This window comes from Coenobita brevimanus, chromosome 106 (assembly GCF_032717465.1).
Source record: "Coenobita brevimanus isolate Jiangsu-jjx chromosome 106, ASM3271746v2, whole genome shotgun sequence".
Taxonomy (NCBI): domain Eukaryota; kingdom Metazoa; phylum Arthropoda; class Malacostraca; order Decapoda; family Coenobitidae; genus Coenobita; species Coenobita brevimanus.
Window position 1 is genome coordinate 9,487,669 of NC_137059.1, and position 72,089 is coordinate 9,559,757.

The following is a 72,089-nucleotide window of genomic DNA, read 5'->3' on the forward strand; positions in this document are numbered from 1 at the left end:
TATTGGAAGCAGTGTTTAACCTTTTTGCAATGATATGTCAGAATTGAATAAAGTAGACACGTTAGCTGGTACAAAATACAAACCTGACGTGTGCAACCAAAAGGTTAACGCGAGTATCTGATTCTGGGATAATGAGAGGGAGTGACCAACACAGACTTAACAAGCAAAAACCCTCCTTGTCATTTGTAACCATTATTGTTTAAGACTGAGAGTGAGTACGTAAAAGCTATTGTGCCTGGCATCATTCCACTGTGCCGAATTGATCACGTGGAAGAAATAAACACATTGAAACTGAGTCTGTTATAATGAAGATGCGGCAATCCCTCCTGACTTGAACACTTAAGATATAAACAAATGAGGGTCCAGGTCCGGTCGAAAATGTTGCAGCCTCACAGTATACAAAACTACACTTTGTGTAGATAAATTCTTCCCAAATTACTGTACTATTCAGTGACTATATTTTCCCCCTAAGACACAGTTAGCTGTTTTTTTTTTTTTTTTTTTTTTTTAGTGGATGTAGTGGCCATTCACCTTTACCGCTTTCGCCGCGATGCATTTAGGTATTCTGTTCTTGTTAACACCAGATGATTTTGTTCAGCTGAGCGAAATCCCAGCACTTAAAAGTTTGGCAAAAGTATCTAAAGTAACTTTTTCTGTCCTAGTCGTGGGATTATTATTATTATTATTATTATTATTATTATTAATTTTTTTTCGTTAACATTTAACAATTTCGTTCAGTCAGGGGAATTCAGCCATCACAGGATTAACTGGAGCTCATTTGGTCGAGAAGGCTAGTCAGATTTTGCTGTCCATTGTTGAGGCCGTTTATGTGAGTCTTTGCCACCTCTTACCCCTAACATTGCTACTGGGAAAGTAATCATGTATACTGTTAACCAGTATTTACGATAAACAGATATATGTAGCAGTGAATTATCATGAAAAATAGTTTTGTTTTGTCTTCTTAGAACTTTAATATTTTTATGACGCAATATTGTAACATTAACATTAAGTTTAATATTGACAAATTGTTATTTCTGCCATTCACGAACTTTCGAGACTTTGATCTAGCAGTAGCTTTGAAGCTGATGAGTTACCGTAAATATAATACTTTGAGAAAAAGTAAGACTATTGGTGTACAGTGTTTGGTTGATACAGATTAGAGCCGTAAACCCTTCACGACGAGGACTCATTTTTAATAATATTTTTTTATTGCCTTAAATCCAACTACATCATCTTGAGGTTGCCGAAGAAGTCACCATTTTGAAGGGGTTAAAATCAAAGAATGGTTGTACTGTAAAATATAGTTTTGGAAGCAAAGATCATATCCATAAATAAGTATAACAGGACAGGCAGCCGAGGACAGACACAAGATACAGAAGCCAGCACTGTGATTCATTGATGGCACGGAAATACCCTTTCTCATACACCACCAGGTTACCACTGGCCAGTTTACATCGAGGATTTACTGGCCATTCTGGCAGGTGTGTGGGAAGCCGATGGAATGTTGGGAAGTGTTTATAATTGTTCTTTAGATCAAATTGTGTTTAAGAATGATAATTAATATTTTTATTTTCACCCCTGCTGATAATAGATACCGATACTTCAGAATGAAGAGAGTGAATAAAAAAAGTTAGTTATTTACATCTGTAGTTTTATTAATCTTAAGACTAAGCTGAGACTTTATAAATACAAGTATTTTCCCCTCACCTCTCCTTTTCCCTGCCCACCCCTTGCAACCTCATATCCTAATCTTCCTCCTGTATGGCCTCCCTTCTATCCCTTCTGTACTTCGTTGATCACTTCACTACTTTTTACTTATTACCTCCGCCAAGGAGGTTATGTTTTTGCCGGCGTTGGTTTGTTTATCTGTTTGCAGGATTACTTAAAAAGTTATGAACGGATATTGCTAAAATATTCTGGAGGGGTAGGGTATGACACATGTAGGAATCAAGTAGATTGTGGTGTTGATCCGGATCATCATCTGATTCCAGCAATTTATTAAAGGATTCTCTACCATCGCGGGATATTGGAAATTTTAAAAGTTTTGCTTCTAACTCGATAAATAATGCGTACGATGCTTGCACAAAATTTACAAGATATCTCCGTAAGATCTACCACACACTCCGCCTTGGCTGAGGTTTGCGATATCGGATTGCTTCTGTTTATTTATTTAGTTGTGTACACCTTCATATCCGTCTTCTGTGTCAGCCTCTCCTCGCCCGTCTGCTTCTTTCTTTCTTTCTTTTTTTTTTTTCTTTCACCATTTTATGCCTTATTTCCAGCCTCACTTGTTCATCCTTCTGGTCTGGCCTCCCGATTTCCCAAGTACCTCTTTTCTCTTTGATACATCTCTGTTTACCTTCATGTCCTTCCTCTTTAAATCCCTCGTCGCTCCTCAATCATCTCTCTTTTTTGACATTAGGCCTCATCGTCAGTCTTATGCTGAAGTTGCAGGTAAAGTTGCGCAATTTTTTGTTCATTAATATAAACTTAACTTTTTCTTTGCAGGTGAGTTGGTGCAGCGAGGAAGGTGAACCCGAGGAAATAGTAAGTGAAATTTCTATTCCAGATACATAAAACTGCGTCCATTGAACTTATTTTAGGCCCATTCAGGCCACTTAGGTCCCGTCAGAAGATTTTAGACCTGATCAGGCCGGGCCCTTCACGTACATCATGTCCTGTTATTTTTAACGTCCATTTATGTCCAGACAAGTCAGTTTAGGTCCATTCAGTTTACTTAAGATTCCAATAAGCCAATTCAAGTCCATCAGGCGCCCAAATGAACCGGTATACTGGCACTCAAATGAACCGGTATACTGGCGGCCAAATGAACCGGTATACTGGCACCCAAATGAAACAATAACGAACTGGATTTTGCTCCCAAATGACATGCGGCCGAATAAAACAAATAATACGTCATGAAACTCAAGCGGTTTTTTTTCCCAGGGGGTTTAAGTGTATTTTTACGCATCTGCATTTATTTATTTATTTATTTAACTTTTTATTTTTGTTTTTTACGTTAAGAATCTATCAGGGTATTTGCAGATGGAGGTTTAAAGATGAAGGATTTATTCTTTTAACCTCCAGCCCCGACTCCGGTGCTTGAGGAGGGAGGCAGCCATGTTTTTGTTGGGGATTAAGTGGGATTACAGGGACTCACCTTTGTGTGTGTGTGTGTGTGTGTGTGTGTGTGTGTGTGTGTGTGTGTGTGTAGTTTTATTATCTTTGTGACTGTTGAGGGTAATATTATCATTCTTCAACACGGGTGACTCGCATTAGCAGAATAAAATCATTTGGTGTTAGGAAGAAAATTATAACCGTATTGGATGTGTTAGTGATGAATTTTCTCATATCGTCGCTACAGGGGGGTTTGCCCGTCAGCTGCATAAAATCGTCCGGCGGTGGCAAGGACAAGACTCCAAACTCATCATCGTAGTGGAAGGAATCAACCCCTTCTCTCCAATGACGTGTTAGTGGATTCTTTTCATCTCCAGTCAGCTTTATTCAGCTTGGGAGACTTTACGAATTGGAGGACTTATATACATCCTTCATTAATCTCTTCATAACCTGATGTCTGTTTCTAAGCTGAAAATTATCGCATGATGGTAGCATAATAATGTATACATCATCGGAGGGAAGAGATTTATAATAATGTATTCGTCATCGGAGTGAAGAGGTTAATTATCTTCATCATGACTGTTAATGACCCAGTTGTGATATTTTCCCAGACTTGTTTAGAAGATAATAGTGGCCTGTTGTGCGGAAGTGAGGTATGTGAAGGTTGAGAGAGAGAGAGAGAGAGAGAGAGAGAGCTGGGGGAGGAGGCTATGTTACTCATTAACCTTCCCAGGGCATGTAACATGCCATCAAGGTTGGGTTACTTCCCCGCTGATAATGTTGGCTGGGTCTTTGTGTGGCGTAATGGTTGAGTTAGTTTTAAGTTTGGTGTTTTTGTGATAATTTAGCGGTTTAACTACAGTGGCCTCGTGTTATTGTATTCTTCCCTGTGGAGAACAATTGCATTGGACTTAGTAAAGACCTCTTGTGATGGGACAGTGGCGGCTGTGGTCCAACCCAGCCTGTACCATAAGTCTACCAGGCAGACTTAAGGCCTCGCTTGGTGGCAAGAAGGAAATATAAAGGACGTAACCGTACTGAAGGTGCTAACGTTGTCTTTTATAATACTACATTACTACACCCAAGTTTAGGTTATTGTGTAAGGTTAACGTCATCGTCATCATCATCATCATCATTATCTGTGTCGTTGTTGCATTATTAACCACAAGGACATAATTATTTAGGATGAAGAGAATGGTTAATGCTGGTAGTGCACCATTAACCCTCTCACGGTTGGGACAACTCAGGAATCTTATCCCAGGTTACACCAGATGATTTTATTCAGCTGAGAGTGTTGTATAGAAGCACCGAAATGGGAGGAGGAGACTGATAACCAGGTGAAAGGATGTAGGGGAAAAAGGACATGAGGGAGGACGACTTCGAATGGCGGGGAGGAATTGTGATGAGCTGTTAGAGAGCCATGGAGGTTTGCCACGGTCACCCTGAATAAACTTAGGGATTGGCCTTCTGGCAGTAGATAGATAGGTAAGAAATGAAAGACGATAGGAGAGCAGGAGGAGGGAATTGAAGGGAAATGTGCTGCTGTTGGAATGAATAAAAAAAAGAAGGGGGGGGGGAAGAGGAAAGAGAGAAGTTCAAGGGAAGATAATAACCGTGGATAAATGAGTCATGTATATCGGCCAGCTTGCAGTCATCGTAAATTGATGGACAGTTGTGTTGTACCGCACTCGTCTAGTCAGTTTTACAAGTCCTTATTTGGACTAAGGATCACCACTTTGTGTCCAGATAAGTGACACATTTCCACCCAGTGCCACACACACGGGTATAAGTGTAAGAGGTGTTTGAAGTGCTGAGGGTAAAGTGAACGTGGGTATATAGTTGGAATGGAAGTGGTTATGCATGAGGACTATACGTCGTCGAGAGTATATCAACAAAGTAGCAACAAGTGAGAATACTTGCAAGGACAAACTACTGCACCCATTTACTTAGCCTCCACAAGTGAGACTGAGCCCAGATTTCGATGAGTAAGAAATGCGCCTCACTTAGAACTCGGAAGTTGGGATGTGAAGGAATAGGAAAGGAATGACAGTCCTGTCATCGCCGTGAAAGCCATCTGTACAATACCTTTCATTTTCAACAAGTAACTCAATACCGCATATACGCACGAATGTGAAGGAATAATATAAAATGGAAAGGGGAAGAATGACATGTGAAAGGGAATGGCATTGAAGTCTAGTTATCCCTGCAACCATCCTTTGGCCTCATCTTCAGCAGTATTCATTCTTCCAGGCATTTTACTGTTTCCTTTACCTCACCACCACCACCACTACCACCACCACCACTATGCAGTTCAGCTAATTCAATTGTCCTCTGCCTTTGCACAAAACACACTTTCTCTTTCAATTGGCCCTCTGAGCCTCTGTATCCAGGCTCCCATGGTCGCCCTTGTGCCCGTCCTCAGTTGAGCCGAAAATAGCTTACTTCCCCAACCCAGGCAGCTAGAACCACGACAATCACCCCAATGCAAAAACGTAATAGGGGTGAAAACGACAGTTGCACAAAAAACGGGGGAGGGGATAGAGGAAATTACAGTATGGCTTCCTGTGTCCCACTTCTTTGTTTTTGCTAAGTTTTGTTTTTGTTTGTGTTTGTGGCATTAGGGGTGGCCTGTGTGTGTGTGTGTGTGTGTGTGTGTGTGTGTGTGTGTGTGTGTGTGTGTGTGTGTGTGTGACATAGGAAAAGGCGGAACGGAAAACTGAAAACGATAATGGTGATATATATAAAGTACGAATATGATATAAAGGAAACAGAAACAATACTACCATAACAAAAGAAAATTTGTGATTACAGATAACTGCCATACAGAAAGAGAGGAATAAGAAACATGAAAAATACCGAATATGTTAGGGAGGAAGGCGGTGGTGAAACAGAAGACGATAATACAGGAAAAAATGCGAATATGTTACAAAGAAGGAAATGTGAAATATGATCGTGAAAAAAAAAATGTCAGTTATAATGTGGACGGAAAAAGGCGAGAGTAAAACCGAAGACGATGATAAATAAATGAAATTCGAATACGATGCAACAAATACAAAAACATGGTAGAATTAATTAAAGATGAATGTGATAAAGGGGAGCGAAAGGGATAGAGGAATGAGAATTTAAAAAAAAAGAAGATAAATGTGATAAGGAGAGAAAGGCGAGGGTGAAACAGAATACGATGGTAAAGCACAGATGAAGGGTGTAGATTCATCCTTCTCCAGTCCTTTCTTTCTTTCTTTTTTTCTTTTTTTTTTTCCCCTTATCTGACCCATACTCTCTAGTTTTTGTCCTTTCTCCTGCCCTTCCCTCCAACCTGCCCCCCTTTTTTCTGTCCTCCTTACCATCTTCCTTCCTCTTTTCTCTGTCTCTTCGTTTTTCCTCCCGCCCACCCCACTCTTTCCTCCTCTCCGTCCTGCTTTCTTCCTTCTTTTCCATCCTTTTTTATCTCTTCCCATCTACTTGCTCTTCCCTTACCGTCCTTCTTTCTTTCACCCTTGCTTATCCTGTCTAAAGTCCATCCTTGCACCTCAATTTAATCTCCCTTCTTCTGTGTTCTTCCTTTTCCCCAAATTTCCTTTTCTCTCATTTTCCCGACTTATAGTTTTGCATTCACTTACCTCCATCTTCATACTCTTGCACCATCGTTTCTTATAATTTCTCCTTTTCTGTCTACCACCACGCCGTGTTCTTATCTTCTTCAGTCTCAGGATGTCTTTGCTGTTTTATCCTCGCTACCTTTAAACTTTTATATTTAACTTTGGGGAAACCTGTCGTAATGAAGGGGTTAGAGGGAATATCTATTACACTCTGTTTTGCAAGATGTCACTAAAAAATAAGTAAAATCATCAGGTGATAGCAAGTATAAAGTGAAAAAGACTTCCTCGGCCTGAAGGGGTTAATTTTACCTTCTAACTTCGATTTTCCTTCGTTTCTGTATTGCATTCTCCTTTTGTTAATCGTATTTTTTTTTTTAACTCCTCATTCTCCCCGACCATTGATTCATTTCCTGTATCCTCACTTTCTTCTGTTTCGTACTTTCATTTCAGTATCTTTTCTTCTGTTTCATCCTCACGTCTTTAATTTATTTGGTGTCCTAATATCTGGTTGTCATCTTCTTTGTCCTCCGTCGCCTTTGTTTCATTCTTGCACCCACTCTTTCCTCTATTTCGTTTTTATTTCCAGCCTTTTCCTTCTTCCTATTCCTCTGTTTCATCTCTCCATTCCTGAATGTCTGAATTTCATGTTTTCACCTTCTTCCTACTCCCTATTCTTGTCTTATCCCTACACCCCCGTTTTTCGTTGCCGTACTTTCACGTCCTCCTCCCACACTTTATTTCATCCTTACATCTTTTCTTTCCTCTCTGTCTTAATTTCTCTTTTCCACCCGCTGCCTCCTCCGGGTCCTCCCTCTCTTCTGTTTCACCCCAGCTTTCTCCTTTTCCTCTGTTTCGTACTTTCCCTCTGGCCTCTTCTTTCTCCCTCCCTTCCATCTGCTTCTTTTAATTAACTACTGTTTCATACAGCTAGGCTTTGCTTCTATTCCAGTTCTTCCTACACCTACCCACACTCCACCCGTTCCGTGTTCTCTCCCTCCTTCATTCCTTCCCCCTTTCGGCTAACCTCTCTCTTAATACACCCGTCCTACAATTCCATCCATCCTCACCCAACTTTTCCACCCTGCTTTACCTCCTGTCCTCTGTTCTCTTAACCTGCACCCTTCTTTCCTGCCTTACCCTGCCGGCTGGAGTGAGACAAAAGCTAGCCTGTGGTGGTGAAGGGTGTGGCTGGGTGGGGCATTGTGCAGGATGGTCCCATCTAGGCCAACCCGGTCACGATCCCAGCCTCGACTTTCGTTATGCTGTGCTTGTAAATACACCCGCACCCCAGCCTCATGGAGGAGGAGCCGCGGCCTGCCTGGTGGTTAGGGTGTAAGAGTTATGACCGGCGGCAACCATCAACACACAAGGCTGGCAGTGCTGGTGTGTTCACAGGTCCGTGTCCTGTGCTGGGTGGAAAGCTGTTGCTCATGGTTGATGTCAGAGGTATCTTGTGACAGATGTATTACGTCGACCGCCTGACCTGCGTCCAGCAGTGAATATATCAATGGAGGAGATAAAGAAATGGGCGTGGTGAGCACAGGAATGGTAGGATGGGAAGGAAATTTGTTGAATGTTGGAGCAGGGGCAGGAAAGTATACCCTGTGAAAATGGGTGTTGTATGATTAACGGTGTGAGTGTAGTGAATGATTTCTTAAAATATCCTCCAAGAATGAAAGTGTCAAAAGCTGAGGGGGGGAGGGGTTGGGTTTGGAGGACAGAATGGGAGGGATGGAATGATTCTGAATTGGGGGGGGGGGAGGAACCATGAGAGTTTACCCTCTGAAGATGCGTGCTGTAGGATTAACGGTTTGAGGGCAGTGAGGGTTTATTTGAAAGTTTTCTCCAGCATCAGAGTAAGCTGCGCTCCTCACACTTACTTTACCTTGTCACGGTGGTGGGTATTACCTGTTTTTACTTCTTTATATCCGCACTTAACACAGGATCACCGTTGGTGGTTGTGCTTTTTACCACTGCTAATATAACACATTAAGTTTTAGGGCTTCACGTAATTAATACCCTAACCCATACAGTGCCTAAAATAGGTCCACCTCTTTCTGGCGGAGGACGCATCTCTCATTTTAGCCCTTTTAGCCAGATGACTGACGTCAGCCTGATGACATTGATGTTAAGACTTTGTGTGTGTGTGTGTGTGTGTGTGTGTGTGTGTGTGTGTGTGTGTGTGTGGACAGGCCTTATCGTTATTGTTACTAAATCTGCACATCAGTACTTTCTCATGGACAGAATATTATACATACAAACCTACATAGGTTGAGGCAGACAGCAGCGGGTCATAATAATAAATTTATACAGCCTGCGTCACAAGACACCGAGTATGAGTAGTGTTTGCTTTCTTGATGATGTTAAATTAGCAGTGCATTGAGAACCTATGTACATAACACGACATAAGAGATGATGTGGTAAACTCTGGGAAGTTCGTCAGTGATCACAGTTTATGTTCACTTCACCTTGACTTTATGCACGCCAGTGGCAATGAAAAAGATCACGACTGCATTGGTGTGGACTAACAGAGAATTTACATCTGTGCTTAATTCCTGATGTGTATATGTATATGCAGACTAGATACTCAGAGGAAGGAGTCATCAAGTAATCAAGTCATTATCACTACTACGTCACTGAACCACATTGCATAGTCGTTTGTATGCATTGTTGGTAATTGGAGTTTATTATACAAGTGAAGCTATAAAATTATAATGGATAATTACAGCACCAAATAAACTTTACCCAAATTTTATGAAGTGCTCTTCTTTGATGTACGACTTTCGGTAGTGCTCACACAGAATTATGAGGTTGATTCAGAATGGAATTTTGCCTTTATTTTTTCACATTCACAGTTCTCGTCTCGCTTTTCCTCACTTAACAGAGTCATATCGCTTTCAATTAACCCAGTTATTTTTATGGAGAGTCATTAACTTTAATTGTGTGAATCTGCATGCTGTATTAACTTGTTCATCCCAGTGGCGTATTATGTTTTATATTCATGCTTCTGTCACTCGATTTTATTTTACTTAGGAAGAGTCCCGAAATACAGTACGAGTTAATGGTATGAATAAGTCCATAGGTTGCAAGAATTAATACAAATTAGGTCATTGAAGTGGAAAGAATTTTTCTATGGTTTTCGAAGTGCCCCCCCCTCTCTCTCTCTCTCTTTCTCTCTCAAGTAACATTAGTAACAAAACTGGTGAACCTTTGTCCTCAGTCCGACCCAGTGACCTCAACGCAGCACCATGAACCAACCCAGATTACAATCGTGCCTATATTTTCGGTGCGGCCTGATCATTGGCTGGGAGAGGGTGGAGGTGCAAGGGAAGAGTTTGGATGATTAGAGGTGGCGATAAGAGTAACGCGGGAATGAGGGGTTCAGGGGCAGGGAGAGTTGGCAATCCTTTGAGTTAGGTGATAGGAATATAAAGTGATGATGATGATAATAGTAATAATAAGGGGAGGTGGGGTTGATAAGGCTGTGTGGACGATAAGGATAAGATGTAACGATTTGAAGATAAAGAAGGGGAAGGTGGAGATGATAAGAACAAAAGGCAGTAAGAATAAGGAGAGATCGAGATTATATTATTAAGAAGAGGGATTTGGATGAGAATAAGAAATGGCCAAAAGACGAAGAAGGGGAAAGTGTGGTTGACAAGGATGAGATGTGACAAAAAAGATTGAGGAAAGGAGGAAGTGGGGATGATAAGAAGAGGCGATAAGACGTAGATAAGATGGGGATGATAAGAATTTAAAGTTGTGATAAGTAGGTGGTGACAGGGGGAAGGAATGTGAACACTGCATTGAGCGTGAGTAATAAGAAGGTGCGATTGTATCTCGTATAAGTGATGAGGGAGAGAGAGACGGGAAGGGACATCAGACAGTAATATTAGGTAGAAGATGAAGGAAATATGTTAGGCTTTATCACACCTGAAGTAAATCGTTTGGTGCTGGTGTGAATAAAATACCGTAGGTGAGTGCACCAGTACCAACGAAAACATTAGATATTTAAGAAGCCATTGATTCGTAAGCATTCTGTCAACTAAAAAAAGAAAAATATGTGTTAGCCTCAGTATAATCCCGAATTCACCCATATCAACGAAAGGGTTAAGGTATGCATTAAAAAAAAAAAGTGACTAACAGTTGACCATCAGTTGGTTACGTACGGTACAGGTGAGCAAAGTGACCAGTAGGTGAAAACGAGGTGACTTAGGGAACACCAGGTGAACATGAGAAGGGAAAAAGTGGATACAAGATTGATGGTCACGGCTTCAAGAGAGAGCAAGAAGTAAGCAAATAGTGAGGGAAAAATATGGAGAGGTAAGCGAAGCGGGGAAAGATGTGAAAAAGTGTGTGTGTGTGTGTGTGTGTGTGTGTGTGTGTGTGTGTGTGTGAGAGAGAGAGAGAGAGAGGGGGGGGGAGAGGTAACATATGCCAGGGTAAAAGAGTCAGGGTGTGTCCATGTCTGACCAAAAGTTAGGAGAACATTACCTCAGCTTCCCCCATCTTTGGCTACTGATGGTCCTCCTCTCGCTATCTCTCCTATCAGTGCCCGGGGCTTCAAACTGATATATGTCCCCAGCTTCTTGACTGTGGCCTGCCTTCCATCTTAACCAGACCTTACGGAATCTTATCATCCACTATCACGCTTGATTTGTGCTGATCGCTGATGCTACTTTTGCTGTGACTTAGTTTTGTTGGAGTGAAGACTGTGTTGTAATAATTTTTGTTTGATATACTGAACTGCCTTTTCTCTTTCTTTGCTCTCACCCAGGGGCATAAAATGAATACATTATGAACTTAAGGAATCTTATCATCAACCCTTACGTTCACTTTTTTACTACTCGCTAAAGCTCCTCTCGCCATCTCTCGTCTCTGTTGGTAGCTGGAAGTACCTCAAGTTAGAGGCTTGGTTAGGGCGGTAAATACTCCATCTTAGAGACCTGAGGAATATTTGCCTTCTGTTGATCTGAACGTTTTTTACCGGACACTGCTTCTTTTTGTACTTTTCTCATATCTGATCTGGAGGGCTGAAACTTTTATAAATACTCTCCTTCCTTAGTGTTGCAAACTGTTTTTTCATCTTAACACCTGCAGTGCAATGATGCATTACTTAATTCATTCCTGCTACTCTCCTTCCTTAGTGTTGCAAACTGTTCGTTCTTAACACCTTCAGAGCAGTCACGCATTGTTTACTGCATTCGTGTTGCCTCCAGACCATATTATTCATTCAGCTTCAGTGAGACTTTTCGAAATGGAAGGATCAGATGTGTCGTTAGATCATCCTGTCGTTACTATATTTTAATACTTTTGAAGAAAATGGTCTGATGGTTGCTTGATTATAATAAAAACATCATAGGAAAGAAGAGATTAACTGCTTCACTACGGGACAACTGTCAGGTTTATTCTTGCAACCTTCACGAGTTTTTATTTCACGCATAAAGCTTTTCCAAAGGTAGGGTCTCAGATATAATTTTTTTTTAAAGCTCTTCACTGTTGAAGCTCACAGAGTTTATAAACCTGGCCGGGTGATAGAATGATTAGTATAAAAATCGTAGTGTTTTGATTACGGTATATAATTTCTCTATATATATTACTTGTCAAGCCCATCCTCACGTTCTCTCTTTGAATTGATTGCATATTTTGTACGATGAACTCTCAACATTAACCTCTTCAGTCCGGTAATGTCTGGTATATTTTATTCATCATACTTTCAGATGGCATTCTTCAGCTTAGGGGAAACTTTCCAAACAAGGAGAGTTAGAGACAGTTTTCTTCAACCCCTTCAGTATCACAGGCCTGTCCTAACTCCAACTGTCGGAAAAGTTTCCCCTAAGCTGAATAAAAGCCTTAGAAAGTCGCAAGAATATAATAATTACGTCATCGTTGGGAAACGCCTAACCCCTTGTATCTGGTGACTTTTTTTTATTATCTCTAGACGGTATTATTTCAACTTTGTATTGGCCTCGTATGAAAGGTGTTACTGAAAGCTGTCCCGTCCACCACCTGACGTGTCTCTTAAGCTGCATAAAGTGGTGTGCAGCAGCAGGAATATAATAACAACTACTTCAGAGTGCATTGGGTAAAATGTTGCACATCATATTTCCTTCTTACACTCATTACTCTCACAGTCTTTATTATCTATGTTCTGGGGTTCAAAGTGCGTTAATTTCGTTACCCGTTTAGTACTGGCCATATTAAGCTTATCTAGAATCTTATCAACCATTTCTACAAATATAAATATTTTTTTCTGGTCCTTGATTCTGTCAGTGCAGTCTCTCTCATCAGTGGAAGGGATGGGGGAGGAGGAGGAGGATAAACAGAGACAGGGAGAGAGGTAGGGCAAGCAGAATGGTGGGGCTGAGAGAGAGAGAGAGAGAGAGAGACGTCTCAAGTTGGGACCCAGGACTTGGTCTCTCTCCTTGGCTTGTGTGTGTGTGTGTGTGTGTGTGTGTGTGTGTGTGTGCGTGTGTGCGCGTGTGCGCGCGTGTGCGCGCGTGTGTGTGTGTGTGTGCGTGTGTGCGCGCGCGCGCTGCAGTGCTTTGCTTCTGTCTTTTCTTTTTTCTTCCATCTTTTATTCTTGCCTCCCCTTCCTTTCCTTTCTTTCCAGTCTTCACATCCTTGTTCTTCTCGCACTATTCGTTACCTTGCTTTTTCTTTCCTTATTGGCAGTGTCCTTCACTTCCTTCTTTGTTAAATGCCACTTATCTCCATTTCATTTCCATATCTTACACATGACTGTCTCTCATCTTCACTTTATTGTCATCCCGGGTTTGTTTCTTTTTGTTACTTGTACATGTTATCTTATCGCACCCTTTCTTAGTCTTTTCCTCCCACTTTATTTTTCTTTGTCCCCATCAGTTACACTCTCTCTCTCTCTCTCTCTCTCTCTCTCTCTCTCTCTCTCTCATACTTTTCTTCTCATGACTTCTTTCCCTTAGCTTCCCCCGCCCTCATTTCCTTACCTCTCCTCTCCTCTGTCACCCCTCTTTCTCTGTCACCCACTCACATTGTCCTCCCTGACCACCTCTTCCTCTCTTTTCGTTCTTCCATCTTCCCCCTACCGCTTCCTGCTGACGTGAACCTGCCTCTTTTACTGTCATTCTTCCCCTCGCCCCTTCTTGCTGTCTATTTCTCCTTCCTCACTTATTCTCTCACCTACCCTCCTCTTCTCTCTTCACCATTCCTCTCCTTTCTTCTCCACTCCTCTCCACCTCTTTCCTCTTCCCTCCTATCCACCCCCTACGCCCCCCTGCTCCATGGTTCTTATCTGAGGGCCACAAATCGGTGCCTTTTATACGTGTAGAGTGATGCGCGGGAGATGCAATCAGTATGCTAATGGCTCAGTTTATACGCCGCTTCCTTCTGCTTCCACTCACCCATCCCCAACCACCATCCCTCACTAACACTCATTCTTCTTGCTCTTGTTATTCAGCCTACTTTCACCTTCATTCTCTCATCCCCCCCCCCCCCTCGTCGCTCACTCTGACCTACTGTTCTCACTAGTTTTCATCATCCTACTTTTCACCTTCACTCTCCCATCCCATCCCCAATCCCTCACTTTTACCTACTCTTCTTACTATCATTTTTTTTCATCTTCCGGTCACTTTCCTTAGCCGTCTCTTATCCCTCACCCCACATTCTTAGGCTCCCTATTCTTGTTCTTCCTTCTTCCTTATACCCACCTTCCACCATTCCCACCTTTCCTCACCTACATCAGGTCTCTCTCTCTCTCTCTCTCTCTCTCTCTCTCTCTCTCTCTCTCTCTCTCTCTCTCTCTCTCTCTCTCACACACACACACACACACACACACACACACACACACACACACACACACACACACACACACACACACACACACACACACACACACACACACACACACACACACACACACACACACACACACACACACACACACACACACACACACACACACACACACACACACACACACACACACACACACACACACACACACACACACACACTTCTTCGCCACTATTTTATCTCCCGAGCCATCCTTCACCATAATCTCTACCCTACCGTCTTGGCTCCCTCCTACTGTTTCTGTTTGTCACTCCTCTCCCCTTTCCAACCCCTCGTCTCCTTATCTTTTATCTCTGTCTCCCATCATTTCTTCCATTATCTCTTCCATTTTTCTTTCCATGTCTCACCCCGTTCCCTTTCCGTCTCACCCATCTATCTCCCCCATTCATCTTCCTCTCACACTATCCTCCTCTCTAGTTTCATCCGTTTTGCTCCATATTTCACCTTTGTCTCTCTTCCCACCTCTATCTCTGTCATCTCCCTTCCACCCATTTCTACCTGTCTTGTGTCTTATCCTTCCCATCATGCTAATCTGTCTCTTCTTCCCATCCACACCCCCGTATACACTCGCACCGTCAACTTTTCTTTTTTGTCACGCTGCCTCTGCCTTTCCCTTATCATTTCTTATGCCCTCACTCCCCTGTCCATCTTTTCTTTTGCATTCACCCATTTTTTCCCTTCCCTTCTCTTCCCATTCTATTCCCTTCTTCCCCACCTCTCATTCCATGCCCAGCTCCCTCTATTCCCACACCTTGATTCCTATTTCAGTTTTTTCCCTTTCCCACTCCTACGCCACCTAACCCTCTTCCTCACCCCTTCTGTGCATCTTCCTCCCCTCCACACCTCCATCTAAGAGCATTAAGCCAACCCCTACCGCACCCCACCAAACCCCTGCCTCTCCCCTCCCTGCCTTACCCCTCCCTGCCTTACCCCTTCCCACCCTTTACCTTGCCGGGTACATTATTCGTGTTGTGTGTTCTCCGTCGGTGGCTGGTGGGGTTATCGGGACCGTGATCTGTGTTTACATCTTGGCCTCAGCTCCCGCCTCGCCTCATAGGTTCCTCCATATCTACCCTGGACCTGCCTCTCTATGGCTGTCTTTAAGTCTGGCCCTGTTTTACTGTTCTAGATTTTGTGACTTTTCGGTGTTACGCGGTTTATCTGCTTATCAGGGAAAATGTTTAAGGATGATGTGTTCTTGTGTCTTGTGTTTTAGTCTGTTGTGGTCCTTACTTTACTTTTTGTGGGTTTCTTTTCGTAATTATATTCTTTTTTTTTTTTTTTTTTTTTGTACCTCGGTTTATCTACTTGGCAGTGGGATTGTTTGATGATACTGTTTTGTGTGTTGTTTCTGTTTTGATCCTTCCCCACTGGAGCCGTTTTCGTGTGGCTCTTTATTATTATCAGATTTTTTTTTTATATGTTGTTTGTCTTGTTCTCAGAAGGTTATGTGAAGATGATGATGATATTTTTTATTTCTTGTACTTCGATGCATACTCGCTGTGGATTGTTTTTATGTATCTTTTTGTTCTACATTCTCGTGGTTGCCGAAGTTATTCAGTTTATCCATTTTGAATAGATATTGTTTTTGGATAATTTTTGTGTCACGGTTCAGTTGATTTTGATCATATTGTGGCTTCGTTTCATGACTGGCGATTCAGGCATTTTTTATGGGTTATATAGTATGTGTTTATGGCTGTGTTTAACGAGGCATCTTTAGTGTGACTCATGTGATCCTGGTCTGTTTTAGGTAAAGTTTGTTTTGTTTTATGACTAGTTTTTGTTTTATGACTAGTTTTTGTTTTATGACTAGTTTTTGTTTTATATCTGAACATGAATTTTGTTATTTTAGTTTTTATATGTTTTATTTTGCTGTTTACATTTTGCGGTCAGCTCGTACTTCTTAAGCTCCCAGGCTCCTGTGACTCACCCAGCTGAATAAAACCGTCTGACGTCAGCTGGAACAGAATACTTAAGTTGTCCAGACCATGAGAGAGTTATTGATACCTGTATTAATGAACACTCCTGGGCTTGTGTGATTACCAGGCAGGTAAATTAAATCGTCTTTAGTATATGTGATTTATGGTTTTGGCAAATGTTTTATATCGTAGTTAGGACATTGTATGATACTGATGGTTGGGTTGTTAGTGTGTGCGTTTATCGGTGCTTCTGGCACGGATTTGTTGCCACCCGGGGTCTGACACACAAAAGGGTGCGGTAATATGTCCGGGTGTTCTTATATGGTGGCACCCTGTCCAGATTCCATCGGTAATTCTCGGCCCTGAGGATCAGTAGACCCGTAAAACACGACCTTCACGTGGATGGTACACCTGCCACCCATGTCAGGCGTGTGTAAGGCTGCTATAGTACACTCAGTGGTTCTTTTACATCTAGTTTATAATGGGTGTGTTGTACGTGCTTGTTCGTGTTTGTTTTAGTCTGTTATTAATCAGTGTTGTTCTATTTGCACATGTTTAATAATTCTTCCTTATTCATTTTTCTTCATATCGTCCTCGATGCATTCAGTAGTGGTATAATTCTTTTGTGGTTCTGGTTCCTGTTTGTTTTATTACGCCTGTCCCTGTTTGTTCTCTGCCGTGTTTGCAGATCAGTGTTCGCTCGCCTGTTGACACTGATGATGCTTGCAATATATACCGCATTTTTTTTTTCGTATCTGTTCATTGCTTTGTTCATTCTGTTTGCTTGGTTCGTTTTTATAACAATTTTTACTTTAACCTATGGAGTGATTGGAGAGTGAGAGTTTGTTTGACGGAGGGAGTGACTTGGATGATTGGAAGAAAAGAAAGATGTACATTTAGAACAAGGCCGGGTCGGTACTGTGTAGGAATGTTTTTGTTTTAAATGTCCGGCACTGGGCATACGTCAGACATGATGGTCCGCTCCCTGAGGCCCAGCAGTACATCCATGACTGCATTCAACGTTAAGCAGTAGATATATTGATAGATAGGCAGGTAGACAGACGGACAGTCAGACAGACACAGACAGATAGACGAGTGAAAGAAAGACAGACAGTTGTATATAGATAATTAGATATAACAGTAGACAGAAGGTTAGATAGGTAGATAGAAAGCTAAATAAATAGACAGACACAGAAAGACAGGTGGAGCAGTAGAAAGCTAAAACTTTTAAGTGCAAATCGTGTCTCATGTAGTACAGGTAATATGTACTAAGTGTTGCAAATGTTAAAGTACTGTATTAATAAACTCGTATATCGCTAATAGTAATAAAGGAACTCGGCGGCTTTAATATCACCAACTCGCACCTGTGAAGTGTTCTTGCTACTGGCAGGAAATTTTATTCATTTTGAGAGACATCATAGTAGTGAAGGGTTTAATGAAGATCATATCTAATCCCTGCTGTTCGGTACGTCTCCAATAAGCTGAATAAAATCGTCTGGAGGTGGTAAGAGTTAAATATGGAAGACGTCAGTATTTTAAGGATTTAAGAGTTGAAATAAGCTCATGTATCGGTAATAAAAAATATACCTGCAAGTTTTATATCTCATGGAAAAATCTCTCTCCATTTAATTTTCCTCGTCTTTGTCTGATTTCACGTCTTGAAAGCCGCGTAAAAAGTTGATTGAACTTTGACGCTTTTCACTCCATTGTGGCGTAATTGCTTTTGTGGGAAAGGAAATTGTGGGTATACTGATAAATTATCTCATGTAACACTTTCAGTCTGAGGACCTACTTTAATACTTCACTACAATGAGGTAATTTCTTGCAGTTTACCGTCCCCACTTGCGGGTGATTTTATTCAACGTAGTAAATTATTTACGTTCTTAGCACGTTAAATAAAGCGGTTTCCGCTCCCTTCAGCGGGAAAGTCTCTCCCAGCCTGAATTAAAATCGTTTGAAAATACCAAGAATTAAAAAAAAAAGTAAAAATAACCACGACATCGGATTGAAGGAGTTAACAAATTCATTACGACGACCGTATTGTCTTCTTTCTGCCTCTCGATTATTTGAGTTAGGTAAGAAGAGACATTCTGAGCTGCAGGAGCCAGATAAGTCATTATTTACCCCTTTCACAACTAGTGTTTTCCTTAAGCTGGCAGAATGGTGTAGGCGTAACAAACTTTATATAACGTATGCCATCGTACTGAAGCGGTTAAAATATTAGTCTTGTACATTCAGACGATTGTATTCAGTATAGGAAAGGCCAGTCGTACTGAAAGGGTGAAAAAGGTTACAAACATTCACCATTAATCCTTTGTGTATAACGAGGTCTGTGTTTAGATTATACCTGCTACTTCTTTACGATTTTAGGCGACTTGGGAAAGACGTGAGTATTGAAGGGATTAATGTAGGTTTTATGTCAACCCTCCAGTTCGACAAGTCTCTAAGTTGCATAAGAGTCTGAAAGTAGCAAAGATAAATGCACGTATGTCACTGTATTAAAATTAACCTTTTTGGTATAAATAGGTGATTTTCTAGCTTATACTTGCATCTGCCCAACGATTTTATTTACTGTAGCGCTAAAATGAAGTCTCCGGTTGAAGGAGTTAAGGAAATCGATTGTATAGGATTAGCTTCCTGTACGTGCTTTGGAGAGAGAGAGAGAGAGAGAGAGAGAGAGAGAGGGTCGTTTTTCTTGGCGTGTAATCCAGGAAGACTAATTTGATTCAGTTTTGGTGCAGTGTCACCATTACATTGCTGGTAATTCTTCAGGCAGTGTCCATTGTGCCTCTGTATTTACCACATGTCACACGTATATTTTCTTTCTCTGCCGTGTTCCCAGGGGGTCTTTAAAGGTTTCGTTTAATGCAATGTTTCTGCCACGAAATTTCACTCCATTTTTATTTCATTGAGAGGTGTTACCTTTAAAGTTATTGAAAGTATTTATTGGTAGCATGGCAGTAATAATGATGATGATGATAATAATAATAATAATAATAATAATAATCTCTCTCTCTCTCTCCCCCCACCTATCTACCCATCTATCTACCACCACTGTCGTTCTGATTTTTGTTTCCTTTTAGGGGTTCATTTAATGCGATATTTTTCCAGCGAAATTTCTCTTACAATTTTTTTTTAGTGTCTTACTATTCCGCAGTTTCAGCCTTTTCATTACTAAAATTCTTTCTCAAATAAAATAAAAATGTCTGACCGTACAGAGAATAAAATAATAACACTGGTAATTTCTTTCCTTCATGAAGTTTCCCAAAATTATATTTCATATAGAGATGGTTAGGTAGGTAGTTGAATAGAGAGAGAGAGAGAGTTCAGTTGGAAGAGCAATGAGCATATTTGCTACCTAAGTACGATTTTATGTAACTTAAGATATACCGGTATCTCTGGTTAATTTGTTTCTCTCAGATCCTTCAGTACGATGACGTCTGTTGTGTTTAATTGGTTATTGGGTCACAGGCTTTTATTCATCCTGCTGTACAGTGTGTGGGGGTGGGGGCAACTAAGGGTCATAGGGCAGCAGTAGTGAAAGTCAACCATTTGATAGGGGTTGAGGGGTCGGAGCATCTTTAAGAGAGAGAGAGAGAGAGAGGCATAATGGATCCTTATCAAGAGCTTTTTACCACATTCACTTCATCCATATTAAACTAAAGATAAATGCTTATCAGTTACAGGTTGTCGTACAGTAATTTGTTGCTCTCTTATTTGCAAGGGAGATGTTGCAGGTCATTCTCATCCCGATTTGTACATTTATAGCATCTTCAGTCCGTGAACCGCTTATCTACTGTAGTCTTTTTTTTTTTTTTAATGCAATGAGATAATATTATTCTGTTAGCTTATCCTTCTCGAGCTACAGGAGTTGGACACAGTACTGACTAACCCCTACACTGCTTAGGCTAAATAAGACCGTCTGACAGGGAGAAGAATTAAGAATGAAATATAATATCGGGCTGAAGAGATTCGGGATAAATGGATATGTGGTCTAATCCTTTTGCTTCATGGTATACTTTCTTAGGCTGAATAAATTTTTTTTTAGTGGTAACATGGATGAAATACACAGGACTATTTTTTTTTTTTCTGCTGTCATACGAGTTTTCCTCAGGTGAGACTTATCTTAGCGATGAGGTTAGGTTGCTGTATATAAGTGCACCCCTTCAGTACGAGAGATGTATCGACGTGAATGAATTAGTCGGTCGGCAGCAACAATAATTATTTTAATGAGTTCGTGGTGATGAAGAGGTGACAGAAGTTTCTCATTTATTCCCAGGATTTTTTCGTAAGCAGAGGAAACCTTACTGGCGGTAGGAAGAGTGAAACGGATCAAATTTATTTCACAAGAGAGTTAGTGGAGAATGTTTTTAACCTTTTGAGGACCAGAAGCCACTCCAGAGTTGACTAATATCGTCTGGATGTGGTGGGGCTAAAACAGCTTTGTTTTGTGTCATCGTTGGAAGATTACTGTTATTTAGTGTATTACTGTTGTTTTACAAGGACAAAGTTATACACTAAATTTCAACGTTAAAATTCACTTTTTCTGTTCTACAAATCTCCCAATTTTCATTATATTTTGGTACTTTTAATCAAATTTGAATGTCTCTGGCTGAGTGCAAGAAAGACCAACGTCCAAAAGGCCAACTTAGAGTTTGCTTTCTGAAAGACCATATGAAGTGACGTATTTTTCAGTGGTAAAAGGGCCAGTCTCTATCTACAGTGGTTGAGTCAGCAGTACATATTTTGTCACGTCGGTTCAAGTCAGGGGGATATTCAATCTTTCTTAACTTCTGAAAAATCCAGTATTCGTACGTTGGTTCTTCTTACACTCAGCCGGAGATTTATTTCTTCTTTTAACTTCTTTTAACCGTTAATTTTCTGTCGATTAAATGTCTTACAGAAATAACAGGTTGATAATAAACTACATGTTCACTTAGTACACATTTTCTGTTTTCTGTAGCTCAACTCATCCTAACATTAATCTGCTTTTAATCAAACCTTCCTATTTGGTGTCCCATCTCCATCCACTCACCCTTATACTGACCAGCCTGTTCTGTTTGTCTCTCTTCTGTAACCCACCCCCCTTCTCTCTCTCTCTCTCTCTCTCTCTCTCTCATCAACCACCTTCATCTCTCCAACCCTCCTTCACCGCCCTTCCCCCTCCCCCTCATCTCCTCAGCCTCCTTCAGCACTGTTTCCTTTCCCTGTAATCATCTTGGCGTCTTCCTCGTTTGTTTTCCAACCTTCCTGCTTCCTTCATCTACCTGTCTTTCACTTCCTGTCCTCATTACTGTGCAGGTAAAAAAATAACGGGAAATATAAATTAACCTTTTGTGGTTTCCTGTGTCATTGAGTTGTTAATCATTGGTATCGCCAGCCCGCGTTGCTTAGCTTTTTCCGTCTAGTAATACCTCCAAAGCTAAAATTAGTCTTGTGGTTGTAAAAATGAAGCAAACATGACGTCCTGGAGCTGAAGGAGATAATGAAAATTGCGTCTCCTTAACTGAATAGTGTTATTTGGCGTCACCCAGGAAAAAAAAAAAAAAAAAAAAAGTGAGGGAACGAGGGAGTTAATTATCTATCTATCTATCTATAGCCCGACGCCCTAATCCCGCAAAGGGTGGCCGCAGACAAAACGCCTCCAAGTCACTCTGTCACCCACCATTTGACTCCCCTCCCCCCAACTCACCCCCCCCTCCCTCATATACCTCTCAACTCCATCCCTCCACCTCATCCTCGGTCTACCCCTCCCTCTCCCTCCCTCCACCTCACCTACATACACCCTCTTAGTCAGTCTTTCATTCTCCATTCTCTCCACATGTCCAAACCACCTCAGTGTATTTCTCCTAATCTTTTCAACCACATCCACATCTACCCCCTGGGGGTAGGGGGGTTTCAAGAATACTCCCCCAGTATCCCTGCTTGTCGTACGAGGCGACTAAAAGGGTTGGTGGTGGGTTAGTGCCCCACCCCGTAAAAAGAACTAACTAAAAAAGCAAATAAAGTTAATTATGGACAGTAAAATTTCTGTCACTTTCTCCACTGAGGCCTGATGCTGCCCCGGTAATCACCCCCACCTCACTCCTTATACTGCCCACTTACAACCCCCTCCCCGTCACAGTTGACTCCACATCGTGCTTTCTACAGCAAACGATGTTGGTAGGTAGGAAGGGAGGGTTGGCGGTGTAGGGACGCGTCTCTTCACTTCCTCTAGTTATTCCTCTTCTTCCGACTTTTCTTCATTCTCCTTTCCGTCTTTCATCTCCTTTTCTGTCTTTTCTTCCCATTCTTCCACATCTCCTTCCCTTCCCTTTTTTTCTTCCCCCACCTGATCTTCCACCTACTTTCCTTCTCTTCCACATGTTTCTATTTCTTCTTACCTTTCACTCGTTCCTTCTCCAGTTCCCTTCTTCGTCGTCCTCGTCCTTGTCCGCATTTTATTCCTCCTCCTCTCACTATAGTCATCGTCATGAGATGTGTGTGTGTGTGTGTGTGTGTGTGTGTGTGTGTGTGTGTGTGTGAGAGAGAGAGAGATAGAAATGAAGGGAATTTCTTTGACTTAATGTGCAGGATCAGAAATTTATTGAACAGGTTTACTACGATGACGAAATCCGGGTCGTTTTTGCTTCCCCCCGACAATTTATTCAACATGAGAAAGACCTCTCGCATTAAAGGAGTATAAAAGTAATATCTGTCTCCCCCATGCAAATTAAACTGGTCTGGAAATAGCAAGAATAAAATACAAGAAGACGTCCTGTCTGAGAAATGGATTGGTATTACACTTCCTGAAAGAGCGCCATGATCCCAGCCTCCGTCCTGGTCTTGAGTACTTCCCATCATATGTCGTCTCACTTCTTCACTTTCCCCGTTGCTTCCTGCCTCACCTACCACCTGACGAGGCTCTTCCTTCCTTAGCTGGCTTTCTCTAAAACTACTGGCACTTTCCTTCGCTTCCTGGCTCTCTCAGCTTCCTTGTCTTTCGTTTCAGAGTCTTTTGTTATAGTTTACTTTTAGCACCTTCAGCTCAATGATTTATTAGTTTATTATATTCTTGTTACATCCAGACGACTTTTCCAACTTTGGAGAGTCCCGTTGTAGTAAAAGGGTTCGTTAATGCTATCTCTAAATTCTCCAGTCCGAAAATTCTCTCATTAGCTAAATAAAATTATCTGGAGAACAAAAATACAGGTAAGTTAAAAAAAAAAAAATACGTAATCGGACTGAAAGAGTTTAAGTCATGCATTACCCCTCTCAGTACTATAATATCCTTGGCTTCATGACGGCCCTTGTCAGTGTCGTTGGCCAGTGTTTTGTCGTTGTTCAGGTGCTGTTGTTAATGACGGCCACACAGGTACCGGTACTTAAGCTTTATATATGACCCGGGCTACAGCCGGATTAGTCTTGTACACAGCCCTTAATGCCTCCAGTACTTAGCCTGGCCCTGTCAGTACATGAGGGCTTTTAGTGGTTTATTCTTGCTACTGCCACATTATTCAGTTTAGTAGAGTCAGTAAAAAACAAGGTAAGGGAGGCAGTTTGTAATCTCTCGTAGGAAGGTGAATGAAATCGTCTGAGGTGAGAAAGAATAAAAGTTAAAATACTTCATCCAGCTGAAGGTGTTAATGACCGGCATACAAGTCCTTAAGGTTTATATATGGCCCGTGATACAGGGGATTATGGTACTTAAGAGCTTTTAATGGCCTATGTATTTAAGATCCTACATGGGATATATATGTAACACACACACACACACACACACACACACACACACACACACACACACACACACACACACACACACACACGTCCAATCAGCTAAGGTGTGCAGGGTGGCTTATCTACGGCTATTATACTCCTCCTCTCTCACCTCTTTGGGCTTCGGGGGAGGCCTGGGGAGAGAGAGAGAGAGAGAGATTGGCAGGGGAAAAGCGTGAGATTGTCAGAAACTGAGTGGAGGAAAAAATATCCCAGGAATCTCGTGTGTGTGTGTGTGTGTGTGTGTGTGTGTGTGTGTGTGTGTGTGTGTGTGTGTGTGTGCGTGTGCTTGCTAGGGATTGTGTGCTGCCATGTATAACCACCAGCGCAAGTCAGTTGTCACCTCCTTGTGTTTCTTTCATTTACAGAATTCATTATGCTCACTTGCCCTTCTCATCCACCCAGACTCTCCCCTTCAGCGCCAGGACCTCATTGCTATTTTATTCCTGCCATCCTCACACTATTTACTTCAGCATAGGATACACTTAGCCTATCGACCTGCAGGAGTTCGATGTAGCCTTCATTCCTTAACCCCGACTTATCAGGTCACACTGAACACGTCTTGTGTAGTTTTTATTTTGGTATCTTCTGCCGATTTTGTCCAGCTTAGATAGACTTTTCGAACTCCAGGGTTTATATATAGTCTTCATTTACCCCTTCTTTTATTGGGTGTTCTCGAATCCGAATGAAGTTGTTTTGAAATAACAAAATTAACACTTAATATAGTGCAGCCCATGAACCCATTTGCTTATTATATTTTATAATTTATTCAACTTGGAAATGACCTTCAACAATGAATTGGTTAGTGCAGACTGTGTTTATTCCATTGGGTTCGATATCCCTGTCCTGAGTAGAGTTTTTACTTGTCTGCTGATATCAAAAGAAGAAGAAAAGTCATCTAATTGAGGTGGTTAAGAACACGTGACCATCTTTCCAAGTTTAGCGGTTTTTGTCTTGGCCGGGAATGGGGTTGCTTGTCCTGCCCTGCCCATCTCGTTCTGGCCAGATTATAAGATGGGGAATCGTGGGACAGATGAAGACACTGTCCCTGAATGTGCCAGAGGGAGACAGGCCTGTTGCATCAGTGACAGCCGCTGTTTTCTTATCCCCAGATTTTGTTTTGTCAAGGCCAGATGTGGCGGGTCGCTCTTTTGTCTCCCAATATTTCTCACCACAAATACATTTCTGAGAAGAGTATTTTTATTTTTTCATGAGGGCATTCAAATTGGGGTGAGCATTATTCAATTTGGGGGTCTTAGAGGAGAGGGAGACGCTTTATTTTTGTCGTTGGACTTCGTGTCTCATTGCTGGTTGCGATGAATCCCTTATTTGTCTCCCAGTATGTTTCACCATTAATACATTTCTGACATGAGTAGGAATTTTTTGTTTTTATGAAAGTTGTGAACATTGTGACGTTTATTTTTTCTGTTTTCCTCTTGGACGTCGTGTTTCAGTGTTCATGTGGTTTGTCTGTTGGTGCTGCTGGTGTAGCTTTGTGTTACTGGTGTACCTGAGTGTTTATGTATAGAAATTACTGCGAACAAGTCACTCGTTATGACGTATCTGTTACCAGTTCATGAGCAAACTCACACCAGTGAGAGTTGTTTTGGTAAAACAAAGCTGGACGAACTGGTACATTATTTTGCGTTCCTTCCCCATTAGGGTGGGCACGCAGCACCCGTTTAGCTAGGTGTTCCAATCCCTTTTCTGTGTAGCTGTCTAATGTAAGAATTTCCCGGTACTGTCAGTGTTTCATGATACACAGTTGGTTAACTATGGAACTTTTTCAGTCGGTCCTTACCACTGCTTATGAACCCAGGTATTAATTATACTCTTATTTGCATTAAACCTAAAATGTCTGAAACCATCCTTTGAGGGTTGATCTTTACAAAAGGACATCCTAGCGTATCTGTCCCTACTTAGTAACGACCCCTCTTTTCACGACACATGCCGTAACACCTTGCACAGTTTGTCACCTTGGCCGTATTCTCGTGGACTATAAGTGTCCCAGCATCTCTTCCTTACCAGTTAATTCTTTCTGTGGGACGTGAATATATTCTTGTATATTATTATACAGTGTATGTCGATATGAAATGACATTGGTAACATACAAGAGAAAGATAAGCTACACATATGCAAAATAAATATGTAAGGAAGAAGTGCCAGAAAGCGTCTCAGGCTTACGAGTTTGGAGTCCCAAAACACGAGCCTCCCGCACCTTTATCTCTCCCTCCCCACCCCACCGTGTTCCCTGGGCCAGCCGCATTTTTTTTTTTTTTTTTTTTTTTTTTTTTTTTTTTTTTTTTTTTAATGCGAGGAAGAAGGAACCAAAGGCCATGAGCCCGTAGTAACAGTTCCCTCCAAGAGAAAAACAAAATACAATAGAGAGCCAAATTCAAGATCCAATCATTTTGAGATGCCTGGACACACTGCGTTTGAAAGAATGGAGATCATAGGCAGTAGGAAATACAGACAGAGGGAGACAGTTCCAGAGTTGACCTGTTGCATAAATGAAGGACTGGGAGTAACGGTTAACTCTTGCACTAGAGAGTTGGACAGAAAAGGGATGAGAGTTTGCTGCCAGACGGGTGCTACGCGCCCGTCGTAGAGGTGGAGGAATGCAAGCAGACAGTTCAGAGGAGCAGTGACCATTAAAGTAGCGATAGAAGAGAGATAAAGATGCAACAGTGCGGCGAAGAGACAGAGGTTGAAGGGAGTCAGTAAGAGGAGGAGAGTTAATGAGACGAAAAGCCTTTGACTCCACCCTATTGAGAAGAGCTGTATGTGGGGAGCCTCCCACACATGAGAGTTGTACTCCACACACGGAGTAGAATCAACAATTGTGCAGGGGTAAAGAAAGAGCGGAGTCAGCTTAGCACACCCGATCTCTTGGAAGCAGATTTTACAAGAGATGTAATATGATCTTTCCAAGATAAGTCCCGAGTAAATGAAACCCCAAGCATGTTCAAGGATGATGCAGGATTAAGCTGAATATTATTAAACATTAGTGGGTATACCTGTGGAAGATTTTGTCAGGTTGATAGGTGTAAGAACTGAGTCTTAGATGCATTAAAGACAACCATATTATTTTTACCCCAGTCAGAGATACGAGCCAAGTCAGACATTAGGTGTGCCATAGCCTCATCCCTTGTTTGATGAAGTAACTGTTGAGAGGGGCGTTGCGGGAACCGAATGGAAAGGTGAAGGGTGGAGTCATCAGCGTATGAGTGGATAGGGTTAGATGTACAGCTTAGAAGATCATTGATGAATAAAAGGAAGAGAGTTGGTGATAGGACAGAGCCCTGAGGAACACCACTGTTGATAGATCTAGGAGAAGAACGATGGCCGTCTACAACAGCGGCTATAGAACGACCAGAAAGGAAGCTAGCGATGAAGGCACAGATAGAAGGATAGAAACCGTAGGAGGGCAGTTTGGAAATTAAAGATTTATGCCAGACTCGATCGAAAGCCTTTGAGATGTCAAGTGCAGTGGCAAAGCTTTCGCCAAAGTCCCGAAAGGAGGATGACCAGGAGTCTGAAAGGTAGGTGAGAAGATCGCCAGTGGAGCGTCCCTGACGGAACCCGTACTGACGATCGGAAAGAAGGTTGTGATAGGAAAGATGCCTTAAAATTTTTCTATTGAGAATTGACTCGAAAACTTTTGAAACACAGGACGTTAAAGCAATTGGACGATAGTTGGAGGGTTGGGAGTGGTCACCCTTCTTTGGGACTGGCTGAATGAGAGCAAACGTCCAGCAAGAAGGAAAGGTACAAGTTGACAGACAAAGGCGAAAGAGTTTGCCTAGGCAGGGTGTAAGCACAGAAGCACAGTTCTTGAGAACAACAGGAGGGACCCCATCAGGCCCATATGCCTTGTTAGTACTGAGGCCAGTGATGGCAGAAAATACATCAGCTGAAGAAATTTTAATGTCAGCCATGAGGAAGTCAGAGGGGCGGGTTTACACACACACACACACACACACACACACACAGAAAGAACGTCATAATGGCCACCCCCACACCATCTTGTTCGCATCGAGGGTTTTCCTTGTGTCAGCCTGGTTACATTTTAGTTGCTGCTGATCTCAGAGTGATGGTGGTGGTGGTGAGGGGCCTGTCATCACCTCACACTGTCAACACTTAAAGGCTGTTATGACGCACTCTCAGCTGAATAAATCGTCTTTCGTTAGCCAGAATAGAATACACAAGAGTTGATCTGACCATATGGGTAAATGATGACAGTATTAACACTCTTAGCCAATTGTAATCATGTGGCTTTTGCACGAGTACAATATTAACGTTGTCCGACCATAAGAGGGTTAACATTTCCTCGCCCTCATCCCCTCACACTGACACTCTTTGTCAGCCATCAGACCTCTGCTGGTTTCCTAGTGGCCAGTAAACTGATCTGACGTTATTAGGAGCAATATAGCAATATAATAGCCTGAGGTGTAAAGGTTAACGCACTCTGCCATCCTGTCCTGGTCACACACCTTAACCCCCCGGCCTCGGGTGGTTTGCCTTGGCTGAATATAATCGGGTGAGTAGTGGAGACACGTTGTGATTATGACACAGGCTGTAACTCCTTCACTGTTACGAGGATTGATGTGGCTAATGTGGCTGTAAGTCAGGGTCTGTTGTATTATTAGTCGGTAGGGTTTCTATTATAGGTGAAAAAGGAGGATGTGACTTTTCCTTGGGTATTATACTGAGAATTGTGAAGAATATAGCTCTTTCTGCCATCTCATTAAATCACTTAGAACTTTGGGTAATATATAAATATATATGTATGTGGATAGATAGATAGACTTAACGATAGCATGCCATATAGACAACAGAAGTTCCCGTCAAGGCTGCTCGTGCCCTGGTCTGAAAATCATTTATTAACAAGCTGTAACAACGAGAGGCCACTTTTAGAATAACATCCGCCGGCAGCAGGGAAAAATTAGTTATAATTTATGTCGACGCGTCAGTGTTAGTTGAGACAGTGTTTAACCCGTAGGCGACGACTGGCTGCTCGTAAGGGAATAAAATCGTCTGGCTGTATCAAGAAATACCAATACAGGTTTATGTCGTCCTTAGAACTTGGGGGAAGCAGCCTAGGTATATAGATAGATAGATTAGAACTTAAGTTATCTTCATATGAGACACGCTTTTGTTTACAGAAATAGCAAGAAACATGGCAAAAGTATACTCTTCTTGTCTTTCCTGCAAAAACGAATCTTACTTACGACAAGGAATTAATACTTATTCACAGTCAAATTTAAGATCATTCCCCACCACAACTTTGCTTTAATTTTTGTAGGAAAACAGTAAAGGAAGAATGAAGAATTTTCCTTTGTCTGTTCGACCCGTATTCCCGTCGAATAGGGAGGTTTCCTAACACCTCTTCCTTAGGAATTTATTTTCCTAACTGCCCATTAATATCCTCATATCTTTGCTTCATACATCATTTCCATATTGATATAGAGTACATGACTAAAACAAGATTATAGTAACGGAGCAAAATCAGAAATAAATCGGTAAGGAAGAGATGTTAGTAAACTTCTAACCACACGAGAATACCGCCTTGGTCTTCGTGGAAAAACGAATATTATTTACGACAGGGAATTGTGGGTAATTTTATGAGTGCCCCGAGAGAGAGAGAGAGAGAGAGAGAGAGAGAGAGAGAGAGAGAGAGAGAGAGAGAGAGAGAGAATGTTAGAGACACAGGGGACAGAGGACAAAGAGGAGGGACAAATAGAGAGGAAGGGGGGGGGGTAGGAGAGAGGTCATGCACCTGTGTGAGGGCGAGGGCAAGGGCGGCCACTGAACGCCCTCACCTCACCACGCCCGCCATGGGATACTGCACCATACTGTATTAAGGACATCACACCACCCAGGGTTTTAGTGTAACCAAGTAGTGCAAGTAGGTAGTTCTCTTTGTCCTGTCATTTATCTTTGTATTATTTTCACTGTCCCCAAATATCCGTCATTGCCTTGGAGATTGAGTTATAGAAGTTTTGAGCTGTTTTGAATGGCGAACACTGAAGTTTGAGAGAGAGAGAGAGAGAGAGAGAGAGAGAGAGAGAGACGCCTCGATTGCCCGGACACATTCTTGACTATAGCCGTCAGCGCTGGACAGCCGGCACTCTGGCTGTGGTAGGATTTACGACAGACCTGAGGCGATCAGCAGAGCCCTGGGCCATAGCATCGTGTTCTGAGTAGTTTGAGAGGCTTCGTAATACCTCTTCCTCAGTGATTTACTATGCTCATTACACCTCAGTATCCTTTTTTATATTAATGTAGACTGTGCGGATATTAAAGGGATGTCAGTAACATACAGGAGAATATCATGGTATAACAAGCACTGTAAATCGCTAAGGAGGAAGCACCACGAACTTTGTGTCACGTAGAATCCGTCCCGTTGTCGCCTGGGGTTTGAGAGATTTCGTACCACGCCTTCCTTAGTGACTTATTTTCATTACTACAATTTAATTAGTATCGTCTTGTACGTTATTGATCACAGCTGTGTCGGTAATATATAACATGCAAGGCAGTATGACGGTGTACAAATACCATTAGTCTCTTTACCTTGGGGTTCTCTGTAGCATATCTTCAGATTTATTTTGCATACTACAGCTTAGGTTTTTTTTTTTCTTTAGTGGACATCTTTGTAACCTTATCAGTACGGTAACATTTTTTTTTATTTTAGTCCTGCGCTCCAGACGATTTAAAGCAACTAGAAAGGCCTTTCGAACTGGAGGATTAGGTTCAATGTTCATTAAATCCTTCTCTGCCCAGTAGCTCCCCTAAGCTTAATAAAATTATCGGGGAAGAAGAAGAAAGAGCAAAACGTGGCTGGCCTGAAGCGGTTAATATCGACATAGTTTGCACCAGTAACACAACATGAATATTAACCCCATGAATCCTGTGACGTATTCGGCTGCTGTATTACAACTTTCTCCAGACGACTTGATTCATATTAAGCCAGACCCTTTGTAGTGAAGGAATAATTGAAAACTATATATGACGTTCCTAGTTAGAAAATTGTCCCCAAAACTAAATAAAGTCGTCTTCGGGTAGCAGATAAAATAAAATGCAGGTCACCGGACTGAAATAATTAAGGTGTAGAATGCAAAATAAATCGCCAAGGAAGCGATGTTAGGAAGTCTCACATTGCCAACGAGAACCAGGCCCCTTACCCACACCCTCTGATCCCTCTTCACTCTAATTGTCATCACAGGCTGCCCGTTTTTATGTCCCTTATAAATAACACCACACAATTACTGCTTGTTTGTTGGACAGGTGTGTGTGTGTGTGTGTGTGTGTGTGTGTGTGTGTGTGTGTGTGTGTGTTTGTGTGAGAGAGAGAGAGAGAGAGAGAGAGAGAGAGAGAGAATAACGGTGTATGGTGCACCAACCAGGTGTCATCTTAAACTATAATTACCTGCCACTCTTGCATCAGTTACTTATTACGCTTAATTACCCATAATGGCAGTCTGCCCTTAGGATGCTTAAGGTTAGGCTTGGAGGCATCTGTTGCGTGGCATTCTCTCTCTCTGTTATGTATGTGGTCCTTAGCTTACCCACTCTGTATGATAACTTCTTTGTATTATTTCTTTGCTGCTGCCACACATCCTATTCAGGTTATTGTGGGTACAACTCCTTATAGTGAAAGGGCTTAACAACACCCTACCTTCTTAAACCCCTTCGCTAAGATGGGTCTCCTCTAAGTTGAACAAAGTCATTTGCATTAGCAAGGAAAAAAATAGCAAGACTTCATCGTACAAATAGGGTTAGTTTTGCACATTTTTCATTGAAATATAAAAGTGACCTGAATTACAAGTATGTATGAACAATTAAGTAAAAGCAAATCCTTGAATTGCCATCTCCCCCAGTCCCTCTCTCTTGTCCACATTTCTATCGTGGACAAAGAAGTGACTTGTGTTTGATGCAAGGCTGAGGTTAATGGAGGTTATGGACTGTAACCCTTTGAACGCTGGGGGTCGCATTCACTTGAATGAAATCCCACAGCTTTAGTAGTTTGTCCCTAATTAAGGAAATAACACTTAGAAGGATAAAACAAGACTATCACTGCATGGAGCTCTTATATCTGTATATAATGAAAAAAAAAATGATAAGGTTTAATCCCTAATCCCAACTGTGACAGACCAAAGTTCAGTATCCATCCAGACGAAACTACTTGAGAGAGAGAGAGAGAGAGATTCCTTGACATTAGCTCACTCAACCTGGAAACGTCTTTTTTCTTTATTATTTATGCTGCCATGTAGCATTCATTGAGAATATCATGAGCAAAGCTGTTTGATATACCAACAAAAGTACAGACTGGCAGAGTGGTTTGTAGCTGTTAGGCTGCAACTGACCATTACTTATAATACTTTGAGTCTGGTGACGTCTGTGATTAGTGTGTTCATGCTAATTCCAGACAAACTTATCTGGCTTTGGAGAGACCTCTGTTATTGAAAGGGTTTTATGAAGGTTATATTTTAGTCCAGCATTTTGAAAAGGTTTTTCAACGTTTGATAAAAGCGTCTAGTGATTGCAAGAATAATCTAAATTATCTAAGCACCAAAGCGTATGATGGAACTTAAAATTGTATTGGAAGGTATGTGCGGGGCGGTGGGGCGGCTCTCCCTTTCTCCGACACCTGGAACTAATTACCTGCTACCGCCACATCGGGTGGCCGGGCGTGGCACCACTTTGCTTACCCTCACATCTCACCTTCTCCCACCCTTCCCTCCCCTACCCTCCCTCCAGCTCACATCCTTTCATGCCACTCTTTCCATGCTTTCTCTTTCTCCTTTACGGCTTTCCTTCCCGTCACGCAACATTTTCCTTTACCTCCCTTCCCATTTTCTCTTCACCGCATTCTCTCCTCTCTCTTCCTTTTTCCTGAGGGCCTCCCGTATATTCTCTCTCCATCTGTCCTTCCTTCTTTCACAACATTACAGGTGAGTGTTGCACTCGTCCATTTTTATAGCACTTGGCGAAATAGTGTCCTTTCACTGGTATTGTGAACAACATATTTGTATCATTAGGTCAGTGAGTGAGGTGGAACCGAAAATTTTACAGACCTGAATGACGAATGAATCAGCGTAAGACCCATTTCACACGACAACCTCTTAATAGTTGTGCCATTATGTTATCTTGTTCCCATACTTGGAACTTTCCCATCTCTTTTTGTGTGTGTGTGTGTGTGTGTGTGTGTGTGTGTGTGTGTGTGTGTGTGTGTGTGTGTGTGTGTGTGTGTGTAAGAAATAGTGTTATATTGATAGCAATACTGATTATGATGGACGATAATGAAAATGGCTGTGATGACGATAATGATGATGATGATGATGGTGATGATGATGGTAAGAATTTAACTATGTGCAGTCTCTCCAGTTCTTTCACCTTTCCTCTTGATAACATTCATTTTGTCCATCTCAGTGAAGGGTCAGCCCGATTACTACGATGTCTTATTACTAGATGCAGGAGCATCCCTAGCAGCGGCCCGGTCAGTCAGTCACACCCTACAGATTTTTACACAAGGAGTTTCAGTCTAAGGAAATCCCATATGATCCAGCGACTGTCTAGTACTTCTATAGTGGTTTACTTATTCATGCTGCCTCCAGACTATTTTATTCAACTTAGAAAAGATCTGTTGCATTGAAGGGGTTAATGCTGGCGACATCTATCCCTTCCTTATTGAAAAGTCCGTCCAAGCTAAGTATTGTAGACTGAGTCTTTTTAAAAAGCCTTCCCTTATTAAAGTGTATTGGTGCAGTGGCTGTTGAGGTGTGGTGTGTGACGTCATTCAGGTAAACACACCGATATTGTGTCCTGGCGGTGGTCCATTTACAGCATTTTGGGCGGGTTGGAAGCCGTAATGAAGTAGTTTTTTTTTTTTTTTTTTTTTTTTTTTTTTTTTTTTTTTGCCATCTGCTTGAGTTAAGAGTGAGGGAGATACCATTTGTACAGAACAGGTCGAAGTGGTAACAAATGTAAAACATGCAGAGAGAGAGAGAGAGAGAGAGAGAGAGAATACCAGGAAAAAGAGAAGTAGAAGCAAACCAGAATAAGAACTGGTTTCAGTTGTCAGTATAACGAACAAGATAATAAGAAGGGCGGTGCGAGGAACAAGACGATCAGAGAGAGAGAGAGAGAGAGTGAGTGAGTGAGAAGAGGAGGGCGTGGTTGCAGAGAAGGTAAATGTCAGGAAGAGGGTCGGTAGTTCAGATAATATTCTACACTCCATGGAGGGTAATGGTGATTGGATGGTCTAAGGGTTAATGGGTGGCTGGAAAAGGTAATTAAGAATGTTCACAAAAAAATGTAATAACGTGAGAAGCTATATATGACCTCAAACAGCATTTTAAAAGTGGCTTCCTTTAAAAAGAAAATATATTGTAAGTGGGTCCTGAAAGTTGATAAGAAAGTAAATAAGGAAAAAATGTAATGACACCAGAGCAGAGTGTGGACAGTAAATTAGTACGAAAAATGAAAGTATTAAGTAAATGTTTCAGCTTCAGAATGGAAAACGACAAATTAACAGAACATGTGAGGGGGTGCTGAAACCTGAGAGAGAGAGAGAGAGATTTTGCTTGGCCAACGACCCCCTACAAAATGTTTCAGTGCATTCCCGTTTTATTCTGGGTATCTCCGGCTGATTATATTCAGCATAAAAAGGACGCATTTGACTGGTGGGATTAAAAACAAATTCCATTAACGTGATATCTGTCTTGGCCAGTTACATATTTCAGTCTTGTTACTGTCAGGCGATATTATTTAGCTTAGGGGAAACAGGTCGTAGTGAAGGGGTTAAGAATTGTGAAGTCAGAAGAGAAAGCTGTGGAAAGTAAATAAGATAAGGCTGTGTTTGGGAAAGATGAAAGGGGTTTCGTTTGGTCGTGTTGACTGTGTGTGTGTGTGTGTGTGACGGTAAGGGTGAGGTGAAAGGTCCTTCTCGTGACAGTGTGTCCAGATTGTAGACATTACTCTGGCCCTGGTGACTACAGATGAGTGAGGGAGAGATGGATGGATGGGAGAGAGGGGCAGAGAGGGTTGAGGTTAAGGAAGGGGGCAAGGGTTAGAAGAGAGGTGGAGAGTAAGTGACAGTTATGTGGGGAAGGAAGAAAGCATGAGTCTGAGGAGGGGTAAAGAGGAGTTGGAAGGGGACAGATGATCGGATGGAAGAGAGGAAGGGAGAGTCGAGGTTAAGGAATGAGGCAAGGGGAAGAGGAGGACTGGAATGAGGTGGGAGATAGACCGGAGTGAGAGGAGGTGAAATTGGAGAGTAAGTATAGCAGTAACCAGAGTCTTCACTCTTCTGGTCACTGTTTTTCTGAAGTCTCTGCTTACAAATCTACCGCATTACTGCGGCACGAAGCACCCGTCTGGCTGCAGTCAGTCATTCCTTTTCTGTCAAGCTCTGTAACAGAGGAGTTGACTGATATTTGTTTTTCATGCCTGTAGCCGGTCAACTCTGGAACTGTCTCCCTCATTGTCTCCCACTACGTATGACATTCAGTTTTATAAATGCAATATGTCCACGCATCACGAAAGAACGGATTTTGATTTTTTTTTTTTTTTCAGCTTTCTATGGGGTGGACAAGATTTGCAGAATTTCAGCTTTGGGTTGTGTCCTGTGTGCATAATAAATAGTATGCAGGAGGAGGAGAGGATGAGGCTAAGAAGGGACAAAAGCCAAAAATGGAGGGAGGATAAGTGGAGGGGTGAGGAGGGAGAGATGGATGGGTGGATGGGAGGGGTGGGAAGTGAGGGTTGAAGTTAAGGGAGGGGTCGAGGGGGAAAGGAAGAGGCTGGTGAGGTATTGAGAGAGACTGAGGGGAGAGAGAGAAGTTACGGAGTGAGAGGTGGATGGTTGGATGGGAGAAGGAAGGGGAAGATGGTGAATGAAGGAGGTGAAATTGGGAGGTGAGGAGTTATTGGTGGTGATGGGGTAAGTATAGGGAATTGTTTGGGGAAGAGAGGGTAGAATTTAACCCCTTCAGCCCGAGGACATCATTTATATTCTTACTACTACCAGGCATTTTTAAAATCCAGCTTCAGGGAGATCACTTGTGGCGAATGGGTCAGGGAAGGTTGTATCCAGCCCATGCAGTTGGAAAAGTGTCCTGAGCTGATAGTAATTATGCATTGATAACAAGAATATATTTTACAAAGTCATAGTGTTGAAGAGGTTAAGGAAGGACTGGGAGGTGTGAGGGACGAGGAGGGAAAAGAGTGAGGCTCAGGGGTGCTGGAGGCTGGTTAAAAATGGAGGGACGATTAGGTTAAAGAAGAGTTTGGAAGAACGTGAGAGGTTAAGGGGAGGGGAGGATGAGCTTGGCGAAATAATAGATGGGGAGAGATGTGATGGGGATATGGAAGGTGGGAAGGGGTTAGGTAGAGATAGGATGAGGGTAGGGAGACAGCATGAGGGAAAGCTAAGGTTGGAGACCGCAAATGAGGGAGGCCTGGGTCTGGAGAGATGACAGAGGGGAAAGGGGTGTAAGTGAGGAGTGTACGTGGGTGAGGGGTGTAGGTGAGTGAGGGGTGTAGGTGAGTGAGGAGTATACGTGGGTGAGGGGTGTACGTGAGTGAGGGGTGTAGGTAGGTGAGGGGTGTAGGTAGGTGAGGGGTTTAGGTGGATGAGGGGTGTAGGTGGGTGATGAGTGTAGGTGGGTGAGGGGTGTAGGTAGGTGAGGGGTTTAGGTGGATGAGGGGTGTAGGTGGGTGATGGTGGGTGAGTGTGGCCAGTCTGGGGGTAATGGTAGTGTCGGCCCTGACTTATGACGCATATCGCACGCTGTGGTTTACCTGTCTTGGGACTTTTTTCTTTCTTTACCTTGACATTTTTGCATCATTTCTCACTCGTGTAATTTTTCACCAAGCTGGCATCTATCCCTTGTATCTCTATCTTACCCACACTGACACTTCGTTGTTTATGCATCGTACATTTAGTCTTCCAAATAACTTTTTTTGGAAGACTAAATGTACGATGCATAAACAATGCGAGGAAGAAGGAACCAAAGGCCATGAGCCCGCAGTAACAGTTCCCTCCAAGAGAAAAACAAAATACAACAGAGAGCCAAATTCAAGATCCGATCATTTTGAGAAATATATTGCAGTAAATGGAGTTATTTGCATTTTTTAGTAGACTGGAAACTTTATTAGATGTTCTCTCTTACCATTATTCTTATTCCCCCATTCCCGACTAACCACCATATTTCCCAAGATGCCTCCAAAAAACCGATAGAGCTGGAGTGTATTAAAGAGCCGGGCTATAGAGTTCATACCCACACAGTATTATTAGTCTCGGTGTCTTGTGCTTATTGGCGTGAAGACTGAGTGAACAGCGGCGGTGTGGGAGGGGTGAGGGTGTGGGAGGGTAGGAGGTTTGGGATGGGATGAAGGAGGGGTGTAGGAGTGGGAGGGATGAAAGGAGCGAGAGTGAACAGGGGTGGAAGAGGGAGTGAAGTTAGAGGTGAGGAAGGATGGTAAACGTGATGGAAGGGTGAAGGAGGGTATTAAGAATGAGGGGAAGGGTGAGGGGGAGGATTGATGGGAGGGGAGTGGGAGTGAAAGGCGAATGGCGGAGGGAAGTAGGGATGAAGGAAGAGCTTAGGGAGGGGAGTGGTAGTGAGGGAATAGGGGATGAAGGGAAGCGTGCGGCAGAGTTAAAAAATGAAGTTAGGGTGAGGGAGAGGAGTGGGAGTGAAGGGGAGAGAGTGGGAATTGAAGGAAGGGTAAGGGAGGGGAAGGGGTGAAGGGTTGGGGTAGGAGAGTTAGTGGGAGTTAAGGAATGGGTGAGGGAGAAGGGGGTGGGGAGACATATAAGGAAGAGGAGTGAGGGAGGTTAATAACTGTGCTTGGTCTTTAAATGAGGTTTTAGTGTTGCATTGGGACGCCTTATATAGGGGGTCGTTGGCCAGACTGAATCTCTCTCTCTCTCTCTCTCTCTCTTAGCATCTTCAGGCCCATAGCCCTTTCGGTACGATGACGGTTTTTCTGATGTGTTCGCCCTGCCGTCCAACGATTACATTTTCATCCTATAAAGGACTTACCAGATTGATGGGTTTTAAATCAGTCGTCTTTGTTAACATTTTCACAGCGAGTGTTGTCAGTCGAAGCTGAATAAAATCGTCAGGCGGCAGTAAGAATATATAACGCCATCGTACCGAAAGGATTTTTGCACATTTCGTACACTTCTCGATAGTACTTGTTTCAAACCTTCCTTCATCTCACCTCTCCGTTTTATCCTCAACTTTTCATCTCTTTTTACCTGTCCCTTCTTCCTTTCCTCATCGTTCCTCATTTATTCCACCTCTCCCATTTAGTCTCACATAATCCCCTCTTTCACCTCTCCAGTCCTCCCTCACGCTTCCTCCCTACCTCTCTTTCTCCTTCCCCTTCCTGCTTCCACCCCCGCTATCCTTCCTTACCTCTCTTTTTCTCACCTCCCTCCCTCTCTCTTCCATTAACATCGTATATCCCCTTCCCTTTCCTTTCCCTTCATTCCTCTTCTGTTTTCTTCTCCCTCCCACTCCATTCTTTCGTTATTTCACCACTCCCTCTTACCAAAATGTTTACCTCTACCTCCTTCATTTTCTCTTCGTTCCTACCTGTTGTTTTGTCTCTCCCTCATTTTCCTTTCACCTTTTCACTTTTCTCCCTCCCTCCAGCACGCGCCCTCCACCTCTCCCTTCTTCCTCTCCTTACTTCCTCCCTCCCCGCCATCCCCACGGCTCATTGCGTGAGGGTGTGACCAATTGATGAGGGTAATTACCTCTCGTCACCCCAGCTGGACTCTGTTCACCACACACACACACACACACACACACATTGACTGTCTGTCTGTCTCTGTCTTTATCAGTTTATCTGTAAACCAGTGTATCTGCTTCCATGTCTATCAGCCTATCTATCTACCTGTCTGTCTACCTATCTTCATCTATCTGTTTGTCCATCCGATATAAGGATGGAGTCAGGTGTTCGGCCTGACATTGGAATTTACAGGCTTACTATCTAGTTGCATGAGTTGACGAATTACAGGAATTTATGAGGAGGATAAGGCGATATCATAGCTTATAACATAGGAGAGAGAGAGAGAGAGAAAGCAATAATGATTCAGGGTACGGCGGGAATGACAGAGAAGGGTAGACTCTGGATGTTACAATTACTCTCTCTGCCTAGCAGTCAGTGCTACGACGTACATTCGAGGTCGCCATTAATTATAGCACACGATTATGGTCGGCAAGTTGAGAATCCTTGTGCAAACTTGGGTCTTCCATAGCCTCAAGTCGCCTCTGCGGAGTTCTCACTTCCCCCTTAACCTACAATACAATACTTATATTAGTACCGGGAAGCTGAGAATCCTTGTGCAAACTTGGGTCTTCCATAGCCTCAAGTCGCCTCTGCGGAGTTCTCTCTCGAACTTCCCCCTTAACCTACAATACTTATATTAGTATCGGGAAGCTGAGAATCCTTGTGCAAACTTGGGTCTTCCATAGCCTCAAGTCGCCTCTGCGGAATTCTCTCGAACTTCCCCCTTAACCTACAGTACAATACTTATATTAGTACCGGAAAGCTGAGAATCCTTGTGCAAACTCGGGTCTTCCATAGCCTCGAGTCGCCTCTGCGGAGTTCTCTCTCAAACTTCCCCCTTAACCTACAGTACTTCTATTAGTACCGGGAAGCTGAGAATCCTTATGCAAACTTGGGTCTTCCATAGCCTCAAGTCGCCTCTCAACTTCCCCCTTAACTTACGGTACATAATATGTATGTACAGGCCCTGGACATAATGTGTCCTGTGGGGCCAATGGGCGAGACGTCAGGTCTGCACCCACTTCACCACTACCCTGTCTCTCAACTGACTCAGAGATTACAGGTGTGGTTATGAATGGCACAGGAAGGGCATGTCCCTGATTAGTGGTGATACTTTGGCACACACTGCAGGAATGGAAAAAACTATCTATGTCTCGTCCCATCCCTGGCCAGAAAAAGTCAGCTCGGATACGGCCCTGGGTCTTCCTTTTGCCCATGTGACTGTGACCTCCTGAGGCTGAACAATGACCCCATTGTAACACAGCTAGGCGGTACTTGGCAGGAACGACAAACTGCAGTCGAACCTCGCCCTCGGGTGTTCGTGACTCACGGTAGAGCTGTCCTTGTTTACTAAGGAACTTGGCTCGACCTCCCCGTGAATACTTAATCACTCGACCCTTTTGTTTGTTCCGCACGGTAGCAAGTGTCGGGTCAGAATGTTGTTTTTGCACAACAAGTTGACTACACATCAGATCTTGCGGCGATTCGATGATCACTGGGGTGACACAGTCTGGAGCCTCAGTCATGGCTCGTGTTACCGCAGCAGCCGAAGTCTGAGTAGCGTCATCGGAGCAACTATCCTTGACTCCATTAATATTTCCAATGATGAGTTCAAATAAGGGTTCTGGCATGACAACTGCAAGTGTCGTGCCAGTATAAAATGGAGATGCCACCTGGATACATGCCTCAGGGAACAATCTCACTGATCCATCAATAAGGTTTGCATGGATCTGTCGACCTGTATACTGCTCAGGCCGAACTAAACTCTGCTTAACAGAGCAACCTGAGGAGCCATTGTCTCTCAGGACCTTCACAGGAATGTCTCCCACAAACCCTTGCTGAACAAGGAAGGTACTGTCACCTGTGGGAGGGCCTGTGGAGGAAGCAGCTAGCCACTCATGAGGCTGCTGAACTGATGCGGCGAACATTGTGCCTTGACAATTATATTGGGAAGATGGAACATTGGCCATCTGTGGAGGGGGGTTCACTGTCACTGTGGGACTAGTGAACTGTGGGGAAGTACCCACACTGGTAGGGACGTGACCACCGTGCTGCTGCTGAGGAATGAAGGCTGCATTCACTTCCTGCCTCTTTTGAGCTGGTGGTGAAAAAGTTTGTCCCGACGGTCGGTTGCGTGGCTGATACTGCTGCTGGTTAGGGTACTTGTTGTACCTCTTCCACTCAGGTTTCTGAGTGTTTTGCCCCTGGTCCTTCCACTGCGGTTTTGGACCTTGGCCATTATTCTGAGAACAGCCTTGTTGCTGGGATTCAGTCTGAGACGGCTTCCCAGACTTGGCAGTATCTTTTCTGCTCCAGGTGTTTTGCTTACGAGCTTGATACCCGTATGCAGTAAAGAATGCGTCAGCCTTCTCTGCCATTTGGCTGGCATCTTTCACCTGGCAGATCTTAAGCTGTGCTATGAGCTCAGCAGGCCACGACCTTTCTAGCTGTGTATGCAGCATAAGGTCAGTTATCCCCTCACGCGTGGAAGGAGTTTCATCTTTCTCCATCCACTCATTTAAGTAAGCTGTGAGACGATCAAGGAACTGAACAGCTGTCTCCTTGTCTTGGAGACGAGCTCGCATGAACTGAACTTTGGCGTCGTCTACTGTGAGACCATACGCCTTAATGAGTGCAGCTTTCATCATCTCATATGTGAGATTGTCTCCACGAATTCTGTGGAGAATATCGAGGGCAGGGCCTTCAAATAGGCTAAGAAACTGAAGCCGCTTAGCTGCCTCATCCATAAGTCTGCCATGTCCTCAAAACGAGCTATGTACGGCTCGATTCGCTCGCTTTCCTTGTATGAAGGAAGCTTGATGCGTGGGGTCGCCAGGACATGTGCAGGGAGAACGCTCGTGGAGCTTGGACCAACTGCACCAGACGTGTCTGAAGCCAAGGAATCTCGCTTGAGCTTCATCATTTCATATTCGTGTTTTTCACGTGCTTCTCGCTCGGCACGTTCATGCTCTCGTTCTCTGTCTCGTTGTTCACGCTCGTATTCGCGCTGTTCTCGCTCGTGTTCGCGCTGTTCTCGCTCGTGTTCGCGCTGTTCTCGCTCTTTTTCTAAGTCGAGTTCGCGTTGTTTTTGTTCGTGTTCACGCTGTTCTCGCTCATATTCGCGCTGTTCTCGCTCATATTCGCGCTGTTCTCGCTCACGTTCACGAGCGTCTTTCTCACGTTCTTGCTCGTAATTAAACCGTGAGAGAACGTAACTCTGTATTTTCTCTGGGTCAGTGAGACCCATATCTTTGACTTCCTGTACATAAGCACTGGCTGCCATGGCGCTAATTTATTAAGCAAACGAAACTGAGCACTGACTGCTTAGCGACGAATACTAATAAACACAAGAAAAGAGTACAGACACAAGCTAGTGGTGACCAGTCTTATCTAGTTAACTGGCAAATAAATAAAAAATGTAAATGACTGGGAAGACTCAATAATAACACAATGGGTACGCCGACTTCCCAGGAGCGAATAAAATCGTCTGGCGTTACCAAGAATAAACTAGAGTTAAGTACTCTATTGATTAATAAAGCAAAAACTCACTTGCTAAATTAACGGTAAACACCAGTAAGCTTGTGCCTATAAACTTTAATTATAAATACCTAAATATGAATGAGTGAGCACTATCTCGTGAATAGCTTTAGAGCTAGGAGTTAATATCCTGGAATGAGGTCGCCAATTGTCACGGGGTTTTTATAATATCACGGTGTTTTTAGAATAAATGCTTTAAATATTATTTAAATTGATAATAATATTCAATAATATTGAAGAGCAGAGACAATGATTGTCTTGCTACATCAAGCAGCGATTTCTTTACGCTGACTTGCTACGATTCTCTAAGATCGAGAATTTATAAACTTTCTCAACAGTACACAGCAGAGACTAATTACTCACAATTGCTGGATTACTGTACTGTTAGCCTCTGGAGAAAGTTACTTCACCCCTGACAATAAATAACTAATACTAATAATAATAACATCAGGTTCTTGCTGATGCATTAACTCCTGGCACAACGGATTTTAAGTTAATACATCAAGACTGGTCTAAGTACCAGTTATGAAAGCAAAACGTCTATGCAAGCTAGGAGCTATGTGGGAAATAAGCTTAATTACGGAGAAATGAAACAAGAGTTTACTTTACATTAAGCTCAAGGAAAAGAACTGTTAAATTTATTAATTACAAAAATAAATTTAACGTTACATTTCAAATCAAATCAATGAGAAGCACTCACTCACTCGCACAAAAGCTAAATACTTACGCCTAGGAAAAACACCTTAACTAAACTCTTATAACTAGGATTATACAAAAAGGAAATACAAGTCGATGAATGCTATGTATCACCCGAGGGGTGGGAGGACTGGATTAACTGTCTCAGTGGAGCTTGGGTGCTAGCGACCTCTCACACTTCTTGGAGCACAGGACCTTCCTCCGTCACAACAAACACTAGACTGAGTAAGTCGTGGGAACAAAAGCGGAGCACTAGGCCGCATTTTTAACGGTCAAGTGCAAGCAGGGGCGAACAATAAAGAAAACAATAGTATCGCTCAGTACAGCACTTAGTGACGTGCATAAAATCGGTCACTTTTGAAAACGGTGACGAATGTTTTGAAAAGTATACTCCGAAATGGAGAGAGAAACGGTTAACTGAGCGATACACAGTGAGTTTTCCACTAATAGTTCGTGGCTTCTCACAAAAGGGAAATGTCGCGAATTGATTCGTGACAACCGCAATACCTGAAAATGGATGGGGCGAGCTTACTAGAAAATTACATACCTTGGCAAAAACCATCACAGTGGAGAGGGAGTATATGCACACACACACACACACACACACACACACACACACACACACACACACACACACACCTGTCGTTACCGTCCACTAGACCCCGTTGTGGCGGTCATCACATGGCGTGGCGACCGGAGGGCAGCACTAATATTTGCCAACCCATGATAGCCTCTTCTTGCCCCCTCCCTCGTTCTTTTGTGTTCGCTCTTTGTTTATTCTTTTCCTTCCTTTTTATATATATATATATATATATATATATATATATATATATATATATATATATATAAGGGGGACAGGGTTGCTAATTCCTTCCGGTTTACAAGTAGCCTTTTCCCCTTCCTATTTCTCGTTAGTCTCTTACAAAAATCTCTTTCCCTTCGCAGTAGCACTTTTTCTATTTCCCAATCTCTGGCCTCCATCCCGACCCTTCCCACACCCCACAGGAGTCTCTATAGTTCAGGTCTGTCACTGGTTTATTTATCTTTGTTTTAGGTTGGTCTCAGTTTGAAATCTGGCCTTCACTCCTGGACCTCTTCCTTCCCTTCAGATATCCTCTCTCCTCCTCCTCCAGTCCTCTTCTCCCTCCACCACGCCTCCACGCACTGACAACCTTCTCCCCAACCTTCTCGTCTCCTGTCTCCCTGCCCAGATCTTCACTACTCCCACCATCCTTTGCCAATCCCTACCACTCGTCAACCAAACCGCACCTATTTCTCTACCATTCCTTCATTTCTCCTCTTTCCTCCGTTCCATTAATTTTCTCCTGCCGCAGCTCTCAACCCTTCCCTTTTCCGCCACCTTCCCTCATGTACATCTCCACTCTACCTCTCCCCAGTCCTCTTCACCCACTTTCGTCTCTCCTCATCTCCGTCCTTCGTTTCTCCACTCCACCTGCTTCCACCTCATCCGTCCCTGGTGCCCACTTATCACCGAGGTGTTGATGCAAAGTGTAGTGGAGAGATGGCTATCACTGGCGCAGTCACTGTTTTACACCTTGTTTAGTGCCTTTTACTGGGTTACACACACACACACACAGACACACACACACACACACACACACACACACACACACACCTTCCCTCCCCCATTATCTCTCATTATTAGATTTGTTTAGAGAATATAATTAATGTGTGTGTGTGTGTGTGTGTGTGTGTGTATTTACGAGGCTGGTCCGGCAAGAAGTAGTTCTAGTTCACACTGGCATAGTTATGCTAGGGAAGCTGATTTGCATAGACAAGTGGATGGGTTTACTGCAATGGTGGACTGGGTGTCGGCAGGGGACTGATTTACGGTACCTGTCCGCTTTCATCTGTTTACGTATGAGTGTATGTAATTATATTTCAGTAGGTGTATATGGACGAACAAGACGCTTATTTCTTAGCAGGAAAGTACTCAATATTGCTAAATCAACATGTTGAACATATTCATGCTTATGTAACTCAGCTAAATACACTGTCTGGTGTTAGGCCGACCATGATAGAGTTAATATTGGTAAATTCACATGCCCAGTGCCTATCACATCAACATGAATGTAGCTGTCACCTCATAGTGTTGACATGTATACCTTTATTTGTGCTTGCTTTGTAGATAACGATGATGTGAAACTGTGCTGCCTAAGAAGCCTCTACATAACGGAGAGAGGGATCTAAACAGGCGAATGCAGCAGTGTGTGTGTGTGTGTGTGTGTGTGTGTGTGTGTGCCCGCGCGCGTCGGGGCTTAACTCAGGTGGCAGAGTTGGGTTTGATGGGCAGCTGGCAAGTTGAGTTCACGGCCCGTCACTGTGCCATGTCACCTCACTTCCGCCTCATCCCATTTCCTGTCTTTTATGTTCGCCCTCTGTCTTTACCTCCTTCAGTCTTTATCTGTTTATTTTAAGTTCTCGGACTTTGTGGCGTCATTGGGTAGAATTCTGAGTGGACTGGGAAACTTCTTAGCAGTTCTTCTTATTGATTTATTCTGTTCAGTATCTCCTTGTATATTATTGGCACAAACTATATTGATATGTAAATGACGTAAATAATGTTTGACGTGATATGCAAAATGTATTGCCGTGGAAGTGATTCTAAGAAGCCTCAAATGCCACCTAGAATACGGCTCGTTTACCTCACTCCATCCCCAGTGTTTTACGTCCGCCCCCTTCTTGTTGCTCTGTTCATCTCAGCCTACTTCTCACACTTCTGGCGTCTTTATCTGTCGCCTCACTCCCGTTGCTCTCTATCACCCCTCAGTGCGATAATCTCATAATTTATTCTTGTTTCTGCCAGGGTATTCTATTCAACCCATGAAATCTCTAACAAACGGGTTAGTAGATGCTCTTGGTGCCAAATAGTGGAATCCGTCAGTTGGCCGGGTTTGCTCCAGTCTCGGCTCCTTTCACCCGAGACCTCGAAGCAGATTCACTCAGCCGGAAAGGTCGAAATTTCTACGTAATTCAAGTAGTTTTTCACCTTTCTGAGCATCGCGTGTATCCGGCGTGCTCTGTAGATGACGAGAGTCGTATTTATAAAAAATCTTACATAGTGTGTACGATCGACAAGTCTCTATAGCAAATAACTAGTATGCTTCTTTCACATTGATACTCACTCTTATTTAATTGTGAAGTATTTGGTGACTGTAAGAATGATGGCAAACGTATTAACAAAGAATCATATACACGACTTAAGATGAGGAAGGTTTATGAATGCGTCCCCGGGGCTGTGTTGTGGAGGTGGTGGATGTGTCACGTGGCTGTGCATCCACGCGGCCACCAATGAGCGATTTTTGTGGCTGTGGCGTCATCCACAGAGCCAATCAGAAACGTATTTTGAGGAGATGCGTCCCCTGCTCCCTCAGTCCTTATCTGCCCAGTGGCCGCGTGAGATAGTGTGGATTGTTATACCTGGCTTTGCCTATATTACGATAATTAAATAACTGCAGTGATGATTGGAAACAGCAGTGATAGTGACGGTGAAGTGCGTGCTCTTCTCGTCAGCACAGATACAACCCATAAGTGTGTAAAGTGTGGTAGGGAGACGCGTAACCAGGGATAAGTGTACGCCTGTGTGTTGTTGCCAGGCGGAAGCATAAACACGCTGAAGAGTATGTACAGTAAGTTACAGCAGCAAAAAAAAAAAAAAAAAAAAAAACGGTGCTGCCTGTATGTGTTGTGCCTCTTTGACCAGGCTGTGGATAAAGTTAGTGATTTTTTCTAGTTATTCTGAAAAATATAAGAGAAGAGGGGGATGCCAGCCACGAAGTCCTTGGCTGCTGTTATCCTCCCCCCCCCTCCCACCACCACCACCACCACCACCACCGCTTCTCACCACACGCCAGATCAACACATGGGATGGTAAGATTCCTGTCATCATTTTGCAGGGTGAAATTTTTATGTTCATTTTTGGGTATAGTTACTCGGATGAGGGTAACAAAAAAATTGGGTTTAACTGTAGTATAATAATTTATTCTTTTGTAAAATGGTCATTCCACGAAACGTGTGTGGACAGCCATATTTTGACATCTCGGTGTAGTAAAGCAAGTACTTGTAGCGAAACAAATACTGTATTAAGCTTCATCTCGAAGGTGCGATTGAGTTATTTCGCCTCATACACCAAGGTTATGCCTCCTAAGCTGAAATAATCGGAGAGTAGTTGGCATAAAATAGAAAATGATGTCATCATACTGAAGGGTTTAATGGCGGCTTTTCTTCCCAATTATCTGTTTGTCTTGCTCCATCCAATTTCTCTCTCTCTCTCTCTCTCGTGACATGATATAGGTTAGTTACTCAATAACGCCATTTTATGTTCGGATGCTAGACACACATTAAGCACATTTTTTGCATGACCTCCCCCCCCCAAAAAAAAAAAAAAAAAAAATCCGCTCACCATCATTTTTCTTGAGATGGCAGTACGTAGTTGTTTTTGGCATTAAAAAAGGCGCTGTTATGGTTTGTCAGTGAGGCTATGGCAAGTACTGGTACTGTCACTGGTTACACTAGGATATGGGAAGTACTGGTACTGTCACTGGTTACACTAGGATATGGGAAGTACTGGTACTGTCACTGGTTACACTAGGATATGGCAAGTACTGTACTGTCACTGGTTACACTAGGATATGAACCCGCAGCCTGTGTTATCAGAATTACCAACAGTACTATAACCACTTGGCCACACCATGTACTCACTCTGCTTCCATTGGGTCTCTCTCTCTCTCTCTCTCTCTCTCTCTCTGTACAGCATTTGCCATTCATGCTGTTTGCAGATTATTTTAGCGTAATTAAAGCATCTTAGTAATGAAGAGGATATTGAAGGCTGTGTATAACTCCTTCAGGTCGAGAATCTTAAGCTGAATAAAATAATTCAGGAATAACTAGTCCCTTCCCTCGCCTCCTCCCCTTCACATTAATTTCTCTTATCACTCCTCACCCCCAACCCTCTTCACTCACATCCCCTCCTGCCTCCTCCCACCATGCCACTGAAGGCGCCACTCCGGTTTGACTCATATTTTACACCCAATAAAATCTATGAGGAGGCTGAACGAGCTCGTAAATTGTTGCTTCTGCCGGACTAAAAAGCCATCAACCACCTCACCCCCACAGTCTGAATCTTCCCTCCTCTCGGATTTTCTGGCCTTTTCTTTACTCCTCACCTGTCTTCCTCTCCCCTTCCTTCCATTCTTCGCTTTCTTCCTCTCCTGCCCTCGTCTCTCCTCTTTTCCTTCCTTCGTATTATCTTTACCCATGTTCCCCGTAACTCCTCTTTCCTACCATCATCCTTCACGTTTATTCGTAGGCCTGGCTATTCCACTTAGTACCTCCACTTTTCCAGTCAAATTCTTCCATCTCGATTTAGCTATTTTTTTTTTATATCGTTCATGCGAAATACATTACGTGAACAGATATAGAAAGTGTGTCTTTAGGTTTGCACTGAATATTGCATCATAATAGGTTTCATTGGTGAGGTGACTTTTTGGTAACAGTATTTTTCTGTTTTCCCACAACTTCGTGTGTCCACTACATTCTTCCATTTTCATGTTCTGTTTTCTTCACCCATTTTCTTTGCGTTTATTTATTTTTTTTTTTATACTTCTCGCTTCCTCCTGCAGCTGCCCCCCCCACCCCCCATTTCCCTGCACCATACCCTTTCCCAGTCTCTGTCTCCCCCACCCACCCAAGCGCTTCATCCCCACCTCAGCACCTCACAAACACATCTCCAATACTCTCCCTCGTTTACATTTCTAACCCTCCCTGTCCTCAGTGCTCTCGCTTCACCTCTTACTTCTGTACCTCCCTATCCTTGCCACCACCTACCCTTCAGTCCCATCCATCCCCACCCCTGCCCCCACAAGCTCCCATGCCTACCCTGCACACACCCACCCCTGCACCACCACCCCTATGCATCTCTCACCCTGCTTTTCCTCCTTCCCTGCCCCTCCCCATCATTGCCATTCCTTGCCCTACATTTCATCTTTCCTCTATACACACTTCCCCTTCCCCACATCCACAACTCCACGCCCCCACCCCTTCCACCCACTACTCTGCATTTCATCTTTTCCCCTCTCCACACTCCCCTCTCCCCTTCTCCACATCCACACCACCACACGCCCATCCCTGCAGGCCACAAGCACCCACACACCTGCTGCTTTCCATACCTGATGACGGTTGTGTGTCTGCCGCCTCTCTCTCCTTACATTTCCACAGCCAGAGCCATTCCAGAGTGTTTGTAATGGCGGGAGAATTTAGCAGTTTCTGTTTGTCTTTTTACGTTTGTCTGTCTGTGTCCGCCTCTCTCTCTCTCTCTCTCTCTCTCTCTCTCTCTCTCTCTCTCTCTCTCATACGAAGCCCGTGACGTATTTTCTTAGTGTAATCCTGCTATGTTCAGGCAGTTTTATTCATCTTGCCTTTTGGTATATTTTTACGACATGTTTTGAAAATAGACATGACCTTCATTAACCCTTTCAGTGTTAGAGGTTCTCCCTAACTTGATTAAATCGCCTGAAGGTAATAAGAGTAAAAAGAGAATATTATCATCTATGGAAGGGGTTAAGGTAAACGACCTATTGCTACAGTACTGAACTAATGTACAACTCGTAGCCTAAGAGTGTGGCCAGTGGTAACAGCTGTTGGTGCACGAAACACATTACCTGTAAATCCACCGTGACGTAATAAAGGTGGGAACTAAGGTGGAGAACAAGTGGAGAAGTATTAGTAATTACCATGACCTATTTTTTTGCACTGGTAGTTTGTTAGGGAGCGAACAGGAAATATTATTTATGGTGTCATTGGCCCTTAATTTTGACGTAACTTTTCTTTCCTTTTTTCATTCCAGGTATGTGGTCCTGTTAGACACGCTGGAGGCTCAGAGGAGTTATATGGAGAACGGTAAGAGAGAGAGAGAGAGAGAGAGAGATTCAGTTAAAAACACACATTAATCCACTGACCTTCCACAACGATCATTGGTACATACAACACGTACCCGAATCCTGTGCCACAAATGTTCACTCATTGTTTCAGAATATAAGAACCTGGTGTATTCTCGGGTAATCAGGGGCCGTAGTCATAATCTTTCTTCAGCTGTGTGTAAGATTTATTTATGCTTCTATCCTCGCATATACAGCTGACCAAACACTTCACAAACTTGATTGAACAGTAACGAGAAAATTGCCACAAAACAAAAAGAATTGATAATATTTTACTGATTATTTTCTTAATTGGTGATTTTTTTTTTTTTTTTTTTTTTTTGTATTACGTGATTATCCATATCATTCCGACTACGTAATTTGTTTTATTATTGCTGTTTCCAGACGTATTAATTATGCCTAAGATATATATTTCTTCAGGAGGGGTTGTATAGGAGTCTGAAAAAACTTCATTATTGGACATGTTCGGGTTCCTAAATTTCATCAAATCCATGAAATAACAGTAATAAGGTAAAGTGATGAATGATTATAGTGTAGGGTATTAGATCCTTTATCAGTACAATCTCCCAGACACATTCACCATTGAGAAGTAGAGAAAGGTTATGGAGCTGTGAGGATCCGTGTGGTGGTGGTAGTGTTTTACGAGTAATTATGCATGCGTTGGTTAGTTTGTGTGTGGACTGAGGCTGTGAAATTGAATGTGTTGGGGAGTCTGTGTTTGTGTAATGGAGAATCACTGTTAAATTAGTCACACAGGATTTATGATTGATGGATTATTGTGATAGGTATTCACACACACACACACACACACACACACACATAACATTAACTTGGATATAGAGTAATAATACTGTCCAACTTCGCAGCACAACCCTTGAACTACCCTTGTTCTTCATGTATATTTGGGGATGCAGTTACATGTATGTTTGTCAGTATGTCTGTTTATATATCTAATTATGTATGTGTATCGGTGTGTATTTATCCCTTTCTTTGTACATCTTTGTGTGTATGTCTGTCAGCATGTCAGCTTCAGGCTTTTTGTTTTTCTTTCTCCCTGCCTACCTACCTATTGCTTGACGTCATATCCCAGCACAGGTGTATTTCATCCAAGCTGGTTGTGATAAAATACCTCCACGCGTCTCTTGGATAGCCGGCCTGACCTCCCATCCTTCACTTCATCCCACCTCACTCTCCGTCTGCCCGTTTTCCACCTCCCCCATTTTTTTTTTTTTTTAACTCATTCACTATATAGGTGTTCTAAAGTGAATAAAATCGTATGGTGGCAGCAAGGAAGAAAACAATCAAAGACATCCTCGGCCTAATTGGGTTAATTCATTTCCTACACAGACATTATCACTTTCTTTTCACCTCAGTGGATATCTGGTATATATTCATTTTATATGAGTGTGATCTTCATTGGTTTGGACAGTGCTGATTTGGTGTTTTATTTGATCTAAAATTGTGTGTGTGTGTGTGTGTGTGTGTGTGTGTGTGTGTGTGTGTGTGTGTGTGTGGTAATACGTCTTGTTTATGTTTTTCTGAGGGGCATCATTGTTAATGGTATATTTCCACGCCACACAGACTTACAGAAACTCCATCAAAACTTTGAGATGGATGACCAAACTGTCGGTCTTACGTACACTTTGCCGCCAAACAGGGAAATGAAAAGGTATTGAACAAACACAGACTGTCTCACACACCAACACCTGAATGTATAGCTGGTGACTCCCTGTTGTTGTTGTTGGGGGAAATTATCCTTCTTCCTAAATGTCTGTCCTTAGTGATGCATTGTAGGTTGGTTTTGCCAATGGATATGATATGTTTGCTTATAATGGTGGTGGTAGTGTGGTGGTGGTGGTGGTGGTGATGGTGATGATGATGATGATGATGATGATGATGTACGGTATATAGGTGGAATGATAGTGTTGATTGTTGACTGAGGTGGTTCCCTCTTCCTTTACCTGTTTATTTCTATAAAAGGGCGTTGATATTCTCTGGTATGATATGCTAAGACGCTTTCATCATGATGTTTGGATTTAGATACAGTATATTATTGTCAACAGATGCAAGCAATTTTACTCAGTACGGAGGAGCTATACATAGACCAAGGGTAAAAAAAATATGCTCAGTAACCATAAGTGTTGTATGTTGATCTTTTATAATATATTCTGGTTAATTCCTGTCGATATTATTAAGCATGGAGCAACGTAGTCAGTCGGAGGGTTAGTGTAAATATAACTGACACAAAAGGTGACATTAAAGCGTATACTGCAAAATTAATCGCTAAGGAGGAGGTGCTAGGGAGCCTCCTAATCCCACGAGCATACGGTCCTGGGAGACTGCTTGTGGTGCCTGTGTTTGGCTGGTGTGTGAAGGAAAGCATATTGTGTCTTTGGTGGTATTTGCTTGGTTACAAAGGCCACAGATGCGTTCTGGTAAATTTTCTTAGTGTATTTGCTTTTATACCCGGACACTGAGTGGGGTGGCTGTGTTTGGCTGCTGTGTTGGATTTGTTTGCTTGTATACCCGGGAGACTGAGTGGGGTGGCTGTGTTTGGCTGCTTTGTTGAAGGCAGCACAACAAGTTATTGATGTTATTTTTTGTTGTTGAAGTCCTTGGATTACTTGTGATATATGGCTCGGGAGACTTCATGCACGACTGGGACGAGTGTTATGGCTCTCCGTATCCAGTCATAGACCTGTCGTTGTTATTCCCAAACCTCTGAATGAAAAAGTTTGTTTGGCTGTAGCATTTGCCTGGGACGTGGTGTGATGTAGAATACACCATAATACATGTCGCAACTACCCGTAACTGATATATATATTTTTTTAAATCTTTACTGGTATGTCTGATTAAACTATTTGGTTTAGAATAAACCGTAATAAGTGTCTGATGAAGTTTTTTGGCTTATGTAAGTGCACAGGGATGGTATTTATATGAGTGTGGGCGTTGCTGGCATTGTGGATGGGGTGACATTTGATACCCGTGTGTGTGTGAGCAGGCTTTGAAGTGCTTGGGATACCTGTACCAAATAGAGCATAATGCGTCCTTGATTATATTTGCTTGGTTACGTAATCTAAGTCCAAAAGGAACGTATATGTTTTCTTGTGTGGAATAGTGAACAGTAAGTTTAATTATAATGTACTTAGTGAGCTGAAGGTGTGTGTTAATGTGAGGATTCCAGAGAAGTTAGGGTGTATGTGTAAAACAGCATAATAAGTGTTTGATGGTGCTTGTTTGGTTATATAAGTCCTCAAGTAAGATGTATGCTGGGATATTGTTTTAGGATACCTGTGTAGAATAGAACACCATACAGTAAGTTAGTGTTTGATGGTGATTTACAAGGTTACGTAAGTCCATAAGGAAGGTGTTTGTAGGTGTGGGTGTGGGCGCTGAACCGTAGCTGATGCACTGGCTTCAGGGGTAGGGGAGGGGGCTGGGAAAGGTGGGTAGGGGGGAGGGATAGGAGGAAGGGAGAGGGAAAGGAGGAGGGGGGAGGGAAGGGAAGGGATAGGAACCGCCAGATGTTGTCCTCTCACAAGGTCGTTTCTCACCCCCACCCATTATGCCCCCCTGTCTCCTCCCCTTCCCTTCCCCCTCTTCCCCTGCTCCAATGCTTCCCTGCCTCTCCTTGTCCCCCCTTCCTTCACTCATCTCTCATTTCTAACTGTTCTTTCCACTCATGCTTTACCATCCATATCTCATAGGGTTATTTTTAAAAGTCGTAGCCTTCTCGGTTACACAGCCAGAAAATACCATTAGGTCTGTTGCTGTTTGCTTTCCTTGTACTCTTTTGTATTCCTTATTTCCTTTTGACACCTTTCCCTTCCTCCTCCTCCTCCCCCCCGTGGCCTTTCTTGCTCCCTTTCTTCTCTTGTGTTCTCCCTTGTCTGCCTCTCCCCTTTCCCATTTCCTTCCTGTCCCCATATCCTACCTCCCCTTCCTTAATACCCTACTTTCTCCTTATCCTTCCCTTTCCCCCTTGCCTCTTGTCTGTGTCCTTCCCACCCCTACCCCCATGCCTTATAACCCCCCTTCCTGCCTTCCTCCTGTCTCCATGTCCTTTCTCCCCCTCCCTTATATCTTCTTCCCTTCCCTCTTGTACCTCATACGCTCTTTTTTTTCTTCCTTGTTCTTGTGTTCCTTTAGTTTCCTTTCTCTTCCCTTCCCCTCACATCACTTTCCATCCCTTCTCCTTTCTACCTTCTCTTCCCATTTCTTCCCTTCCCAGATCCCATTCCGTCCCTCCCCTCCCCTTCTTTTCCTTTGTCTTTCCCTAATGTTTCCTTTCCTTCCCAGTTTCCATCCCTTTACTTCCCTTCCGTTCCCTCTCATTGAACCCATCTCCCTCTCCTCCTCTCACCCCCACCTCCAATTCCTCCCCTGCATTATTGATCATCACTCACCATCATTCCTCGTCAATCCCCCCATGACACTCTAACCCTTAGGCCACCACATAATCAGTCATGGTAGCGTACCGTACCTTGGGTTACTTCATGGCCCAGCGCACCACCATCACCAACCACCACGCTCATCATCATCATCATCATCATCATCGTCGTCGTCGTCGTCGTCATATCAGTCATCAGTTACCAGTCATCATCATCTTCCGTCACCAGCAGTCATCCATCACCATCCATTATCAATCATCCATTATCGTCGTTGTCCTCGTTTGAAAGCAGTTTAGCAAAATATATAGAGGCGTCATTTCCCTTCACTTTGCCTCTGGCTTGTCACTGTTAGCTGTCCATCCGTTATCCGCCCAACCAAAAGCATGGCCTGCTTATGATCAGTTCAGATAATAACTTAAGACATTTATCCAGCCTAGAAGGAGACAGCTTTTATATTATATATAATCCTCTTGGCTGTAACACGAATACAGAACGGGACAACAGATTTTTAACGTTGTGAAAAGTGTTTCCTTAGATGTAAACTGTCGACAAACTGTAAACGGCTGTCATATAATAATACGTAAAGTACACGGGTCTGTTGTTATGGGAAATTTTATACATGTCAAGGACGTAGCGTTGGCAAGGATGCTTAATTTCCAACACTCACGCCACCACCTGGGGATGTTTTCTCTCTCGTCAGCTCAGGAGGCTCCTTTGCACTTCTTCCTTATCAGTTTATTACTATATGACATGTTTTTATGATCTTGTATATTATTTATGAAATTTGTACTATTAAAGAAGACAAAGAGCATACAAGATTTTAGTAAATAATTTTTGGTCAAGGGTGTCTTTTTCATTAGATGTTTTGATAAATGTTAGGCGATCGGTATTTTAGTCATCCTAGGCGACACCTTCTGCTAGTGAAGGTTGTTATATAACCCATCCAACATGGGAAGTCTCTCCACCCTGAAGAAAATCGTCTAGTCCCAGCAAGAAAAAGTACAGCAGACGTCCCCGGGATGGTCTCTCGTAACATATTTATGTAGTCTCTATTACCACTAGATTGGCATAAATACATCCATGAAATTAAGATGATAGGCGAAATAACTCGTGGAGGAAGAGGTGGTAGAGAGCCTTCTGAGCCCACTTGAATACGGTCCCTGAAACAAAATTATAAAAGTGATTAAAAAAAAAATGAGGATTGGCTTTTGAAAAAAGGGAAACCTTTTCTGAGGACATAAGTGGAGGAGACGATGGTGGTGGTGATGGTCAGTACTTATTGACTTGGTGGTGGTGGTGTGTGGTGGTGGTGGTGCTAGTGTAGGTTTGGTAATGGTGGTGGTAGTGGTGTGTGGTGGTGGTGGTTGTGGTGCTGGTGTAGGTTTGGTAATGGTGGTGGTGGTGGTGAAGTGAATTTGGTAGTGGTTGTGGTGCGGGAGGCTGTGGTGGTGATGGAGGTAGTGAGTTCCATCGTGTAGGTGGTAATGGTGGTGATGAGTTTTTTTTTTTTTTATAGTACATGTGGTGAATCTGATCGTGATGGTGATACGTAAATTTAAAGGTATGATAGTTGTAGTAGTAGTAGAAGGTGGTGGTGGTGAAGTACAATGGGGTAATGGCAGTGACTAGTGAGACGAAAAGTTTGACAACGTGATAAACAAATTCCATCTTTGTGTGTGTGTGTGTGTGTGTGTGTGTGTGTGTGTGTGAAGAGCCTAAGCGTGAATGTTCGACAGACAGTGAAGACATGCTGCCAAGGGTCTTGCCTATATGGGTGCGCAGACAGTGATCTACACACACACACACACACACACACACACACACACAGGTGAACCTCAGCAGTTCCATAAGATATAATGCGTCAGTTATTATACTTTTAGGGAAATGAACGTGCATATTCTTCGTTTTTTGTGCCTTCAGTAAATTGAGGTGGGTTTCATCAGTGTTAAATATTTTGTGATAAAGGCTGTGATTTTCGTTACTGTGGGGCAGGTTGATTAAAACACTGACTTAACTAACGAGTACTCTAACCTTGTCTACTCTAACCTACACTAACCTAACCTCATCTTACCTAACGTAAATTAACCTAACCTAAGCTGATCTAACCTAACCTACCCTCACCTGTCCTACTTTACTTTTATCTGACGTGACCTAACCTTACCTAATCTACCCTAACTGAACCTAACCTAACAGCCTAGCCTACTCTAACCTACCTTAACCTAACCTAACCTAGCCTACTCTAACCTACCTTATCCTAACCCTAGCCTACTCTAACCTACCTTATCCTAACCTAGCCTACTCTAACCTACCTTATCCTAACCTAGCCTACTCTAACCTACCTTAACCTAGCCTAGCCTACTGTATCTACCCTAACCTGATTTGACCTAACCAAACCTAGCCTAGTCTGCATTAACCTACGCTTACCTGATCTAACCTAACCTACTCCAACGTGATGTAACCTAACCTACCCTAACGTGGTCTTACCTAACCTACCCTAGCCTGATATAACCTAATCTGACCTAACCTAGCCGTCTCTAGCCTGCCCTAACCTTCCCCATAGTGGTTGATGTGTCGGTAAGCTTAAAGAGGCAGGTGTGGTGTGCCCAGGTCCGGCCGTCATCACCTCCCCGAGATAAGTAACTGTGATTATCCGTAATTTTCCCCCAAATCCTGAAACTGTGGCAGGTGTTGATGGTAAAGTTGGTGTGGCTGATGGTGATGTGTGGGTGAAGGTTTGGCGAGATGAGTAGAAGCCTTAATACCATGGGATATCATACAATTTACATATTTTTGAGTAGTGAGGGACAGTGCACACACACACACTCTCTCTCTCTCTCTCTCTCGTGCTGACGATGCATTTTGTGGGAGGTAACATTTTAGAAACCGAATAAACCACATCCAACTTAAAAACTTAATATTTTATAATAGTTGAATATGTTTCCTCAGTTCTCAGTGTCAGTTTTTCACAGGAGTATTGATAAGTAAGCAGAGTGGAGCGAGGCAGAAAGAGCAGCTCGTAACATACGGTACTGGAATATTGATGGATTTTATTGTTGGATTTACCTGGGGAAGGTTTACCTGTTTGAGGGAAAATATTCACTGTTGATTCCTGGCCTGAATCTACATACCGTAGTGTGTGTGTGTGTGTGTGTGTGTGTGTGTGTGTGTGTGTGTGTGTGTGTGTGTGTGGGCATAGCGTTGACTAGTGGGAAAAAATTCTATCTTCATAGTCTCTCTTACGGTGGAGCCGGATCCGTTTCGTCGTGTTTGCTCTCTTTGTTTACATTATGTGTTGGCGCGTGTGTGTTACTCGCTCCTGCACACACACACACACACACACACACACACACACACACACACACACACACACACACACACACACACACACACACACACACACACACACACACACACACACACACACACACACACACACACACACACACACACACACACACACACACACACACACACACACACACACACACACACACACACACACACACACACACACACACACACACACACACACACACACACACACACACACACACACACACACACACACACACACACACACACACACACACACACACACACACACACACACACACACACACACACACACACACACACACACACACACACACACACACACACACACACACACACACACACACACACACACACACACACACACACACACACACACACACACACACACACACACACACACACACTGTTACGGAACAGAGAAAGATAATGTACACTTTAAGTGAGAATACGAAGAGTCACTACTGTCCCGTAAAGTTCCAGGTTCAAAACAAAAGAGTTAGGTAAAATTACAAGTTAAAGTTTAATGCACAAACTAACAACAAAACATTCAGAACTCATAAGGATAATGTAATGGCAAATAAACAGGTTAAATATATGGTTAACTGCAATAGCCTCTATTAACACGAAATTAGCAAGAATAAATTTATCTAAGTCAGCCCTGATAAAATGAGATACCAGATAATACTCAGTGAATGCCAGATAAATAATTACAGATACAAACTATTATCAAAAATGACTGACATAAAGATCCATGCATGAATTACAAAAACTTCACTAAGCCTACAAATTAAACTTATGCTATACAGTACAAGAAAAAATGCAATAACAGTAATACTCAAATTACACACAGCTGCTAGATGGTTGGAGATTTCTTGAGCACTCACAATAATAATATCTGTACAGGGGAGGACAGAGATGTGAACAAAATGAGGAGCAGATCTAAGTGGCAATGATGAAGAGACTGAGCTCATTATATAGGGGCCAGGAGAGCTTGATACAACTTGTAATGAGGACGCGCAAATGAAGCCATGGGGACAAAGAGATGACAATCCCGCAAAGTATAACAGAGATGTCGACTTACTCTACTATAACGGTAGAAGGGGGGGACTGAGGCAGAACACGCTCGTGATCAAACATGCAGCAACTGTGCGTTAAAATTACACAAAGGATGATGAAATCATAGGCTATGTAACACCTCCCCACAAAGAAAAAAGAAATTTACAAAGGAAATTTCTTATTACTCTAAAACAATCTGTACATGGCATTACAGAACATGCAAAAGTCCCTCCTAATTTCACAAAACATGAGATCTCCCTAGCACGTTCAGTCATAGGCACTTGCCAGCATCCCTCCAACAAATCAAACTTACTTATGTACCTAGCCTTTCCGATCTTGACTATGCAATCTTCCACACGAGGGAGAGGGTAAGTGTCTGTTTTGGTTATCTGATTAACACGTCTGTAGTCGATGCAAAGCCGCTGTGACCCACCTGGCTTAGGGACTAGAGTGACAGGAGAACTCCACTCGCTCTGACAGGGCTCAATCATCTTGTGGTCCAACAGGTAGTCAAGCTCCTTCTGGATGAGAGGAACTTTCACTGGGTTCACACGGTAAGGAGGCAATTTAATTGGCTTTGCGTCTCCAACATCGACATCATGCATCAACACAGTGGTTCTTCCTGGAGTGGCACGGAACACTTGCGGGTACTCCTGCAGTAATGCCGAAAACTCCTGCCTTTCCTTGGGTGGTAGATGAGAAAGCTTAGTCTGGAGATCATTCATGATATCAGGATTCTTCCCCAAACTATCACTCAGGCTCATACTGCATGGGAGAGCTTCACTTGCAGACTCGGGTGGAACAGCTACAGTGCAGACTGGATTATTTTCATCCCGCTTGTGATATAACTTTAGCATGTTGATGTGACATAGTTGCTTGCTCTTTCTACGATCTGGTGTGGCGATGACATAGCTGACATCACTGAGTTTCTTCTCCACGAAATAAGGACCACTAAACTTGGCTTGAAGAGGTTGCCCATGAACTGGTAGCAGAATCAAAACCTGATCTCCTGGCTGAAAGTGGCGTAACCTGGACTTCTTATCATACCAAGTCTTCATCTTCTCCTGAGCAGCTCCTAAATTCTCTCTCGCCAGCTGTAAAGCAGTGGACAGCCGTTCTTTGAACTTCATCACATACTCCAGCAGGTTGACGTCATCTTCCTCCGACAGCCAGCATTCCTTGAGTAGCTTAAGGGGTCCTCTTACTTCATGGCCAAACAGTAGTTCAAAAGGTGAGAAGCCCAGTGATTCATTTGGAGATTCTCTTGCAGCAAACACAACGAATGGAAGACCTTTATCCCAGTCTTTCTGATGTTCCAAACAGTATTTCTTGAGCATCGATTTGAGTGTTTGATGATATCTCTCCAACGCTCCTTGGGTCTGGGGATGGTAAGCTGAAGACGTGATCTGGGTGATGCCCAACTCTTTCAGAGACTGTTTGAAAACGTTTGACATGAAATTACTTCCCCGGTCTGACTGTACCTCCTTGGGCAGACCAAACTTTGTGAAGAACCCTAGCATTTCCTTAACCACGTTCTTTGCTGAGATATTTCTAAGTGGAATGGCTTCAGGATAACGAGTAGCCATATCAATCATGGTCAACACATAAGAAAATCCTGAAGAAGTCTTAGGAAGAGGGCCCACAATATCCACCAACACACGGGTGAAAGGCGCCTCAAAAGGAGGAATGGGAACTAGAGGTGCAACCTTTTCGGTCTGATTACACTTCCCCACAACTTGACAGGTGTGACAAGACTTACAATACCAGGAAACATCCCTGAAGATATCTGGCCAGTAGAAGTGTTTCAAAATGCGTGCCACAGTCTTCCTCACTCCAAGGTGTCCTGCCAAACTGGAATCATGAGCCACTCTAATGATATCCTGCCTACAAACACGAGGGATGACAACTTGATGTACAACCTCCCATTCACAGTCGGCTGATGCTGTTGGGGGTCTCCACTTCCTCATAAGTACTCCTGACTTTACATAATAACAAGTAGAAGCACCGGCTGACTCTTCTTCACTGTAAGCAGAGTTAGCTAGACCTTTCAACTCAGGGTCAGCAACCTGCAACTCAACCAACTCTTGACGAGACAAATTATCAACACTACGGGGTACTGCCTCATCTGGTGAGTGGTCCAAATTAGCAAGAAAAGTGTCAGCTAGGATAACATCATCATCATCATTATCCTCTAAATCACCAGTAACTTTAGACTTAGCCCTAGTGACAGCACATGCAGGGAACACATCAGGGACATCACAATCCTGGGACACAGCCGCTGGCTCGCTAGACAACTGAGGAGCTGGACACACTTGACTTCCACCAATATCATTTCCAAGTAAGAAAGTTACACCTGACATTGGGAGTGTCTCAACCAACCCAACCATAACGGAACCATTAACAAAACCAGACTCTAAATTCACTCTGCACAGAGGGACAGAGAAGTAATTATTCCCTACACCTTGTAAGATTACAGTTTCATCAGAGGAATTAACATTAGAGCCTAGAACACTGGTCAGCATAAGGGATTGGCAAGCACCTGTATCACGATATATTTTAACTGATTTCCTGTCATTACTGTCCAGAGGACTGACAAAACCATCAGACAGGAAATTAGCACATGAACTCTTGAGAGTGTCACCCACGTTACTGCTCAAAAGAGGAGCTCCATCATGAGAATTTAAGTTACCCCTCAAAGCAGGTTCAGTTAACTCAGTTAAAGAATTCTGGGAACTCTCAAGAGTGGACACTAGACCAATTGATTGAATATTTAAAGACTCCTTTTTGTTCACATCACGCTGTCTCCTGAAACATCTCTCCGTAGTATGACCAAGCTTACTACAATAAGTACATTTACTTTTCTGAAATCTAGAGGTGAAGCTGGTATTTACTTCCTGAGAAACATCATCCTTATTCTCTTTCCTGTTACCTGTACTCTGAGTAGAGGCAACGTACTTACTCTCAGCTTTCCCTTTTTCTCTAGAATATCTCTTGTGAGTGAGAACATACTCATCAGCTAAAACTGCAGCATCAGACAAATTATCTATTCTTTTCTCATCAAGATATAGGCTTACATCTTTATAAATACACCTTTTGAAGTCCTCCAGCAAAATCATCTGCTTAAATTTACCAAAATCAGAATCCACATTCTTAGAATTTAACCACTGCTCTAACAGATCTTCTTTGATTTTTGCATACTCAACATGGGATTGCTTATCTTGCTTGTAAGTTGTCCTAAATTTTACTCTATATGCTTCAGGAACAAGCTCATAGGCCTTAAGAATTAAGCTCTTAACTACATCATAATTATCAGATTGATCCTGAGGCAAAGATGCATAAGTTACTTGAGCTTTACCGGTGAGAACAGTTTGAAGGAGTACTGGCCAATACTCCTTAGGCCAATTAAAACCTGTAGCTACCCTCTCAAACAACTGAAAATACTTTGTTAAATCAGATTCATTAAAAGGAGGGACAAGTTTAACATTTTTAGCCACATCAAAATCATCAGAGCTAGATGATCCAGTTCCACCTTGTTTCATGCGATACTCATGGTCTGCCTGAATCCTAGCAAGTTCAACTTGTGCCTGAGCCTGTATCTGTGCCTCTTCAATACGAGCCTGAGATTCCGCCTGCTTAGCATTTGCCTGAAATTCAGCTTCTTTAGCACGAGCCTCCTGCAGAGCTAGCTGTAACTTAGCTAATTCAATCTGCGTTTGCTCATTTGGAGGAGTTACATTAAACAAGCTTTTATTAATCATGCCAACAATTTGATCTTTAGAATGATGAGAGTGAACTGCAATTCCCAATTGTTGAGCAACAAGCTTAAGTTCATTCTTTGTTCTGTTTTCTATATCACACACTGTTTGCACATTTGACAAAAAATCTTTGGCTTCATCAAGTGTAGAAATAGTAGCCATCATGAATATATCACAGTCACAAAATATCAAACAGTATCCTTATGATAATATCCTGAATATCCTGATATGAGGTCGCCAAATTTATGTTACGGAACAGAGAAAGATAATGTACACTTTAAGTGAGAATACGAAGAGTCACTACTGTCCCGTAAAGTTCCAGGTTCAAAACAAAAGAGTTAGGTAAAATTACAAGTTAAAGTTTAATGCACAAACTAACAACAAAACATTCAGAACTCATAAGGATAATGTAATGGCAAATAAACAGGTTAAATATATGGTTAACTGCAATAGCCTCTATTAACACGAAATTAGCAAGAATAAATTTATCTAAGTCAGCCCTGATAAAATGAGATACCAGATAATACTCAGTGAATGCCAGATAAATAATTACAGATACAAACTATTATCAAAAATGACTGACATAAAGATCCATGCATGAATTACAAAAACTTCACTAAGCCTACAAATTAAACTTATGCTATACAGTACAAGAAAAAATGCAATAACAGTAATACTCAAATTACACACAGCTGCTAGATGGTTGGAGATTTCTTGAGCACTCACAATAATAATATCTGTACAGGGGAGGACAGAGATGTGAACAAAATGAGGAGCAGATCTAAGTGGCAATGATGAAGAGACTGAGCTCATTATATAGGGGCCAGGAGAGCTTGATACAACTTGTAATGAGGACGCGCAAATGAAGCCATGGGGACAAAGAGATGACAATCCCGCAAAGTATAACAGAGATGTCGACTTACTCTACTATAACGGTAGAAGGGGGGGACTGAGGCAGAACACGCTCGTGATCAAACATGCAGCAACTGTGCGTTAAAATTACACAAAGGATGATGAAATCATAGGCTATGTAACAACACACACACACACACACACACACACACACCATCAACCTTCTCGTATGACACAGATTTCTTACGCTTCACTATGTTGTCAGTATCGTAACGAGTTTCATTTGTATGTACCAGGGTGAGGGGTCATTGTGGGAGGATGTCTGTGTACCAGGGTGAGGGGTCATTGTGGGGGGGATGTCTGTGTACCAGGGTGAGGGGTCAGAGTGAGAGGATGTCAGTGTACCAGGGTGAGGGGTCAGTGTGGGAGAGTTTCTGTGTACCAGGGTGAGGGGTCTCTGTGGGGGGATGTCTGTCTACCAGGGTGAGGGGTCACTGTGGGGGCATGTCTGTGTACCAGGGTGAGGGGTCAGTGTGGGGGAATTTCTGTGTACCAGGGTGAGGGGTCAGTGTTGGGGGGAGGTCTGTGTACCAGGGTGAGGGGTCACTGTGAGAGGATGTCTGTGTACCAGGGTGAGGGGTCACTGTGGGGGGATGTCTGTGTACCAGGGTGAGGGGTCATTGTGGATGGATGTCTGTTTACCAGGGTGAGGGGTCACTGTGAGGGGATGTCTGTGTACCAGGGTGAGGGGTCAGTGTTGGGGGGATGTCTGTGTACCAGGGTGAGGGGTCAGTGTGGGTGGATTTCTGTGTACCAGGGTGAGGGGTCATTGTTGGGGGGAATGTCTTTGTACCAGGGTGAGGGGTCAGTGTGGGGGTACTTCTGTGTAGCCTACCAGGGTGAGGGGTCAGTGTGGGGTGATGTCTGTGTACCAGGGTGAGGTGTCAGTGTGAGGGCATTTCTGTGTACCAGGGTGGGGGGGTCAGTGTCGCAGGGCGTAGAAAGAAAGCCACTGGGATGTTTTGTAGGTGGGAGAGGAGGGGACTGCCAGAGTTATTGGAGCGTAGGATCATAAACAGTCAGACAGCCAAAAGTACACGATATCGCTATCTGCTACCACTGTCTCGTGTTTCACTGTCCATGTCTTGTATTTATGCTGTTAACCTCCTAACCTGCACCACCTATATCCACTACTGTTATCTCCAGCTTCATCTTGTAAGCTTGTATATTTCTTACCCTTTTCCTACCCTACAGCATACCACAGTCTACTACCATTATCTTCTGTTGTACTTTCCATACCTTCTGTATATCTTAACGTCCTCCTAACTCCCCTGTGACTTTACCCTTTACTGTGATGATACAGGCGGGAGAGTAATTAGGTCAAATTACTCCTTAATCTTGAGAAATTCAGATGTGTATAATTATATGCCCTTTTTTCGACTTGAAAACTCATTCTTCCTGTCATGTCACATAAATTGCCGGTTAGTGGCCTCAGATTGCTTTGCTTAAACAGGTTGAAAGCCACGCTTCAGGTTTGGCTACATTCTTGTAATCATGTTGTCGTCCTGGCGCTGAGTATTAATTGTAAGGTCAGGTGTGCAGTTTTATAAGTCAGGTGTACACGACTGCGGCCGTTTTATGCCAGGTATTTTGGAGCCTGAATGTGTAGTTAGTGCCCACCTTATTTTAGTTTTTCATCTTAGTCAACAGTGAACTGCATAAAGGATTTCCTGGGTTAACCTTTCATAGCGACCTTTCTTTTACACAGGCTGCTTGCCGGTTCCCTCAGTTTTCAGTAACAGTTGAATATAAAACAGTTGTGGTATTTTAGAACATATCATATTACCATGTGGAGCTGGAATGCTGTTTAACCCAAGTCTCTGTGGCCAAGCAGATCCGTTAACCACAGGTAAGCAGCTGATATTGTGGGGCCGTCTTGCAGGTGCAGTACGGTACATACGGTACAGGAACCGGACCTCCTTGTGGTAGACGTAATATCATTAGGGTCGGACGTGGGTCCTTTCCCGGCGAGGTAAAGGGAGGTTTGGCTGCTTGGTGGACGCCGCATCTCTGCCACCCAGGGTGCACAGCGCCACCACGTGTAGGCTCCCCTTGAGCGCCGAGGCTTGAATGTTAGGTGATTTTCTTATGCATGAGGATTCGTGCTAGCTGTATATTTATAGGAAGAATTTTTAACTGGAGGAGTTACTTGTAGCCTTAATTAACCCCTTCACTGCTTGCGTTGAGTAAAAATCATTCAGCAAAAATGACTGTCACTAGGAAGAATTATCAAAAGACGGTCATCATACTGAATGGGTTAAGCTTGTTTACTTGACATTAATATTGCTGCTGCTTTCTAATTTCGTGTTACTGATGCAGCAACCTCACACACTGCTGTTGGTTCAGGTGCTGTTTGTTCAGGGTTGAATTCCGGTTAATTTGCAGAATTGTGCCGGCTTTCACACGTCACTCGGATCGTTTATTTAGAAATTATTTCCTGTATATCCGGCGTATATTTACTTTTTGCTTGTTTTGCTTTTTTTCGTCGTTGTCTTTCTTGTTGTTTATATGCTGCTTATTGTCGTTGTCCATATGGATATTGTTCTGCTTGTTTGATTTGATTTTATTTCATTTTATAATTTACGACCATGGTGCGTGGGTGGATTAGCTTGCCTCTTTAGCCTTGGTGGCACAGGCCGGCGGCGGAGGTGAATGGCTCCGCCAAGGTCAATAGAATATATATTTTCTTGACCTTAGGCGCCGCTGCCACAGTCTCATCCTCACAGCGCCAACAGCAGTTAAAGTAACGACGGGAAGAGTCATATGAAAGTGAACGAATATGACGTAGGTAACGACAGTTACAATCGGACTTCTTGACCCGGTACTATGTGACCATCCCCCTCCAGGTGTCTTATCCAGATACTTTTATTCAGCTTAAAAGATGCTTTTCATTGGAGGTACTATATGGAACCTTCATTCTTTGTTTCTTTTTTGTAGTGGGTCCACAAAAAAAAAAAAAAAAAAAAAAAAATCGCCAGGAGGTAGCAGGTACAAAATGAGTCTGACGTCTTCAGGTGTAATAATTAAACACAGCGGTGAAATACCTCCAGTAATTACCATGACAGTCAGATAGGGACCCAAGACATGACAGTGTCAGGGCCTTATATTTCTTGTGAGTTGAATTACAAGACAGTTAGATTACTAGACTGTAAGGCTAGATTGTAAGGAGTGTGGTGGATCCGTGGCTAACTGATATAGAATGCCTCTGTTGCCTGCGTTATGTGGGATACTTACTGTAAAGTGAAGGTACAAAGGAAGAATAGTGATATAATGAGAATGGGCACAAGAAGGGAGGTTTATATAATTATAAGGAAGATTAGTAACTTATGGAGTATGTATGAGGGTGAAGTGGTTTGCAAGGGGAGGAGAGGGAAACTGAGAGACTGGTAGGGAAGGATGGGGTGTCATGAGCAGAGGGATTAGTTTACTAAACAGGGATGGACATGGGCAGAGGTCCAGTAGAGACCATTTCTCGCAGGATTCGGCATGGAACTAATTTTATAGATAAAAGTTTAATCCATTCACTACGAAGACGTCCTATTGGCATTTTCACTGCTATACTTAGACGATTTTATTAAACTTGGGGGAGACTTTTGGAACTGGAGGGGCTTGTGTTCCTTTGTTTATTGCACAGTAAAAGAGATATAACGTTGATCAACCCCCTCAGTAATCGAGGTCCTTCCTAAGTTGAATACAATTGTCTAAACCCAGCAAGAATAAAATACAGAGTACGTCGTGGGGCTGAAGAGGCTAAGGAGGCTAATGAAACTCAAGTGGTCGAGTTACTGTGGTGAAGTGGGATATACGGGATGTGTTCAGGATCTTGACCCTCGTAAGTTTCTCCTGGTTGTGGCAAGATCCCTGGAATTACAGGGTGAGTTGCCGAGGCAGACACAGACACGGAGAAAGAGGAATTTACTCCTTCACTACCAGGGCCTGCTTCGTATTATATTATTGTTACCTTCAGACGATTTTGTTCAACTTAGGTCTCGGAGGAGTTGTAATTAGCCTTCATTAACCCGTTCAATTAGAGGGACCTTTCCCAAGTTGAAAAACATCGCCTGGAAGCAGCAAGATTAAATGAATAAAATAAGTAATTTGATTCAAGAGCATAATGTTGAGGCTCATGACCCTTGTAATTTTCTCCTGGTTGAGGCAAAACACCTGTAATTACAGGCTGAGTTACCAAGGCCGACACAGGCAGGGAGAAAGGGATATTAATTGCCTCACTCTCATCTTCAGACGATTTTTTGGAGAGACTTCGAGTTGGAGTGGTTAGATTTTGCCTTCATTATCTCTTTCCTTAAGTGGTCTTTCCTAAACTCAGTAAAATCGTCTGGAAGTAACAAAAATGAACCAATAAAATAGGCCATATGTTTCAAGGGCTGTATAATGTTAGGCTGTTGATTTCTCGTAAGTTTTCTCGTACTGGAGGTAGTGTGAGTGGAATTACAGGGTGAGTTGTAGTGACACCAACAAGGACAAAGGGCAATGAAAGTACCTGAGGGGAAGTATACACCGGATTGAATCACTTAACGACAGAGATAACAAGTGGGGCAAACTGATGATAAGAGGGGAAATTACCGGTTGTGGAGATGGGACGAGATATGGTGCGTGTTGGAATATGAGAGAGAGAGAGAGAGAGAGAGAGAGAGAGAGACCTACCGTATATAGGCTTGGGAGGAGAGAAGGTAGGATGAAAGTGGAAATTAGGGAGAAGTGAAAAGCGGAGAATCGGGAAAGACAAATCTAAGGAAAAACAAGTGAAAGGATAAGACACTCCTCATTTGGAAATATGACCTCTTCACCTTCTGTTAATCACTAATTACTATGTCAGAAGTTAACGAGAGTTGTAACCTACATTTTGAAGAATGATAATTGGGGGTTCTGGCAACCAGTCTTGGCTCTGTCTATTTTGGACCCGATTAATTAATCCCCTTGACTCTGGTGATGTCTGTCTGTAACCTGTTATTGCCGCAACTAAACGACATTTATTCAGCTTAAGATAGAGCCTTGGTTGGGAAGGGATTAGTGAAAGTTTTGCCTCTATACCTCCAGGTCGAAAAATATCATCTAAGCAGAGAAAATTGTTTGAAGGTAGAAAGAAAAAAAAAATCCGTACTGGTGGTGAAGTGATTAAGTGAACTCCAGTCCAACAATAAGCTTTGTATGGAGTGTCGTTTTGTATCCAGCTGTGTTTGTTCCCAAGGGTTGTAATCTGTTGGCATTAGAAGCCGTTCTGAAACCTCTTCCTTAGCTGTGCATTTGGCATGTTAAATCTTATTCCCTTGTATGTTGTGTGTTTTTCACCTGGACACAGATTGTTTGCACAACGTACCCGTACAGAAGCAAATAGACGAGTGAAGAAGAGCTGTTAGGGAGCCTCTTTAGCCAACGAGAATACGCATCCAAGAAATAGTGACTCCCATAAGCGCGATGACGTCTGCTGTCAGACCATTAGCGGTATATTCATTTAAGGAGAGACACCAAGTGTTAAACGAATTTGTTTTGTACAAATAAGAACCAAAGACTAAAACCCGCAACATTGTTCTTTCCAAGTGAGACTGAACAAAAAAAAGTCAGACTGAAATCCATTAATTTCGAGGTGTTGGACACATTGCGTTTAAAAGGTTGGGAATTTTAGGCAGAGGGAAATACAGACAGAAGACAGTTCAGGAGTTGACCCATTGCATTCATGAATGACAGAATATCAGTTAACTCCTGAGTTAGAGAGTTGGACAAATTAGAAATGAGAGTGAGCTGCCGAACGGGAGCTACTTGCCTTCAGTAATGAAGAATGATGCACCAGGTAGTTCAGGAGAGCAGTGGCCATTGAAATAACGATAGCATAGAGATAGCGATGTAACGCTGCGGCGAAGAGAGGGAAGTTGAACTGAATCAGTGAGAAGAATGGATCTGATGAGACAAAAAGCCTTTGACTCCATCTGGTTTAGAAGAGCTGTATGTGGGGAGTCCCCCAAATATGAGACTTGTACAGCACATAGGGGCAGATAAGAATGAGTAAAGACGACCTGTCCTTTCCAGTTTAAAATGCTCTGATAAACTGGATAAAATCACCAAGAGGTAGCAAGAATCCAATGGTGCTGGTGTCCACGGTCTGAAGGGGTTCACCTTTCTCACCTCTTTGTGGCTTAACAATTTTTTTTTTTTTTTTTTTTTTTTTTTTTTTTTTTAAATGCAAGCAGGAAGGAACCAAAGGCCAGAAGCCCGCAAGATTATTCCCTCCAAGAAAAAAAGAAGGGGGGGGGGAACCAAATTCGCGATCAGTTAATTTCGAGATGCCTGGACACACTGACCCTTTGCACACGTCATTTTGGTGAGAGATATGGCAGTGTATCACCTCAGTCTTCCAAACGGCTAGTGGACTTACTACTTGTTTCGGAGCCATCTTATCTCTGAGCTCAAGTTCATTGATTGGGGTGACTTTTGATATCTTGGTCAGGTCAGGTCAGCCGCACTGAAACCTTTATTTAGTTAAGGGTGTAATTGCTCAGGCCCTGCTTTCCCGTTGCTCTTGTCTCTTTCTCTCTTTTCGTTCTGGATTAGTTTGTTCAATGTTTATTTTCCTCTCTCTCTCTCTCTCTCTCTCTCTCTCTCTCTCTCTCTCTCTCAATTTCGCACTCCATTCCCTCCATTCCTAGTCTCCTTTCCTCAGTCCGCCTTTCCCTCATTACACATCCTTATACCACGAGGCACCAGAGACGAAAACAGCATACATCGACCTCTTCTCATGGTTAAAGCTCCCCCTCCCCTCCCACCCCTCCGTATTCCTTGTATGGAAGGGTTGCTAGTGGAGGTGAAAGATCGAGGGCGTTAGAAGAGGGGGAGGGGTTGTTTGAGAGGTGGTGGGCGTATGCAGATGTTTGGTTGTTTATGTAGTGCATGTCCGTGTCGACTGGAGTGAAAGCATGTAAAGCTGTAACATGAAAATATTTCGATAACAATACTGAAGTTCTTTAAGTATGAGAAAGGGCGGAAGTGTAAGATGGAAATGAATTATTTACATGGCACCGCTAAAAACTTACTGTATATATACATGTTTTACAAATATGTACCGGTTTTTTTATATTTTTAACGTAATCTGTAGACATCATAGGATAAAATGATGGATTTTAGAATAAGAGAATAAAATACACGGGCTAGAATACGTACTTTGTATTCTTACAGCTGGCAGACCATTTTATTTATCTTAGACCTCATGTAGGGAACGGATTCATAAAAGGCTACATCTGGTCCCTTCATTTTGGAAAGTTGAATCTTTAGCCCAATGAAAATAATTGGAAAACAGACATCCCCTGGGCCAAAGATGTCAGTTTTGAAATTAACAACATTCGAAGACCCTGTGAAAAATTATGTAAAGAGTAAGTCTATATTGTGTGAAGGGCATTTGTATGGAAAATGTCTACCATACTGGAAAAAAAAAAAAAGTAGATGGTTAGGCTTGTAAATTAGAGCCAGGATTCCGGGGCTTGCATGACGTGTGAATGAGTGTCTGGTTCATTTCACTGGTCATAGCTACTGTTGATAGTAGTCTTGCTTTCGTGCTTTCTCTTTCCTTGGTACTGGACCCATCCTCACTGTATCATAAGGTGGGGATAAAAGGTTATGCTGATGATACGGTATTACTGTTGATGGCAGTACTGGAGGTATTAACTTCTTCAGACTGAGGACATCAATTATATTCTCATACTGATACCAAACGATGTTGTTAAGTATAAGAGTCTCTTGGTAGTGAAAGAGTTAATGGAGGCCTTGTCTAAGCCTTCCGATTCGAAACAGTCTATCCTAAAACTATACCGGTATGTATTTGTCTCAGGGTAAGAAAAATAATACAAAAAACAAAAGGTCCTACAGAGCTCAGGGACACCGCACCATATCGTTGACTTTGACCCGTGACCTTGGCCTTTGATTAATCTACCGCTAAATCGAATGTGCCAATTAGGATCCAGATTATGCCAGGATTTCATAAATTTTTTTTTGAAACATGCATGCATGCATACATATATACATACATACACAGAATCGTCCTGAATCACAATAGCTACACTTTCGGCGTTGCAACTGACCCCCTGGGCAGAAAGAGTTATCCTAATCCATTTAATGATTTTTTTAAAAAGATTATTTTATCTACTTCCAGACGCAGTGAATCAGTGTAGGTGAGGCCCTTGGTATTGGAAGGGTAAGCTGTAACGTACACACACACACACACACACACACAAAATCGCTATTACCGGGTCCATCCCACATTGAATGAAGTAGCCTGTCGGTAGTAAGACTGAACTATATAGCTACAATATGGGCGAGGTGAAGAGGTTAAAATATATCGATGGGAGATAGAAGTACAAAATAAAGTAATATAGATGTCAGTGTCAAATTTGACGACTATATCAGGATAA